At 37.4% G+C, this 61,029-nt stretch overlaps 6 protein-coding genes and 1 pseudogene across 6 annotated transcripts; 1 reads left to right on the top strand and 6 right to left on the bottom strand.

Moving 5' to 3' along the window:
- Positions 1–12,139: 12,139 nt before the first annotated feature.
- LOC116133755 lies at positions 12,140–12,622 on the top strand. Its single transcript, XM_031419442.1, has one exon. It carries the CDS (start codon positions 12,140–12,142, stop codon positions 12,620–12,622), a length of 483 nt encoding a protein of 160 aa, XP_031275302.1.
- Positions 12,623–20,994: 8,372 nt separating this feature from the next.
- LOC116133737 (BTB/POZ domain-containing protein At3g09030-like) lies at positions 20,995–22,791 on the bottom strand. Its single transcript, XM_031419427.1, has one exon. It carries the CDS (start codon positions 22,708–22,710, stop codon positions 21,289–21,291), a length of 1,422 nt encoding a protein of 473 aa, XP_031275287.1. The 5' UTR covers positions 22,711–22,791; the 3' UTR covers positions 20,995–21,288.
- A 4,485-nt stretch (positions 22,792–27,276) lies between these two features.
- LOC116133767 (glycerol-3-phosphate 2-O-acyltransferase 6-like) lies at positions 27,277–29,643 on the bottom strand. Its single transcript, XM_031419457.1, has 2 exons — positions 28,873–29,643; positions 27,277–28,263 (listed from the first exon to the last, which is right to left on the bottom strand). The coding sequence occupies exons 1-2, from the start codon at positions 29,494–29,496 to the stop codon at positions 27,376–27,378; spliced, it is 1,512 nt and encodes a 503-aa protein (XP_031275317.1). The 5' UTR covers positions 29,497–29,643; the 3' UTR covers positions 27,277–27,375.
- A 646-nt stretch (positions 29,644–30,289) lies between these two features.
- LOC116133754 (glycerol-3-phosphate 2-O-acyltransferase 6-like) lies at positions 30,290–31,879 on the bottom strand. Its single transcript, XM_031419441.1, has 2 exons — positions 31,109–31,879; positions 30,290–30,499 (listed from the first exon to the last, which is right to left on the bottom strand). The coding sequence occupies exons 1-2, from the start codon at positions 31,730–31,732 to the stop codon at positions 30,290–30,292; spliced, it is 834 nt and encodes a 277-aa protein (XP_031275301.1). The 5' UTR covers positions 31,733–31,879.
- A 10,351-nt stretch (positions 31,880–42,230) lies between these two features.
- LOC116133753 lies at positions 42,231–45,009 on the bottom strand (annotated as a pseudogene).
- A 4,735-nt stretch (positions 45,010–49,744) lies between these two features.
- On the bottom strand, positions 49,745–51,589 carry LOC116133739 (BTB/POZ domain-containing protein At3g09030-like). The gene has a single exon (XM_031419429.1). It carries the CDS (start codon positions 51,458–51,460, stop codon positions 50,039–50,041), a length of 1,422 nt encoding a protein of 473 aa, XP_031275289.1. The 5' UTR covers positions 51,461–51,589; the 3' UTR covers positions 49,745–50,038.
- Positions 51,590–55,833: 4,244 nt separating this feature from the next.
- On the bottom strand, positions 55,834–58,143 carry LOC116133760 (glycerol-3-phosphate 2-O-acyltransferase 6-like). The gene is made up of 2 exons (XM_031419448.1): positions 57,430–58,143; positions 55,834–56,820 (listed from the first exon to the last, which is right to left on the bottom strand). The coding sequence occupies exons 1-2, from the start codon at positions 58,051–58,053 to the stop codon at positions 55,933–55,935; spliced, it is 1,512 nt and encodes a 503-aa protein (XP_031275308.1). The 5' UTR covers positions 58,054–58,143; the 3' UTR covers positions 55,834–55,932.
- Between the last annotated feature and the right edge of the window lie 2,886 nt (positions 58,144–61,029).

Genomic DNA, 61,029 nt, shown 5'->3' with positions numbered 1-61,029 from the left:
CTGTCAAAAGAGAAACACTTCCATAAACTTGCTTAAAACTTCCTCCAACTTCTATCAAACTCAACCCAACATCAAGCAAATAAAACACTTCTCATAACTCAATCATAATTACTAATCTCAACCATTTAAAAGAATACACATATGTATATCAATCTACTCAAAAGAGTTCTTAAATCTCAACTTAGGTTGAGTTTACTTACCTTATCAGAATTTAGCTTCATTAACACTTCTCATTTCCTTTGGAAGCTTGCTTTTCATCTACAACTTAACCAACAATCACAACATGAGACTCTAATCAAAACATAATAAAACTCTCATCTAAAGCAAAAATCCTTACCTTAGGAAGCTTTAGATTAAAACCCTACTAAAAGTTACTCAAAAAGGCTCTTGGAAATCCTTGGAAGATTGAAGGAAATTTGAGAGAGTTTAGAAGAATGAAGGAGGCGGTGGAATGGGAAAATGAAGAGCTTCCAAAGACTAAACCGTTTTTAATATCTCTTAATAACTCTTTCTTCCCATTTTGCCTTGTTCTTTCATGGAAATTCCATCTATATCCTTTGATTCCTTACTAACACACCCCCATACTAACATATTCTCCTTGAAATTTCCTTACAATTAACTCCCCACTTTTCCTACTAATTAGGGGTAGAATGGTCAAATTGCCCTTAGGGAAGAGAATATCTAAAACTTAACAAACATTTTGGTCGGACTGTCGCCGCGGCGAGGAAGCTTCTGTCGCCGTGGCGAAACTGTCCAGAGAGTTTCCCGTGGTTTTAACACCTCTTCGCCGCGGCGAAGATTCTTCTTCGCCCCGGCGAAGCTTGGCACACTACACTTCTTCTATTTTCAACCAATTTCAGGGCAAATATTCAACACAACACACAAACTAATGTCAACCAAACAATATTACCAAGAGACCAACTCAAATAAGAGCAAAAGAAGGAACAATAACTACGTACCTCAAGTGGGGCGTTACAATCTTCGAGGGACCGCACTTCACGGGGAACTCGCGAGGCACCCAGAAAAGGTATGCTCGCGTAGCCCATCACGACCCTATCAGTGTGATGAGCACGACGCAGCGACCACGAAAGGTTCGTAGGGAGGAGGAAATTACCTTCTCCGAAAAGGACACAGTTAGATTGCATCATCCCCATGATGATGCTCTTTTGATCACGCCCTTGATAGGGCGCCATAACATCCACATAATGTTGGTGGATAACGGAAGTGCTGTGAACATCCTGTTCTAGACAACTTTCGAAAGAATAAGCTTGGACCAGGCCGACCTGAAACCCGCCTCATTCCCTTTATATGGTTTTACAGGGGACCACCTGATCCCCAAAGGAACGATCTTGCTTCCAGTCACACGGGGTGACTTTGACGAAGTGACCAAGGTAACTAAATTCTTGTTAGTGGATTGCCCATCCGCTTTTAATGGTATCCTTGGGCGACCTCTGCTAAGAAACTTTAAGGCAGTCACTTCGATATACCATCTGAAGATGAAGTTCCCCACCCCGACGGGGATAGGGGAAGCTAGTGGATCTCAGTGCACATCTTGCGACTATTATGTAAAAGTAGTGCAGATGGCGTACAAAGGGAAAGGTATCTCGCGCGGCATTCCACGACAAGCAATGGCGATCAGTCGGATCGAGTCATAGCATAGCCCAGCAGAGGATAATATGGATCCTCGTATTCAAAAATGCCCTTCCAATGGGCCAGTTGAGGATTTGTCTGAAGTATCAGTTGACTAGAACGAGCCGAGCAGAGTGTTAAGGATTGGGAGCAATCTTAACCCCCAGCTCACCACCAAACTGACCAGCTTCCTCAGAGAGAATATCGATGTGTTCGCATGGTCACATGCAGATATGGTCGGGATCAGCTTGGATATTATTTGCCACGTATTGAACATCGATGGTGAAGCCAAGCTGGTTTGCCAAAAGAGAAGAGCGATGTATCCGGAGCGGTATGCCGCCTTAAAACTTGAGGTGGATAACCTCCTCCGAAATGGATCCATCCAAGAAGTGCTCTATCTGACCTGGGTTGCCAACCTAGTTTTAGTAAAAAAGCCTAACAGCAAATGGCGGACCTGCGTTGACTTCATTGACCTCAACAAGGTATGCCCAAAAGACAGCTTTCCCCTGCCCAGAATCGACCAGCTCATGGATAGCTACTAAGCTTTATGGACGCATACTCGGGATACAATCAAATCCTGATGTACTCATCGGACGAAGAGCATACATCTTTTGTTACAGATCGGGGGCTATACTGCTACAGAGTTATGCTTTTTGGCCTTAAGAACACTGGTGCAACTTACCAGCGGTTGGTTAACCGAATATTCTCCGAACAGATTGGCAGATCGATAGAGGTCTATGTAGACGACATGCTGGTTAAGTCGCATGTCGCTTCAGATCACGTAGCGCATCTCGCTAAAATGTTCGACATCCTTCTACAGTACAGAATGAAGCTAAACTCCCTCAAGTGCTCATTTGGAGTATCCTCAGGAAAATTCCTAAGATACATGGTTAACCAACGGGGAATTGAGATCAACTCCGAGAAAATCCAAGCTCTCCTTGACATGAAAAACCTGGCCAACAAAAAGCAGGTCATGAGCCTCAACGGGCGAATCACGGCACTAAGTCACTTCATATCAAGGGCAACAGATTGTTGCTTGCCATTCTTCAATGTTCTAAGGGCCAATAAAAAGTTCGAGTAGACTCCCAAGTGCGAACAGGCATTCCAGAGTATCAAAGAACACCTCGGGAAGCCACTCCTTCTGTCCAAGCCTCTCCCGCAAGAGATCCTCCTCCTGTACCTATCTGTCTCTTAGTTCGCGGCCAGTGTAGCCTTAATTTGAGAAGAGGATAGGGTCCAATAGCCAGTATATTACGGGAGCAAGCGCCTGTTAGATGCCGAGATGCGGTATCCAGAAATAGAATGATTAGCTTATACCCTACTGATCACTTCCAGGAAGTTGCGACCTTACTTCCATGCTCATACGATCCATGTAATGACCAATTACCCGCTTAGATAGGTCCTCCAGAAGCCAGAGGCATCGGGTAAATTGTTTAAGTGGGTGATGAAATTGAGCCAGTTCGATCTGAAGTACAGACCGAAAGCAACTATCAAAGGGTAGGTTGTTGCCGACTTCATATCAGAATTTTCACATCATTCGATAGATGAGTTAGAGCAACAGCCCAGCGAAGTTATTCAGGAAACTATTCAAAATCTATCGACTTGGAGCCTCTACGTCGATGGATCATCGAACAGAAAGAGGGTCGGGGCAGGTCTTCTCCTCTTGAGTCTCGAGAGGGCTCGTATTCATGGCATTCTCCGATTCGATTTTAAGGCAACCAATAATGAGGCTGAGGATGAAGCTCTGCTCGCAACTGCGGTTGGCCAGAGAAATGGGTGCAACCGCGATTAGTATCCACAACGACTCCATGCTGGTCATTAACCAGATTTTGGGGGAGTACCAAGCTAAGGAAGAAAATATGATCAGCTATTTGAAGAAAGTTAAGGCCGTACTCGAATCTATTAAGCACTTCATGATCACACAGATTTCTAGAGATAGCAACTCTGTGGCAGACGCCTTGGCAAGGATAGCCTCGTCATTAGACTCAGATGCACTGGAGAGCATTCCTGTTTAACTCATCGAGATCCCCGGTATCAGCCCGATCGAACAGGTCGTGAATGCAACAGCATTAGATTCTTGGATGACCCCTATTATTCAGTATCTCAGAAATGGAACCTTGCCCGACGACAAGGTTGAGGCAAGGACCATCCGAACAAGATCTGCTCGTTATACCATCATTAGAGACTAGCTGTATAGGTGCGGGTTTAACGCCCCTCACCTCTGATGTGAAAACAATGAAGAAGCAGATTACATCATGAGGGAGATATATGAAGGGATCTGTGGTAATCACACCGCCGCACGATCTCTCGCCAACAAAGTCGTCCGTCAAGGATACTACTAGCCTCTCATCCAAAAAGATGCCTACAATTTTGTCAAGAGGTGTGACAAGTGCCAACGGTTCGCGAACATACTGCGAGCTCCTTCCCACCAACTGATAACCATGACTAGCCCCTGACCATTCTCCATGTGGGGAATCGATCTCATCGATCCCATGCCAGTTGGTAAAGGGGGAGTAAAGTATGCCGTGGTCGCGGTAGATTACTTCACCAAGTGGGTCGAAGCAGAACCATTGGCCGCGATCACGATCAAAAAGCTCAAGGACTTCGTCTTCAAAAACGTTGTGTGCCGTTGTGGGATTCCTCATATTCTTATCTCGGACAATGGCAAACAGTTCGACAACGAGAAGTTCAAGCAGTTTTGCGACGAGTTAGGTATTCACAAAAAATTTGACTCAGTCGCAAGGCCGCAAGTAAATGGTCAAGTTGAAGCTGTCAACAAAACCATCAAACACACTCTGAAAGCAAAGCTTGGCACAACCAAGGGGAATTGGGCCAATGACCTCCCCGAAGTCCTATAGGCATACAGAACAACTCCGAGAACCTTTACCTCATAAACCTCTTTTTTCGCAAGCATATGGCTGCAAAGTAATGATCCCTGTAGAGGTAAGAACCGGTTCACTTCGGAGGGACCTGTACAACGAAGCTAACAATGAAGCGCTTATACGCGCAAGTCTGGACCTAGTTGAAGAACATCGCAACAAGGCTCAGCTAAGAGTAGTAGCCTATTAGCAACGCGCGAAGAGTTCTTCGACTCTAAGGTTAGGAGAAGAGACTTCTGGGTTGGCGACCTTGTTTTGAAGGAAGTTCTTCTCAGTACTAGAGAACCAAGTGCAGGAATTTTAGGACCAAACTGGGAACATCCATACCGCATCGCCAAAGTGATAAGACCGGGGACTTATCATCCAAAAGACTGAATGGTTCAAAAGTACCCCAAGCTTGGAATGCTGAGCATCTCCAACCATATTATCAGTAATTCCGAACTCAGTTATTCCTTGTAAAGATTATTTTTTGATCTTTGTAAATGTAAATAACAAGTGTTATCATGTTCGTTTATAATAGTTTTCGCATGTAATTTTATTCGTATAGACGTTATAATTATGTTCGCATAGACTTGTTCCAATGTTGTAAACAGTTAGAATGCGAACTCATGTATAATAAAGGGAACAGAAATTGTAAGGGCAAAAAATGTATTCCATTGATGAAGAGAGTACAGCAGGCAAGACCTTAAGAATACAACTGCTAGCCCTGATCCCTAACTCCTGGAGGACCGACCTCATCGCTTTAAGGCTGGTCGACTGCGGGCTTCTCCGGGGCGTATCCCAAACCCTCTCCCTGGTCGGATCTTCTGGTGGCTGTCGCTTCCTCATCATCGAGCCGCGCCATAGACAGGAGAGTTTCCCGCCCGTCCTTCGGGAGGTCGGACATATCAATATGCGGATTCTTCAGGTGCAAGGCATAGATGGACTCAATCGCCTATTCAGCAGCCTTCGCCTCGACCTCCGCTGCCTAGTTCTGCATCTCTTCGATCAGAGAAGTAACTTTTCCCTAACTTGCTTGGAGTTCGGCCTTGAGAGCCTGCCTTTGCTTCTCGGAGGCCTCCCTCTCTTGCTCTGCTCGCAAGGCCCGCTGAGAGGTCATTTTGAGCTCCTAGTCTCTCTCGCCGACCTTCTTGGAGAGTCTGGCTATAGTCCTTTGGAGCTCATTTACCTCCTCCCCATGCTTCTCGAGCTTGGCTTTTTGGAAGTCCACTGTACGAAGAGTCGCGTTCTTTTCACCTAGGTACCGGTTCGCCGACTCAGTGGATAGCTCTCTTTCTACTTCAGCGGCTTCCAGGTCTCACTTGAGCTTTGCGTTCTTTTCCTTCAGCGCGACCTCTCCCGCAGCAGCTCTCAACCGGACCTTCTGCAGGGATAGTTGCATGGAGAGCAGGGCCTACAAACAAGAAAGAATAACAAGTCAGTATCAAAAGTAACAAATGGAAGTCCTTGCTAAAGACAGTTCGTTTACCTTGCTTAAGTGCTGGAGCGATGTGGACATTAGGTCCACGTCGCTGGAACCCACGAACTCCTCGAATACTTCCGAGAGTCTGCACTCTAGCAAAGTGTAGACTATCGGCTATAGGTGCTCCGGCAGGTTCCCCATCGAGTCCAACACTGAAGTTTCCTTCTCAGTGCCTTCGGCAGAGGTCGTGTCACCTACCGGTTCCTTACTCGACCTCTTCCCGATGTCTAGCTGCAACCTCCCGGGCTGATAGCCCTCAGGTTCGGATTCTGACTCCTTGACCTAAATTTTCTTCCTCTTCTTCTTGGGTCGCTGAGCCGTCGTCTTTAGCCTCAGGCGAGCAGCCGAAGGCTAAGAAGCACCCGTATGTCAGACCGGGGCACCCCACGAAGGCTGAAGCTGAGGTTGAGAAGTCCCAGCAGGTCGCACCGGAACGCCCGATGTTGCCCCTTCAGTCAGGGGAGCACTGAGAGCAGCTTCGGTCGCCCTGGCGGTCCTCGCCTGTGGGAAATTGGATTGCCTTCGTCGTGGCAGCTTCGACACCTTCGGAGGCATGGTCACTGCATATGAGCATCGTTAGCAAGTAATTCATTGCACGACCAGGAAAGATCCAGTTAGCAAAACTTACGCAATGGGGGCTCTAAGGACACGTCTACGTTGAAGAAACCGTATCTTCACAGATTCGTAGTTGTCACGAGCTTCTTCGCGTCGTGACTCGCTTCAGGCAGGAAGCCGAAGGCTACGATTCTGTCTGGGTCCGTGAGCAGTCCTAAATCGGTCGTCTTGTTAACTACCAGAAAGAAACAGGTCGTTAAAAAAAAAATGTATATATATATACATCAAAGTTAATGAATTCGTCAGGGGAAAGAACCTACTCGGGTCTTGAAAGCGGCAATGGTCATCATAACAAAAGAAGAAGAACTTCGTTTCGTAGGCCCCCGCGTTGCTAAGGTAACTGTGTATACCCGCTGCTATGGTAGGTCACCTGGACAAGTAGTAGGAATCCTTGTCCTTGCTCTTTTTTAGAATATACGAGCAGCCAAGATCTACAGCAGTTAGCTCGCCCAACCCGTTCTCATGACACGCGATGTACATGGCAACAACAATCATGTACGCGTTCGGCGTGACTTGTAGTAGCACAATTCTAAAATGATCCAAGACTGACCTGACAAAAGGGTGGAAAAGGATCAACCCCCACCCTTGAAGATCTCCTCAAAGATTGCGGCCATTCCACTGAACTGATATCGCAATGAGCATGTCCTATCGCAGAAAACCTCCATGTTGATACCGTACTGTTTTACCACCCTTTCGAGCTCATCCCCGGTAAGTACTGAGTAGACCTCACGAGTGGGACTCGCAGGAGCACACTGCGTGGACGAACCAGTCCCTTCCTCGGATCTGGTAGTTGAGGGATCCATTCTACTGTAGTCTATAAAAGTGACAAGCAGGGGGTCATTTAGCCCTCGTACACTATTTCGTACGATGACGTGGAAAAAAAAAAAAAAAAAAAAAAAAAAAAAAAAAAAAACCTAGCATGATGCTTCGAGCCGCCATTCATGGCTCGAACCCAACATTCCGATCAATTACGGGAAGACTAACATCATTTATCAACTACTGGGAATAAGAAAATAAAAACAGAGAATGATTCTCACCTCTCAGAATATGAAAATGGCTTCTTCTGCTTCAGATATCAGAAATGCGCTGGTTTGAAAGACAAAGAATCCAAGCTTGCTCTCTCTGAAAAAGACAAGTGTGGTGACATTGCCTGAAATGGATTTGAGTTTTTATAGCGAAGGAAATGACGCTTGGTTTTCCCAAAATCAAAATGACGTTTGGATGGAAAGATGTCTCATCGTTGATCACGACCACGTGTCATAGATCAGTGAGGAAGGGTGACCGTCACGATTCGAGAAAATCAAACCATCATCCTTTTCCGTTGAAAAACTCAAGCGACGATCCTCTCTCCCTCCGCATTAAATGCGCCCCAATCTACATTTAATGTTCTGATAAGAGGTGTCGTTTCAGCATGTCATGCATTTAATGTTCTAATAAGGGGTGTCGTTTCAGCATATCACGTATTTAATGGGCTTGATTGGCACTTATTGCGCACAGGACACATCTGTCAGAGCAGAGGCTATTTCATTAAATGCATCTATATCAAAAGTACAACAGGTAATGCCTGAAGAGGTCAGGTCGCTCATCCTTAACATGCAATGACCATGCAAGGCCGCACTTACAAAAGCGTTACCTCGACCTCTTTTCAAACAGGTTGGGATCACCAGAATTTCCTCGAAGGCTTCCAATCACGGCATGAATTATAGTTTCCAAGGTTCGATCCTCAAACCTTAAAAACTAGGGGACTTCTGTTATGCCTAAAGAATGCGGGGCTGACGTAAGGCTCAATCAGCATGCAAAAGTCAGAACCTGGGTACACCCGCAGCCGAGTCACGTGAAGAAAGGGGTAGCGTGCTTCTGTCAGTGCAGTGGGTGCACGCCAGACCAGCCAGGAGCTGGTGAGCTTCCACATGTCCAATTCCTGCACCAAATTGCGTAAATCACTCTGGAAGGTGGGCAATGGGATATAAAGGAAGATTTGTACGGATAATCCCACTAACTCACAAATTTAGTAATCATAACCTTAATCCATCCCACTATATATTGAGGGTTCCTCTCTCAATTTGGGGATTAGCTAATCTTTTCAAAAAACAACATATTTGCTCTCTCTCTCTCACTCTCTCTTATAATCATTTGTAAAAGTCAGCTCGCGGAACGCGACCTAACCTCTATCATTAATACAACATCAGTGGATGTAGAACTTGCTTCCTTAAGCATCCGAACCACTTTAAATATTATCTGGTCATTTCATTTACTCTCATTCTTTCATTCAGCATGTGTCTTCTAGGTCAGCTCAGCATTCCACACGTGCATTTGATTGGTGTCAAAATCACGCATCAACAAGATATGACATTGACTTTGAAAAACCCCAAATAAAAAAAAAAAAAAAAACAGAAACCCAAAATCTTCTTAAATGTGCTCCATGGATATCATCAATTACTCGACATATAATCTCCGCGTGAATTAGTAAAAAGAAGGTGAGTATAGCAACTGGTGCTAACAGAGGAGGGTGCCATCAGTCAAAAATTCGAGTATGCAGTTCATTGACTCGGTTTGAGTCGTTGACCATGTTGTTCGGGTCGGGTTGACCTATTTGGTTTCTGGGTTGGCTTGACCTACTTTGACCGGGTCAATTTGACCCGTTTTATCCTTGACCGAGTTGATTTGACCCTTTGATCCGGTTTGACCGAGTCTTCTTTACCCAGTTTCTGCAACTTCTAAACCTAGTAGGGAACTCAACAAGGTCCCAAACTTTATTATCCATCATAGAAGAAAGATAGCCTCTCTCTAGGATTTGTAGTTATCACCATTTAAATAAGGGACCTTATCCTCAACCATCATCAAAGTTTGATCAACTGTAGGTATATCAACAGACATGCTTACTAAATAAATTATGAGGCACAAACCATCAACAACAATTATAAGTTTACCAATGTAAAACAAATAATAAATCATAAATGAATCGACATATCATAAAATCTCCTTGTGGGTAAAGACATTACATATTATGATTCATTATTCTTTAATGATCAAACTAGAAATTATTAATATTTCATAATACCTGTGGGCTAGTTAAGAAATAAAAATAATTTCTATTTCGTCCCTAATTAATCATGAAAATATAACATTCTCTATGGGTAAAATGATTATATTAATATGATTAACTACAAAATGATGTTATTAACTTTAATATGATCATAATTAATATTACTTAATGCATATATTATCATAACTTAGACGTTGTGGCTACTCTAAATTAATCAAATATATACGATTATAAAACATCATATAGTATTATTGCATATAATGCAACATAACATAAATCAATACAAGAATAACACATTATTTATGTATAACAGATTAATACATGACATAAAAACCATCACACACGCTGTCACCGATTCCCACACGCCACCGTGACAAGACCACGCGCAGCCACATGACTCCACGTGCTGTCACGTGCTTCTAGAAGACAACATATCATTGCACGCGCCTTCATGACGCTACCATCCTTCTAAACACACATCCCCCACGTGCCTAACGCAAGCACGCTCACCTTCATGCACCCACACACACCATAAGTCAACACATGTTAGTTTGACCCGTTTGACCAGGTCGGGTTGACCCATTCCTTGATTAGTTAACCTGGTTTGACCGATTTGACCTGGTTTAACCCAGTTTGACCGGTTCATTGACCTGCCTGACTCGTTGACCGACCCTTAACAATGGGTGCAACACTGGGTGAACAATCCTTTATCCTAAATCTCTCAAGAATTTTATTAATATAAGCTGCCTGAGATAGTCCCAAAACATGTTGAGACTTATCCCTATTAATCTTAATACCAATGACATAAGACACCTCACCCATATCCTTCATACTAAAATATTGAGAGAGAAATTGTTTCAACTCATGCAGCAAACCTAAATCATTGGTTGCAAGTAGAATTAAAATGTTAGACACAAGTATTAAGGGTAGTAAGTTAGGAATATCCTGAAAGAAAAACATAGAAGGAAGCTTTAATGAGATTCAATGAAAATGGGGGAAAGAAAACAATCAGCTGGAGCTGGGTTATGGACTCTTTAAAAGTCATTAAAACTTAAACACAGTGTTCTCATTGAGACCCAATTGAGATCGGACGAGTTCGTCCAGTGAGTGGTCGCCACGTGGTGAGCGCCTGAGACATCATAGAAGTGTATACTAGCGGAGGAATCTGAACCGACGGCGGCCACATCAGGCCAAACGCGACGTATTGATGTGATGTCTTCTAGGTGCGTGTGGACGGTGCTCGAGTGAGACAGGTTCCAGTCGTAGATGGATATCTGACCTCCGTTCGAGTGAGACACGTAGTTGTTGTCTCTATTTCATTCACTCATAAATAATTTAAGCTTATAAGCATCTACAAAATTTAAAGAGTTACTTGTTTTGTTAAAGTATTTATAAGTGAGTATTTGATAAAATATAGCTTATAGAGCTTATAATGCATTAAAAAGAGTACTATGTTATTTTATCAAACAATAAATAAGATTAAATGATGAAATTTTAAAATTAAATAGGGATAACGTGGTAATATACTTAGTCAAGGTAGCTTACAAGCAGAAGCCAAAAAAAAAAAAAAAGTATCCTCCAACTTCTTATTATTATTATTATTATTATTATTATATTTATAAAGCTGAAAAAATTATAAACAAACAAGTCAATTTGATTTTAGAGCTTATAATATAGTTTGACTAGCTTATAAGCTCATAAAAACATGCAAAGCTCTCGCACCTCTTCCAAATCTAAGTCAATTGAGAGAGAGTTTGTCTTTGAGTGCAAACCTGAGGCCACAAGTATGTGGCAACTTATGGAGATCATTTTCACTCCTCTCATAGAGCTCAGTGACTTCCCTTGGGCATCTATGAAACATTTTGGAAGCAAAGGTCACAGAGACCCTAAAAATAGATGTAGAACTCCCTGTGGTCTCACATGCTCATGAGAACGTGAATCAGTCAAGAACGTTATTGTTGCTACCACAAACATATTGCTGGAATCCCAAACCTGATTGACCATGCAAGGTTGTATCAAAGGAATTGTTGTACCTCCAATTACAAGCATTATATTGGACGCACTCAAGAATCAAGACCAAGTCAACTCCTATTTTTTAGGCTTTTTAGTTTTGTAACAATTTTTAGTTTCCATTCATTGTGTTTGTTAATTAGTTTCCTACTTTTCTGTATATTTTTAAATTTAAATCTTCCTTGTAATCTGTATATATATTATTACGATCATTGAATGAATAACACAGTTCAAAATCATTACTTTTTCTCCTATCATGCTTGCCATTTTCACATGGTATCAGAGCAATAATTTTTTTTTTTTCTCTCTCAGTATTTCTTCACTATTTCTAATGCAAATCCTACCCCTAACATCACATCACCATCATCATCTCCATAGTCATCAATACCTATCAAAATAGATCCTTATGCTATTCATCACTCAGATAGCCCTTCTACTGTTCTTGTTACACCTTTATTGACAGGAGACAATTATGGGCCATGGAGTCGTGCAATGACAATGGCACTTCTTGCCAAAAGTAAGCTGGGTTTTGTTGATGGGTCACTTCCCGTTCCACAGGAGAAAGATGATATTTCCAACTGGGAACGATGTAATGATTTGGTTGGAAGTTGGATTCTTAATTCAGTCTCACCTGAGATCTGTCCAAGCATCATGTATGCTGAAACTATAGCACAAATTTGGACAGATCTTAAGGATCGTTTTTCTCAATCAAATGCTCTTAAGATCTATCAATTGAAACAATCAATCTCTTCCCTCAAGCAAGAAGGTATGTCCGTTTCATTATATTTCACACAACTCAAATCCTTATGGGAAGAACTCAGTTCCATTGTCTGCATCACTCCATGTATTTGTGGTAATGCTAAAAGCAGTATTGATCAACAAAATCAAGATCGTGCCATGGAGTTTCTTCAAGGATTCCATGATCGTTTTTCAGCAATTCGCAGTCAAATTCTCTTGATGGAGCCGTTCCCTTCAATTTAGCGTATCCATAATTTGGTACGTCAAGAAGAAAAACAACAAGAGATTAATATTCGAACAACTCCTACCATTGATTCGGTAGCGTTTCAAGCATTTAAACCACCTTCTTGGCCATCGGGAAAGCGTCAACATCCTTTTTGTGAACATTGTAACAAGCATGGTCATACTCTTACCACATGCTACCAAATTCAAAGCTTTCCAAATATGTAGGTGAAGAAATCAGGGCCACCTCCATCCACTTCCACTACTAATCAATTAACATCTAAACAATACAACAAGCTTCTTGCACTTTTATCCAAAGAGGAATCTGGTGGATCATCAATCCATTTGGCAGGTACAATTCTCACTTTTTTGTCCTCTTGTTGGATTATTGATTCAAGTGCTTCTAATCATATGTGTACATCTCTTTCATTTTTTTCTTCATATTCTATTGTCTATAAAAGCATGGCAGTTCAATTGCCTGATGGTTCTCATGTGCTTGTAACACACATAGGCACAGTTCTTTGTTCACCATCACTTATTCTCACTAATGTTTTTCACATTCCATCTTTCAAATTCAATTTGTTATCTATTTCACAATTAACCAATTCAACAAATTGTGATGTATTCTTTTCACCTTCTGAATGTATATTTTAGGACCGACCAACGAAGAAGAAGATTGGTCGGGGTAGTGCTCGAAATGGTCTTTTTTACCTAGATGCAGATTTAGTTTTTAATTCTGCTTTTTCATTCAAGCATTGTAATAAATTTGACCTATGGCATTCTCGCCTTGGTCATCCATCTAGGTCTCATTTTGATTTCATTGTTAAGAATTTTCCCATTATTATTGCCAATAAAGATTTTGTTTGTGATGTATGTCCGCGTGCTAAACAGCCGCATCTTTCTTTTACTCAAAGATCTTCTTATTCTTCTCATTGTTTTGAATTAATTCATGTTGACATTTGGGGTCCCTTTTCTATCCCGTCCAAAAATGGACACGTTTCTTTTTAACTATTGTTGATGATTATTCAAGGTGTACTTGGATTTATTTAATGAAACATAAATCTGAAACTTTCAACATGTTAATTCATTTTTTTAATCAAATCAATCTTCAATTCAACACGAAAATTTCTCGTATCAACTCTGGTAATGGGCAGATTTTTCTTCCTCAACTTCAAACAATTTGTTCAGACAATGGTACTGAATTTCTTTGTAAACAAATTCAAACATGGTTTCATGAAAATGGTATTATTCACCAACGTAGTTGCATTGCGACCCCCCAACAAAATGGCATTGTAGAACGTAAGCATCGACATCTCCTTGATGTTGCTAGATCTCTACAATTTCAAGCAAACTTGCCTCTTTCTTTCTGGGGTGAATGTATTCTCACTACCGCATTTCTTATTAACAAACTTCCAACTCCGATCCTCAACTATAAATCACCTCATCAAGTTTTAATTGGAACTGTTCCTTCATACTCGTCTCTTTGAGTTTTCAGATGTTTATGTTTTGCTAAAAATATGAATATTCAACATAAGTTTGATAAGCGAGCCAAACCTGGTATTTTTGTTGGTTATCCATACGGTCAAAAAGGATATCGCATATATGATTGCAAAACTCATCAAATCTATGTTTCTCGTGATGTTATATTTCATGAGTCAATTTTTCCATATCGCGATCTTCCATCTCCATCATTAAAAAATTCAATTACTATTACTCCAATTAATGATGATGGAACTTTTGACTACACTACACCACCGATTGTTCCCACTAATATTTCTTCTAGTAATTCTATCCCTCATAATCTAGTTGATTATTCCACTGATTCCCCACTTAATGACACACCCAATTCTTCACCTATTTCTATGGATACTTCCTCTAATAATTCTTCTTCAATGGCACCTAGTCCTCATCTTAATAATTCACCCAACTCTTTACCTATTTCCGAGGATACTCATTCTAATACTTCTCCTCCAATAACACCTGGTTCTATAATAAATAATCATTCTCAACGAATTCGTCGTCCACCAGGTCATCTCAAAGATTATATTTGTAACCATATTTCACTTTCAATTGATTTTCCACCAGCCAATTATTTTTCTTTGTCCCATCTAAGCCATTCTCATCGTGCTTTTCTAACAAATATTATTGAACATCAAGAACCACACTCTTATTCTCAAGCCATAAAATCTGGTGAATGGCGCGATGCCATGGCCAAAGAAATTCAGGCCCTTAAATCAAATAATACTTGGTCTTTATGCTCACTTCCCAAGGGAAAATCACCCATTGGTTGTAAATGGATCTACAAAATTAAATATCGATCCGATGGTTCAATTGAGAGATATAAAGCTCGTTTAGTTGCCAAAGGTTATACTCAAGTTGAAGGAATCAACTATCATGATACCTTCGCACCTGTGGCCAAGCTAGTTACTGTTCGTCTCCTTCTCTCCATTGTTGCCATTAAAAATTGGTCTCTACATCAACTCGATGTCAACAATGCATTTCTCCAAGGAGATCTCAATGAAGAAGTTTATATGAAACTTCCTCCCGGTTTCTCTCATAAAGCTGAGACTCGTGTATGCAAATTAAATAAATCAATCTATGGTCTCAAACAAGCTTCTCATCAATGGTTTTCTAAATTCTCAACCACTCTTATTCATCGAGGTTTTCGACAATCTGTTGCAGACTTAGTCTTTTTACATAGTCTTTTTACATATATTCATGATCAGACTTCTATTTTTGTTCTTGTCTATTCGATGATATTATTATCACTAGCAATAATGATGATGCCATTACTGAAATCAAACAATTTATCGCTCAATCTTTTTCCGTAAAAGATCTTGGCAATCTTCGATATTTTTTAGGTATTGAAGTGTCTCGATCTAAACAAGGAATTTTTCTATGTCAAAGAAAATATACCCTTGACATCTTATCTGATTCTGGTATGACTGGTTCTCGACCATCTGAATTTCCTATGGAACAACATCTTCGTTTACGACCAGAGGATGGTACTCCTCTCCTTGATCCGACAATCTATCGTCGACTGGTGGGACGTCTTTTATATCTTACGGTCACACGACTAGATATACAATATGCTGTAAACACACTTAGTCAATTCATGCAATTTCCCCATTCGACTCATCTTGATGCTGCCAACCGAGTTCTTCGTTATCTTAAAGGTACTGTTGGTAAAGGATTATTCCTTTCTGCATCTAGCTCTCTTACTTTTGTTGGATATGCTGACTCTGACTGGGCCGGTTGTCCTACTACACGTCGATCCACCACTGGTTATTTTACCATGTTAGGTTCTAGTCCTATTTCTTGGAAAACCAAGAAACAACCAACTATTTCTCGTTCTTCTGCAGAAGCAGAATATCGTTCTCTCGCTGCACTTACTTCTGAGTTGCAATGGTTAAAATATCTTCTTTCTGATCTTGGTTTCAACCATTCACAACCAATTGTAGTTCATTGTGATAGCAAAGCTGCTATTCACATCGCCGAAAATCCTGTTTTTCACGAACGCACCAAACATATTGAGATTGATTGTCATTTTGTTCGAGAAAAAATTCAAGGAGGTCTCATTGCTCCTTCCTACCTACGTTCTCACGACCAGTTGGCGGACATTTTTACCAAACCGCTTGGAGGTGATGCTTATCGTCGACTACTTCGCAAGTTGGGTGTTCTTGACATTTCAATCCCAACTCCAACTTGAGGGGGGGTGTTGGACGCACTCAAGAATCAAGACCAAGTCAACTCCTACTTTTTAGGCTTTTTAGTTTTGTAACACTTTTTAGTTTCTGTCACTGTGTTTGTTAATTAGTTTCCTACTTTTCTGTATATTTAAATTTAAATCTTCCTTGTAATTGATATATATTTACGATCATTGAATGAATAACACAATTCAAAATCAATATTATTGAATGAATAACACAGTTCAAAATCATACTTTTTCTATCGTGCTGCCATTTTCACATTAGTATAATTCAATCACACGAAGCGCTTCATTAATGCACGCCGAACGTTATTTTGTCCTCCTGATGCTGCTATTTGCATATTTTTTAGTTCTAATGCTGGCATATTATCCTCCATGAACTTTCCTAATGATATGACGTGACCTAACATTCCAAAGGCTATTAGGGGTAAAGCTGTGTAAAAGAGAATTTTCTGTCCCTGGCCAATGCATTCAGGCTCGTAGTCGTTGCAGGTTCCCGTAGCCCCAGCCAGTAATGGTGGTGTTCACATTGCCAAAAAACCCAAACCCTTCAAAGAATCCAACAAGAAAAAGAAGAAAGATATGGAAGGACAAGATGAACAAAACAAGTCTAGAGTTGTGAAAGTTGACTCAGTTGAGTTTTGGGATTTGTTTGTTTCATAAGCCAACAATCAAGGCTACCCTATTTTTGTGCACTTTACAGCTTCATGGTGCATGCCTTCTGTGGCTATGAATTCGTTTTTCGAAGAGGACGCGGCAGCTTATCCTGATGTTCTGTTTCTCTGTGTTGATTTTGATGAAGTTAAGGATGTGGCATCAAAAATGGAGGTAACATTTGTATTGGTGTACAGGTTCGCAACATTTTGATTACGTGTCTTTGGTGGTTGCCTGCAAGTGTTTGTTTGATTGCAATGGTGAATTATGTAATAAACAGCTCTTTTATTTTTGGAAAAAAAAATTCTAACTATACAGTGGGCTAATATTCAGTTACGAGAGAAAGTCTACAATACAATGATGGTATTGGTGACTGTTAGACGATACATATAAGCTAATTAGTTATTACATTTGATAACCTACCAATTACAGTTATTTTAAAAGTCAAGATTACCCATCTCTACACATTAATGACTTGGTTCTTTTAATCAAAGCTCCAATTTTATATATATTTTTTTTTTCTAAACTACCTTACATAAATTGCTATTGTTACCCTTCGAGACCAACTGTAAAAAAATGTTTTGCCCTATATAAACACATATATTTTAAGATTGAACCCACTTTTGTTTCTTTCTTGCTCACTTAGTAGTTGCAGAGAAACAATGGCGAAAGGCGTTGAAGGGGCTGAGCAAGGAGAGTTCTCAGCAGACGACTACCAAGACCCACCTCCAGCACCATTAATCGACATTAAATAGTCGACCAAATGGTCGTTTTATAGAGTTGTTATTGCTGAGTTCATTGTAACTCTACTCTTTCTTTACATTACAGTCTTGACTGTGATTGACCAAGAGCCAGACTGACGAGAACTTGTATACTGATCACTGTGGTGGTGTTGGCGTTCTTTGTATTGCTTAGGCCTTTGGTAAGGCATGATTTTCATTCTTGTTTACTGGACAGCTGGTATTTAGATGAGTTCAACTCTTGACTCAAAAATATCACACCGAGACCTTCTAAAAGAAAGGAAAAGTTGAACCTCTGCGTTTGGTTGCCGAGAAAATGAATCTTATGGGCATCTCTATAGTTTGGTTTTCTGTGTTTTTTTCTTCTATTCTACTGTTGGAGTTCTGAGTTACATTTTAGAATCAAATCAACTAATTGTTTATTGTTTTTTGATTCGTTAGAAAAGTACAAGAATCAAAATGAGGAGTTGTTACAAATCAGAGCTCAGCAACAACAACAACATCTAGCATTATCATCAAAAGGCTCACCAGCCTCTTCAAATTCAGGCGCTTCCAGTTCTGCCGTCGCATCTTTATAAGCATACCAAATTGCCACAAGAATAAACACAAGAAGATTGACTGCAGTCATTGCGGCCAATGTCCAGTAATACTTATCCAAACGACTCTTATTAAGTGTGTCTTGAAACCAACTCGGTTTCCCTCCCCGTTCACTAATTATACCCACAACATAAACAGACAACACACTTCCCATGGTTCCTAATCCGACTATTCCAAGAGCAATATGAGCCATGTAATTGCCCAGTGTGGCAGGAAACTGATCTGTCAGAAAGCGAGCAGCACTTGTTTTAGAAATTCCATCAAAACCTCCAAAAAGTACAAATTGTGGAAGCAACCAAAACATGGTCATGGGGATTTTATCATCAGGCCTGTCAATCAAACCATTGCTCCTGATGACATCCAACCTTCGAATCTCCACTTTTGCTGCAGTGATTAAGCACAATATCCCAACAACCATTGATATTGCAATCCCAATGGCAGGAGCATACCGTCTTCCTCCTTCGCCTAACCAGTTTGCAAACTGGACGTATAAGTTCACCAAGCATTTTTTGCTCATGTCATAGAACCACAAGAGTATTGCAATTGGGACACTCAGATGACCAACTTTGCGATCCAGGTGATCTGCTTGCGCAAGAAAATAAGTGAAACCTACAGAAGATACAACTCCCAATAAAATGAAGGTCAAACATATTGGAATGATTCGTAAAAGGGATTTTGTTTCTTCCACTTCTGTGACCTGCAAAGTCTCATCTGTTTCTTTCTTGTTCCTCCAGAGTTTGATCAGCTAATATAATTGCAGCCTTGTCTAGGCACCTGCAAAATGGAAATTGCCTTGTCTTACAAAGAGTTACTCTTTTTCTTCTAAATTTTGCAATCGAAAGAGTGTGTAATTGAGTCCAAACCTGAGGCCACGAGTATGCGGCGCCTTGTATAATTCTTGGTCTCTCTCATAGAGCTCAGTGGCATCTTCGGGCACCTATGAAATATTTTGGAAGCAGAGGCCACAAAGACCTGAAGACAGATGTGAAAGAACTCCCTTCTGGTCTCACATATCTGTAAGAACATGTGCCAGTCAAGAAAATTAGTGTTGCTACCACAGTACAAATTGCTGGAACCCAAACCTGATTGACAAGGGTGTATCAAGGGAATTGCTATTGCCCTGTTACAGGCACTAGGATAGCTCCAAGAAGCTCAGAAAATACATCACAACGCACCTCGACTGACATTGTGTTCTCCTGATGCTGTAATCTGCTCCCCCATGAACCCTCCTAGTGGAGGTTATGTGACCTGACATTCCGTAGGCTGTTAGAGCTAAAGCCATGTAAAAGAGAATTTTCTGTCCCTCGCCGATGCATTCCGGCTTGTATTCACTGCAGGTGCCCATTGCCTCAGACATTACAGGTGGTGCTGACATTGCCAAAAAGCTCAAACCCTGAAAAATATAAATGTGTGTGACATTTTCTGATTAAATAAAAATAAAAAACAGATGTTCTCTCAATCTTTTTAAAAGCTGGTGGAAGTTTCATAAGAAAGAAACAGAGGCAAATATTAGTCTGCATTATTCTCATATTATTCTTTAAGAATGGTGCAAAGGAGGAACTTACTGCGCTATAAGCAAAACTGGAGAGCAAGAGCATCAATAGTTGCCGATGATAGTATCAGCAAGAAAATGTAAGGCCAATGGCATGATAAGGACGATGCCCAAAGAAATTAACAATGGCAGCAGCGTGCGTGAAACCAATCTTCCATACTTTGTTAAGTATGTCATCATCATCCATATAGCAAACGCAGCAAGAACACAGCCCACATGAGAACTGCCAATATTGTAAAAAAAAAAAACAAAATTGAGAAGAAGGTAAAGATTACCAAGTATATCTACAGGAAAACTGAATTAGGATTTTAGACTGTTACCTGTGATTCTTATAATGGAGGATAACATTTTCAAGTGATTGCAGCACTTTTAATCTCTTTCTGCAAAGAAAAAAAAGAGTTTTAGTGTAAGACCAGGTAAGCTAAAAAAATAGTTTTAAACTTTACTATTAGTTCCAATAATTAAAGGGCAATGGACGAAGAGCTTACCAAATAAATAGGGAAATTAGATGTTGAGTTGCAAGAAGAGAGTAATGACTGTACTATTTGGAAGTCAAAGTACGAAGTGTTCAATATTTTAAGAGAAAAGAGATCATGAAGAGAAAAAACCGGCAGTGATTGTAGAAGATTTTGGGGCATTTCACCCAAATTTATTAAATGAAGGATGTTGGTGAAGAAAGATCTCAGAAAGGAACCCAAGTTAATTAAATGAAGGATGTTGGTAAAGATTCGAAGAAACATCACAGAAAGGAGATATGGAGGTGAGACTTGAGACTTAGTGAAGTCAACGCACTTCGATAGTCGGAAATTTTGGCCCGCCAACCTGTTTCAAAGAAAGATATGTATTTGCCCACTTTCCCTTTGTAAATTTCTCTAGCAGGAGACGCTATTATGACACGAAATATTTTAATGTACTTTGTGGTTTTATAAACCAAACAGTTTACCATGGTTTTAAAAGTAAAGTCAATAGAGGTTTAGATGGACGATGGTATCTTTCTTCTGTGTTAAGTTTTTTTACTTGGTCTTTCGTTTTGGTTTGGTGAGCATCTTCCTTCAAAGACCATTCGTATTTGCAATGACATTGACTTTGAAAACCCCGAAAAAAACAGAAACCCAAAAGCTTCTTAAATGTGCTCCATGGATATCATCAATTACTCGAGATATAATCGCCGCGTGAATTAGTAAAAAGAAGGTGAGTATAGCAACTAGTGCTAACAGAGGAAGGTGCCATCAGTCAAAGATTCGAGTATGTTTTAAAACGTTTTACACTAGTATTAAGGGCAGTAAGTTAGGAATATCCTGAAAGAAAAACATAGAAGGAGGCCTTAATGAGATTCAATGAAAATGGGGGAAAGAAAACAATCAGCTGGAGCTGGGTGATGGACTCTTTTAAAGTCATTAAAACTGAAAAACAATGTTCTCATTGAGATAATCTATCACAAGACTGAAACCACACCAGAGAAAGATGAACTCTCCCACACTTCAATTCCCTCAACATCTTGTCTACTAACAAACAATCTATTCCCACCACCTTCAATTCTGGTTATCAATCCTCTCTCTGAATCCTCCACTTTATCCACATAATTTCTCTTATACAATCCTTCATTCAATCCCCTTTCTCTCTCTTCAACTCTTGACCAAACCTCTAATCCCCCTTGGCTCCCCACGAACACTTGATTTTTATAGCAATGTATTATGGTATTTCCTCCATACCAATTCCCTCCCTCGCTGAAATTTCTTACATTATGACTGCTGTCCTTCATATATACCCACGGATCTTCGCCTAAATTACGCAAATCTGCCATCGCTAAATCGCCTGACTTCGAACATATTTTGAACAGACACAACTCCTCCGCGTCCACATCCACGTCAGCAAATGAGTCTCCGAACCTACTGCTTCGGCCCGAACCTGGCTCGTTCGTTTCCCAAACCACATCTCCTGAACGTGGGTCCCACATCCTTATGTATCCGGAATAACCGAATGCCCCGCTGGTGACCGAGCTTCCTAAGATAAGGCCGGTCGACTGAATCCACGTCAGCTTCCCGGGGACTGTGGTCTTTGACGAGCTACCGGATTGTCTACCTAGCTCTGACGAAATCTGGAGCGTTGATTTGTCAATCATGAGGATGCAATTCTCTTTGTGTCGACACACGAAAGACGCCAAGATGGAACCTGGGGAGTCTGAGATGGCGATAACTTGCGCTCTGTATATCCTCGGATCGGACGAGTCCGTCCAGTGAGTGGTCGCCACGTGGCGAGCGCCTGAGACATCGTAGAAGTGTATACCGGCGGAGGAATCTGAACCGACGGCGGCCACATCAGGCCAAACGCGGCGTATTGATGTGATGTCCTCTAGGTGCGTGCGGACGGTGCTCGAGTGAGACAGGTTCCAGTCGTAGACGGATATCTGACCTCCGTGAGCAATCCAGAGGGATCCGTCATCGGCCGCCGCCGTAAAGGCAGAGGGTAGGGCGTCAGCTGCGGGACGGACAGTGGACACGACAGACGCGTCGATGCCTTGAAACGGCGGTGGAGACATCGCCGATTTTAGCTGCGACTCAATGCCGTAGTACAGCGCCTCATCAGCGAGTTCTTGTTTAGAAAATCGGCTTGCAGTTGAGGGTAAGCGATTCGAACGAAGGAGAGATAATAGCACCGAGAATATATCCGGGTCCCGGTCAATGAAAATAGGGTTCGGGTCGTGAGTCGGGCGGTTTGATAGAGCGTACAAAAGTGAATCGGGACCTCCTGACTGGATCGTTGAGACGGTTGTCTCGAAGAGTTTGCCACCGACGTTAAGCTTGATACGGTTATTGTTGTGGGGCTCAGGAGTATTACTGGAATTTACTACAGCCATTGAAAGCCGATTGCGGAGTTCATGAATGGATGCAAAGCAAGGATTAAGACAGTCAAGGAGTAGTCACCGGGAAAAGGAACGGTAGTGTAGGATTAATTGACTTTAATACCCTTATTTAATTATTTAAGATTAAATTAAATTAATCGATGTTTAATTGGAAGTTGTGATTAGTTGTTAAAAACGATAGATTTAAAGTTGAGCGCCTGCAACGAAACGAAAATCAGAATCTGCACAATTATTTAGAATTTTTTATAAAGAAAAACTAGGCCCAACTCTAAAGGGCTCAATTGATCAAGTTGGGCCTTCACCGTTTTTGAGAACTGGACCCAGTTTCTGTTGACTTTTCCAAAGCCTACAGGCTAATTGCACACCATTTATTTCCAATCACATATTCAATATAGGGTCCGTTTGGTTGATTATTCTGATATTTTTTAGAATAATATTTTGAAAAAAATTAAATTAGACGGGTATTATAATGTAAGATTTAAAAATTAACAAAAATACCTATATTTGTTTATTTACTAAACACCGCTATAATAAAATATTAAAAGTTAACAAAAATACCCCCAACGCACCATTAAATACGGACAGTCGGCCACCATCGCCAGAGGGTGTCTGGAGTCGCCGTATCGATGCATGACCGGTTGGATCTTGCCGTTCGTGCCTCAATATGGCCTTTTTCGACCAGATCACGATGGACTAGCCGGAAAAGGCCAGATCTGGCCGCATTTGGTCGTCAATGATGGCCAAAGGTACGACCGTCGTTGACCACCAAATACGGCCAAAGATCTAGCCGTAGATTTGGCCTTTTCTGGCCAGATCCACCAGAAAAGGCTAGATCGATGTATTACTGGCTATATTTAGCTGGTAGTGCGCCATTATACTAGATTCAGGCAGTGGTGGCCGGAATCTGGTAAATGTAGGTTGCTGGGGTGTTTTTGTAATTTTAAAAAAATTAGAGATATTTAGTTATATTAACAAATTTAGGGGGGTTTAAAAGAAATTAAATAATATAGAATAATATTTTGAGAATAAGTCAATTCTACTGTTTAACTTTATTGAGACTACCAATAAGGGGGCGTTTGGTTCGGGGTTAAGTGGGATTACTGGGGTAATGTCAGCTTATATTACTTGATTACCATGTTTGGTTGTCAAGTAATTTAAGATACCAGTAATCTTCAAATACCAATAGTGGTTACTATTGGTAATATAAGAGGTAATCTGATTACCTCCATTTTCTTAGGTTTTCTGAGATTACCAGGGTTATCTTTTTTTGTTACAATTTTTATCCGTTTGCCCTTTCTTAATAAGTTTTAGACAATAATACCCTTACTTTAAAACAAATTTACATTAATATCCTTTCAATTTTACCCTTATTAATTAAAATTTTGGACAATAATGCCTTATATTTAAAATATTTACAGACCACCACTGCCACCAAGCCACCACCACCACAGCCACCCAGCCACCACCGCCGACAGCGGGCCAACCACCACGGACCACCACCAGGGGTGATTTCGTAATAATTAAAGTTTTATATAAGCAGGGGTGTTTTAACTAAATCTAAATATTGGGGGTTAAAGAAATTATTCAAAAATTATAATAAAAATAATATTATATTAATATTTGTAAAGGGGACAATTTAGTAATTTAAATAACATACCCCAATTTATTCCCCATAACCAACCATATTAATATAACATACCCACCAACTAACCAAACAAATTTTCTTAAAGATTCCCAGTAATCTTTCAAGGTAATCTATCTTTCCAGTAATCCAACATTCCCAGTAATCTAACATTCTTGAACCAAACACCCTCTAATAGTATTCCCAAAAATGTAAACAAACAAAACCCTAGTTTGGTTGGACTTTGCAATATAATATTATGAACATGAAAATAAATAAAACTGCGTAGACGACAGATCTTAGTAACACTAAGGAATTCAACATATATAACAGATTTATAATCTGTGTTAGTCTCTGGCAATGTGTCAGTATGCAAACGGGTTATACGGACAACTCAGATGGAATAATACTGCAATTTATTGTTATAATTATGGTATGTTGGGTCCAATAGCAATAAAATCAAGACATCCTCCTTGATTTTATTGCTATTCAGACTTCCAGTTGTCGTTTGATGGTCCTTCGCAGCAACAGACTACTGCTAAAACAGTCAGAAAATGAGGTATTAGTCTTAATCTTATGCTATAAAAATTGTTTGATAACGGTATATTAATGTAGTTATACTTAAGAGTGTTACAGTAAATCTAGTTTTCTTGCTTTCCCCAGAGAACGACTTAGTTGTTAGGTTTGCCAGATGAGTTGAATTTTAAGGTCTTATGCTATTGCTAGGCCTACTGCAATAACTAACATTTCCTCAATTTAAAACACACAGCTCATCCTTATCCTTTATATATATTTTTTTAATGAAATATAGAACATAAATATTTCAAAGATGTTATAGAAATAGTCCATATTAAATGATGGGTTGTTAAATTTTGTAAGTAAATTTGTTGCCAACAACTATCAATAAATCTAATGGTAAAAGAATAAAAGGAGATTTCATGAGTTTTTGAGTTCGAATCCTTCCAAGTAGGGCCGTCAGTCGAGCCGAGTCAATCGCAAATTGGTTCGGCTCGGCTTGTTGAATACTCGAACTCGACTCGAGTAAGGTACTGAGCCGAGTTCGAGTCTACCGTGACTCGGCTCGAGAGCCAATCATGGCTCGTTTAGGGTTTTTTTGCGCATAATACAAGTTTTTGGTTTGTTAATTTGACATGTAAAAAACTAAAAGGTTTAAAAAAATCACAAATTAACACTTAACCAAATAACCTCAATTAACCCAAAATAAAATCGCGTAAATGCATTCTCCCTCAAATCAAGAACCGTAATCGAGCCATAATTGAACCAATTCGAGCTCGAGTTAAACGCTCGAGTCGAGTCACGAGCCGAATTTTCTTGACTCAATCGACTCGTGACTCGACTTGAACTTATCTAATGCTTAACCGAGTCAGACTCGTTTAGGGTGATACTTGACTCAATTCAGTTTATTTATACTCCTACCTTTAAGCATTGATAGGGGTAGATACTAGGACTCTTATCTTACTGACATTTCTAAAATCCTAAAAAAATTGTTAAAAGTACTTCGAGAAATTGTTGCCAACCCAAATCATTTATTGTTTGCTTGTATTTTAACGAGTTAATAAAACTGTTTAAATTTGTCGGTTTGTGCCTCTCTTTCGGGAATAAGTTGTTATCTAGTTCTATTTAAAGATGATGGAAATTTGATTGCAAATATAATTTGAAGGACATTGGGGCCGTGGGGGAGGAAGTTCATAAATTGGATCTGTGCATGATAATAATATTAAAGGTAGGTGAGGTGGCATATATTAAATAGCTCGGCGTTGGAGACAAACTCAAGCATGGCTGCATTGAAGCGTTGAAATTAACTGGATGGTGCCTGTGAACCAGTGGTGTTGCACGTGGATTTGAGGGAAATTCAATGCCCTAATTAATTGATATCAACTATCCAGCTGGATTAACCAAAGCCTGTTCATAAGCGAATTGGTATCAATAATACTACTCATTTATGATACATTAATTAAATTGCAAATCGTTAATTAAGACCCTTTTAGACAAGAAAGATGCATACTTAATTATAGGTCTCACTTAAATAATGGTTTAATGGTACTTTATCATACATAAATTTTTAAAATATTATTTTTTTCATCCAAAAAAATACACTTTCTGATTTAGTAGTGAATGAAGAGCAAAGTCGGTCTATATTATTATTGTTTTTGAAGAGAAAAAGCCAATGAGTCTTTTGGTAATGAAAGATTAGATTTAAGCGGTCGTGATTAGTCAGAATTTGACAATTATAAAAACCTTAATCGCTCGATTATCGATGATTAACGGGGTCAACAACAGTAATGTTTGAAGGATTTTGATTAATGATACCAGATAAAAGAATAGTGATGATGTAAAGTTACAATAATACCAACATCAGTTAAGATCAATAGACTATTAGTGAGATAGGTAGAAAAGTGGATAACTCTGAAATATAGCACGATAATTTGATTAATTTCATAACAGGCTAAGTCTAATGACCCCTTTGGCTGGGACATTTGGTGAGTTGTATTTTCTTTCATCAAAAAATGCTATAGTAGATCTAAATTACCATTATGGCTGCACAGTTTGATCATCAATATCATTTATTACTTGTCTCTTTCAATGCCTTTCGTCTTAATTTTATAATAAATTAATTGATATTAGAATTGTTATAATAAATTGGATATCAAATAAAATCAATATATAGTAAGCTTTATATAGGAAATACTAAACTTGTCGGTGTATACAGCAATGAAATTAATGGTATATTAGTATCACCAGCATGTGCGAATTCTCCCACAGGCCACAGGTCACTTCTTCAGACCCACAATCTCTGTTACTCTAATCATCTTAAAAAATCACTCTTAATTAGAAGCCAAAAGATTTGTACTTTGATAATGGCTTCTGTCTAAAACGATATTTGTATACGACAAACTAGTAATTAATATACATAACGATTATTTAATGATCATTATCGTAATCAATAATTTTTATTGTTTTGATAAAGTTTGAAACATGTAAAAACCAGTAGAAAATTAATAATAAATTTTGCTTTTTTAGTTGGTTCCTGCTTCCTTCTCCTTCTCCTTCTTTGATGGAACTCGGCCATCTGTACCTGCGAGCATGGCGTACTTGTCCTTCCTTGTCAAATTGGTGCACTCGAACCCTAATGTCCCTGCAAGAACCCTTTGAATGTAATTAGCAACTTCAATGGCTGATTTCCCACCTTTGCAAGTAAGCTCCTGAGGCAGCTGCTTCAAGAAGGTGATCTCATAAGTCGGCATTGGATTCATGAACACAAAATAAGGATCCAACAATTTATGCCCACGAACTGTTGTTCCGTGAAACACACTTTGTTTTGTGTTAATTGCAACCGGCACAATTCTGTCAGTCAACTCAGCGAAAAGAGCACTAAACCTCAACAGAAATGGTTCTCTACAAGTAGTTCCCTCGGGACAAATTACCAAATCGCCTTCTTCGAGCAAACTCTTGATATGAGCGGCATCTTTCTCTCTTTCTCTTGACAATGCAACCGCTTTAATTGGTGAAATGATCTCAGTGAATTTACTTATACTATACGTGACACAACTGATTTTCCTTCCCAACGCAACGGCAGTGACCACGGGGTCTAAAACTGTGCGATGGTTGCAAATAAAGAGAACCCCACTTTGGCCTTTCTTGGGAGCCGGTGGAGGAGTTCCTTTAACAACAACTTTGATTCCCAAGAGTTTGTAATTGTAATATGCAATACGTTCAGGCAAAGGGATGTTGAGATAGACTCTGAGAATGGATAATATAATGCCAATCGGCATCCACAGGAAGGTCAATAGAGCAATTAGAGGAGTAGGTCTTTGTACCAATCGACCCTCGTGAAATATCACAGGACTGAGCAGCTTGTTTCTCGGTAGCGGCTCACATTTTGTCCTCGGCACCATGAAACCCTCCTGCAGTTAATTAATTACCACAAAATAAGAAACTCAATTTTACAAGAAAGAAAATAGCTTCAATAGGGGAAGTCACAAGGAATGCGTTCAATTGATTGGATCAATGATGAGAAGAGGTGAAATATTCATATTTGTTACATGAGTACAAAATTATGCAGGTTCAGTTAATAAGAAAGAGTGGGTTGGAAATGAAGAACGTATGGTGGGTCATGGTGGTTGATGGTCCAGTCAGGAAGAAATAAATGTCTTTTACGATCCATAAATTGATATTTGCCACAATTTATGTATAAAATATAAAGGGAAACTGGAAAGGTCAAGCAAAGCTGGCACAAAATAGAAGCCGTTACGAGAATTCAAAAACGCGAAAACAACAGTGTAAAAGACTGCAGTAATCTTATAATTAATGGATAACAAAAGTTTCTCGAGGAAAGAGAGAGCTATGTTTATTGCAAATAAATATAAAGTTAAAATGCCAGTTCAAATTAGTAATACTGGTGCTAAATGGAGCTAAGAAACAGATCACAGAGTTCAAGATATTAATAATCACATCCTGAAAGATAAAATTTAAAGAAGAAAAAAAGTTGCAAAAGAGTTGGAGATTTAATTAACCTTGCATAATGACATGAAATCATGGTCAGTTTCTCTGTCTCCCAGGCCTAAATCTGGCAAACTGGTGCCAAATTCCTTTAAGACTGCTTCTCTTTTGTGTTCTCCAACAAGAACTCCAGGACTCTTGGCGAACCCAGTTGCTCTACCGGATTTTGAAACTTCTAATTCAGTCCCTATAACTTTATCCGCTCCCAGAAAGATCCTCGCAAATGGCTCCACCATAATCCTCGGATTGGCAGTAATTATATAACGCTTGCCGAAGGAGTTGAACACTTTCCAAGTTTGAGGATGAACATCTTCAGCATAAAACTTGGGAAGAACAGACCTTGAAACAAGCTCAATGTCTCTAATTTTCAACCCGGCAAAGGATATGAAAATAAACGTATTGATCGCCACAGATTCAGATACGAATAAGTAGGTAAAATAAACAAATGGAACCGACGCTAGAAGTAGTAACGCTCGTAAAATGCTTCCAGCTTCAAGAGCAACAAGCAAGAAATAAGGAAAAGCACTTCGCGACACGAGAAGCGTGCCATCTAGATCTGCAGCCACAGTTTGATTCGACCGCCCATCGGTGCTACATTTTGAGATTGGTTCAAAATGGCGATAAGCCCCCATGACCATGCTGGAGTTGTAGAGAAGTTTATGTGTAATGTGGCCAGTGAGGTAATTTATGAATGAAGAGAAAGAGAGCGAAGTGGGGGAATTTAAAAGGACCGAAAATTGAGATGGGAACGAATAAGATGTGTGTTGTGTTGGTGTTAAAATGAAAATATTATGTGGTTTGAGAAAAATAGATGCAGACTCAGACTTTATAAACCATGGAAGGTTAACTGTAGTAAAGACTTTTGTTTTTTGTTTTTTTTTTGTTTTTTGACGTATAAATTAGGGCAGTTGCGAAGAGGGTCCAAGTGGTTGGAAGTCGATACCCACACCTAGATTTCATTCAATTAGCCTACTTTTCAGTTTATGGACGCCGGCCCCGCCGGCTAGATATTAATAAATCCTCAGCTCCATCGCTCACTTAACCTCCTCCTTATTCTATGGGTGTTTTTTTTCCATAAATTAATTACTCTTCACATTCACCATTATCTTTACTAGCTTCACCTTTAACATATCAAAATTAATTCTATCTCCTGTCTTGTTTATTATGTTACGATTTCCTTTTCTAAATTAAAATGCACAATCAACTTAATCAAAATTTAAATACCAATTATTGACTGCTAGCTGTATCATTAATTTGATAAATTTAAATTAAATACATAACAGCCTATATATTGGCAAAAGAGTAGTTGTTTCCAAAATTTTGACAAATCATACCACAAGACATAATTAGTTGCACAAGTATCCCAATTATGCTTGAGAAATTTTTGTAACCGACGAGTCTGGGTCGGCATACGTATATCTTAACTGATCTTTACANATATGCAATACGTTCAGGCAAAGGGATGTTGAGATAGACTCTGAGAATGGATAATATAATGCCAATCGGCATCCACAGGAAGGTCAATAGAGCAATTAGAGGAGTAGGTCTTTGTACCAATCGACCCTCGTGAAATATCACAGGACTGAGCAGCTTGTTTCTCGGTAGCGGCTCACATTTTGTCCTCGGCACCATGAAACCCTCCTGCAGTTAATTAATTACCACAAAATAAGAAACTCAATTTTACAAGAAAGAAAATAGCTTCAATAGGGGAAGTCACAAGGAATGCGTTCAATTGATTGGATCAATGATGAGAAGAGGTGAAATATTCATATTTGTTACATGAGTACAAAATTATGCAGGTTCAGTTAATAAGAAAGAGTGGGTTGGAAATGAAGAACGTATGGTGGGTCATGGTGGTTGATGGTCCAGTCAGGAAGAAATAAATGTCTTTTACGATCCATAAATTGATATTTGCCACAATTTATGTATAAAATATAAAGGGAAACTGGAAAGGTCAAGCAAAGCTGGCACAAAATAGAAGCCGTTACGAGAATTCAAAAACGCGAAAACAACAGTGTAAAAGACTGCAGTAATCTTATAATTAATGGATAACAAAAGTTTCTCGAGGAAAGAGAGAGCTATGTTTATTGCAAATAAATATAAAGTTAAAATGCCAGTTCAAATTAGTAATACTGGTGCTAAATGGAGCTAAGAAACAGATCACAGAGTTCAAGATATTAATAATCACATCCTGAAAGATAAAATTTAAAGAAGAAAAAAAGTTGCAAAAGAGTTGGAGATTTAATTAACCTTGCATAATGACATGAAATCATGGTCAGTTTCTCTGTCTCCCAGGCCTAAATCTGGCAAACTGGTGCCAAATTCCTTTAAGACTGCTTCTCTTTTGTGTTCTCCAACAAGAACTCCAGGACTCTTGGCGAACCCAGTTGCCCTACCAGATTTTGAAACTTCTAATTCAGTCCCTATAACTTTATCCGCTCCCAGAAAGGTCCTCGCAAATGGCTCCACCATAATCCTCGGATTGGCAGTAATTATATAACGCTTGCCGAAGGAGTTGAACACTTTCCAAGTTTGAGGATGAACATCTTCAGCATAAAACTTGGGAAGAACAGACCTTGAAACAAGCTCAATGTCTCTAATTTTCAACCCGGCAAAGGATATGAAAATAAACGTATTGATCGCCACAGATTCAGATACGAATAAGTAGGTAAAATAAACAAATGGAACCGACGCTAGAAGTAGTAACGCTCGTAAAATGCTTCCAGCTTCAAGAGCAACAAGCAAGAAATAAGGAAAAGCACTTCGCGACACGAGAAGCGTGCCATCTAGATCTGCAGCCACAGTTTGATTCGACCGCCCATCGGTGCTACATTTTGAGATTGGTTCAAAATGGCGATAAGCCCCCATGACCATGCTGGAGTTGTAGAGAAGTTTATGTGTAATGTGGCCAGTGAGGTAATTTATGAATGAAGAGAAAGAGAGCGAAGTGGGGGAATTTAAAAGGACCGAAAATTGAGATGGGAACGAATAAGATGTGTGTTGTGTTGGTGTTAAAATGAAAATATTATGTGGTTTGAGAAAAATAGATGCAGACTCAGACTTTATAAACCATGGAAGGTTAACTGTAGTAAAGACTTTTGTTTTTTGTTTTTTTTTTGTTTTTTGACGTATAAATTAGGGCAGTTGCGAAGAGGGTCCAAGTGGTTGGAAGTCGATACCCACACCTAGATTTCATTCAATTAGCCTACTTTTCAGTTTATGGACGCCGGCCCCGCCGGCTAGATATTAATAAATCCTCAGCTCCATCGCTCACTTAACCTCCTCCTTATTCTATGGGTGTTTTTTTTCCATAAATTAATTACTCTTCACATTCACCATTATCTTTACTAGCTTCACCTTTAACATATCAAAATTAATTCTATCTCCTGTCTTGTTTATTATGTTACGATTTCCTTTTCTAAATTAAAATGCACAATCAACTTAATCAAAATTTAAATACCAATTATTGACTGCTAGCTGTATCATTAATTTGATAAATTTAAATTAAATACATAACAGCCTATATATTGGCAAAAGAGTAGTTGTTTCCAAAATTTTGACAAATCATACCACAAGACATAATTAGTTGCACAAGTATCCCAATTATGCTTGAGAAATTTTTGTAACCGACGAGTCTGGGTCGGCATACGTATATCTTAACTGATCTTTACAAACTATTAAACACTTTACAAGTTCAAAAGACTGGGTAAACTATAATATTATTATGCTAGGTGACTTTAATGTTTAAACTCAAGAACTTAAAAATGAAGCTAACCTCCTTAACCTCCAAGCCAATCCCTTCGGTGGCAGCTTGACATTCGTTTCTAAAATGGGAATATTCATATTGTCAGAAAGGAAAAACAGAAAATAATAAAATAGTGAACGGAGGAATGGGTGGAGATGAGTAATGAGAAAACATTTTGGCCCTCCAACAACCCATGTTATTATCATTCAATAAAAGACCCCATCTGTTTATTGGGTGGACAAGCAGAAACAGTTGAAAGGCAATTGAATTCTGCAGCAAATATGTTTGAGTTTTTTTGGCCGAACAAATACTATTCGATAGCAGGTTCATTCTCTTTGTATATATATATGTATAATTTAAGATGCCAGCGAGCCCCAAGTGCTATCTCTGATCGATCATCACTCAATCGTGCCATCACACCACGTATCACAAGAAGATTAATTAACTTAATCAGTTACCAGATTAAGAAATTTAATCACCAGGATTCAGACTTAATTTTAAAAAAATGGGTATATTCAAAAACTGACAAGTGACATCTTCATTTAATGCATATTTACTGCTAGCTTCAAGTATGCATATTTACTGCTACCTTCAAGTACAAGTTAACAAAGCAGTTTTATAAGAAACATTATCCGCTAAAAAGGGCTTCCAACGACACTGAAAACACTGTTCTTGTATCGATATAATTAGGTTAAAAAAGAGCAAGAGCTCTTTAAGATGATGCTAATTAGTGTTGTTTAGTTAGGATTTAAATTTAGAGACATTCTAAGTAATACGTTAAAAGAAAAACAAGGTGGATGAGTGTCTATTTATGGCTTCGGCAAGCTGAGAATGGAAGGAGCTCAAGGCTTTATCCGAGCCAACAGCCAAGTGAAGACTTGCTTGACTTAATCAATGCAAGCCAACCAATTGTGCTATTTAATTATTTCAAGCTCCCAATTCTTGACTTGACACAAATTTAAACTTAAAAAAATAAGATCAAATTCAGTTTGTTTCACCACTTGATAAAAGTTTTCTAACGGGTAGATATTGACAGCAACCGAAATTGTGTCTCTTGCCTCTCAAGAAAGAGTTAACTTGAAAGCAATAAAAGTAAAGGGATTAATTAATTTGTTGATAATTTTGCAGCTGTGTGGATTATAAATTGTTGTTGAGATTAGGAACTTTTTGCCTCCCCATACTTGCAATAATAAATAAAAATACTTGCCAACGACTTGTAAAATGGACACGTTCTGTTCAAGTATATATAGTTTTTCAAAAGGATAAACGTACAGGCATTAATATCTGTGTCTGTAATCTCGTTGGTACAGCCAACTTTTGTTTGTTTTTTTATTGCATTTGCATTTCCATGCAGTCTTTAATTAGTTCTCTCATTTGTATGCTTCAAAACGGTATCATCGCTTCGTTTATGAAACATGATTAATCAGATAATTCTCAGTAATCTCTGCTACTTTTGCATGCAATTAAGAAACTTGCAGTGTATTTATAAACTATATACGTTCTTTTGAAAAACATAAATTAATTAACCTGCGGGAAGAATAGGGTCAGTCAAAGTCAAGAAGGAATTGAGGATAAGAAATAATATTTTGTAGGTGAAATAAAATCTCTAAAAGTCTTAACCTTATAAATTAAGCAATGTCCGTAATTACTCTAAAGTCGTATTTTCAGTTAGGCTAATACATAATTCCCGAAACAAGCAGAAATTATATCCAAAGCTTGTTTAATTAACTTAATTAATCCAAATTATACAACCATATCACGAATTCTATTAATCATGTTCTTGCTATTGTATATAAAAATATGATATGGTCTTGCAATTAATTAGAAACCGACCCTCTACATGGGACTCTGATTTTCAATATTGTCACTTTATCGACAGTAATTGGTTTGCTTCCAATCTTGGCATCAGGTAAACCAGTCACATTCTGATCAGTAATGGCACAGCATAGAGATAGAGTTGTTGCTTGAGAGCAGAACCAAACGTTGCCCTTGGTCTCACCTAATTAATCGGCTAGATTCTTTCACTTCTTTAAGACACCCAAATTATCAAACCAAACCCATTAATTCCTGCTAATTAAACCCTGTTAATTAATTTTGATGATTATCCCATTTAATGTATTTTTAATTTAGTTAGTTGAACTTATTGACACGCGATTACTTCCTACACCATTGATTAGGAGTAATTTACTGAACTTCTGGTACAACAACTCTGATTTCACTAGGAAAGAAATGTCTCCAAGAATGAAAAGGACCCAAATGAATCACATTTTATAACAGTAGATCCTACAATCCTATGTTTACAACTTAAATGCAACTGTGGAGAATTCTTTAAACCTATTAAACAAAGTGTCCGATGATAAAAGAAAATTAGGTTGAAGAAGAGGCCAATAATTGAATCAATTAAGAGAGTCTGTAGGCATTTAGGTTACGTACGTACTATCATGAGAACTATGTAAATTAAAGGCCAGTGGTTGAGCAGAAACTGGACAATTCTCCATTGAAGTTAAGTTGCTGGTTCAGAAGGCAACAAATAGTACAACCTTTTCGACAAGCAGATTTGAAGTTTTGCTTGTTTCAATATGTTTAGATTATGGGGTCAATGTGTAGTGTCGAGGGAGATGTATAGATAATATTTTGTTGGGAATCTTTGTTCAATCTAATTGCAATGGATGGTGATCGATCGATCACTATTCATTACTTGGGGGCAATAATGTTTATGCATGAATGAAAGAAATTAGACAATTTCAGCTCGAGTTCTGGTCCACAACTATGAGGGTTTCCCTTAATTATGAGCTATTGAAATTGTCCATTACAGATGGTAAAACTTACGGTTGAGTCGAACGAGAATGATTTTGTGAGAACGAGATCATTGGCAATCTTGTAAACTTACAGGAACAAAAAAAATGAACACCAAGACTCGGAAGACATCAGTGTGGTGTCAACCATAAATACTCTGACGCCCAAATTAACATGGTTAAAGGGAATCTAATAAGACTGGGAACATGAAATAGTTTACTAGGAATGCGAAGCTCGGGTGTGACTTATCAGTATAGAGTGGTCGGAACTCGGCTCTACGATACATCATTACTTTGGGGCAATAACGTTAATGCGTGAATTTAAGAAATGAGACAATTTCAGCTTGGGTACTGGACCTGGTCCACAACTATGACGGTTTCCCTTAATTATGAGCAATTGAAATTGCCCATTCCGATTACAATGCTAACATTATTATCTTTAGCTGTTAGTCCTGGCAACATCAACATTAACATCTTGCTGACGATCATCAATGCCTTAAAAAATCAATTGGACACTCTGATTACAGTGATTGAAATCAAATGAAATGTATTTGTGGTTGCCGATTTATAAACCCCATACCAAACCTTTCCTGTATATTGATAGAATGCTTTAGTAATTGAAAGGGAATATAATCATAACTAGAATTACAGCTTTTATGAGTTATGGCACTTGAAAAAGATGGACTTTAATTGAACCGAAAGAAGCTCTAATTAATTAAACGCTACCAAATTTTGCAGCCTTGGATCACTTTCAAAATAAGTAATTGGGCAAAAATTCAACATCATGGATTGTGGGATCTCTTTATTGCTTTTTAAATTATACGAATATTCATGCTAAGCCCTTTCTATACTCCACACCTCTTAACTATATAAGTTGGTTTAGACAAAGACATTACAACAAGAAAGGGATACCAATTTAATTGACTCTTCAAATCGGTGTTGCAAGTTTCTTACTCTATGAAAATATTTACTTTTTTTGTTTTTTGTGACCGAAGTGATCGGACCAGTTTACACGCACTTCAACTAATCTGCAAGGTTCATTGAATACTTTACAAGTCCAAAAGACTAGGTAAACTATAATGTTATTGTGATAGGTGGCCTTAAGATTTGAACTCAAAAAATGGAGCAAACATTCTTGACTGTCAGACCGATCTCTTAGGATTGAAATATAAAATATTTACTTTTTTCTTTTTATGAAAAATGAGATTTTAAAGAATCAATTCCGTAAAATATGGTCCCTTTCGGGGTAATTGTAGTGTTATTGATGAAATATTTTTTTTTATCCAAATGCTCCTATTATTGGGGCCAATACACTCAATACTATTATTTATGAATTTGTTTTTTCCTTCATTTATCTCTACAGTGAATATGTGATTGATAGTTTTAACTTGATAATTTATGTGATAAATGTGTATTAGTTAATGGTATAGGTGACGTGATGTTTTCATAGAATAATAAATTTATCTCGACATGAGAAACAGATATATCAAACTTTGAAAATGCAAAATAAAAACGACACTTTAACGGACAAAAAATAATTTATGTAACTAGAAGACCTAAATCTATCATATCTTACATTTTATTATACCTTTCTTTGTCTTCAATCCCTGTCCTAGAGGCCATCAACATAATCTTCACCCTTCAACAACCTACCTTCATCTTCAAACACCAAACAAAAACCTAAATTGAACATTTCTCATGATTTTTAAATCCATTTCAAGATTTATAAAAAAAAAAAAGGTATATATATATATAAGAGAAACCCTTTTTTCTTTCCAATTAAAAACATAGAAAATATTATAGCAAGTTGCTTAATTAGTGTCTAAAGCAAGGGAGGTGCCACAGCTATAACCCAAACCCCAAAGTGGAATTTTGTAGGAGTGGAAAAAAAAAAACTGAAAACCGGATCGAACCAAAAAAGGGGACCGAAACCTATCTGAAAAATATGTTTTCTTCCGGTTTCGGTTTGCCATATTTTGTAAACCGAAACCAAATTTGTAAATGGTTTAATGAATAAAAAAATAATATTATGTTTTTCAATTTTTAAAAAATTTCATAGTACTCAATACTTCAGTAGATCTAAAGGTAAAAACTAAAAGGTATTTTGCACATTTTCCACAAACCGTATTTTGCACTGTTGACCAATTCCACACTTCAGCTCACTGCTAGTTGCCGTTGCCATCGCCGGTCTTTCCAATCAATCAATCACCGTTGCCCATCTCAATTCATTAATTGGAGGTGCGTGTTTTGTGTTTCTGTTTGGTTCTCAAGAATCTTGTGTAGTGGTTAAGTTTGTGAAAGCCCCGTGGCATGGTGAAAGTGAGGAGGATTTATATATGGTTATGTGGAACTGTTTGTTTGAAGAAACTATTGAAAAGTTGTGTTAGTTTAATCTGGATTTGTTATGTTATTGAGCTGGTGAAGTCGCTTGGTTAAGCTATTGTGATTGACATGTGAATCAGTGTTCACTTTTGGTTGTTTATGCCTTCGTTTTCGAAAGATTTTGATGATATTGTTGAGTAAAATGAATTTTAGGCTTAATTGAAAATTTTCATCTCATTTCACTACGTCCTGCGACGCTCCCAGCTGCTGCCGCTTTCTTTCCACTTTCCAATCACTTGACAACAAAACTGAATAAACCATATGACTTTAATTAAAATTAAAAAATGGGCCAAGGTGGAGGGATGGATGTAATTGGGCTAAAATGGTCCAGGCCCTTTTGAATAAATCTGTCTTAAAAAAAAAGGGTCAAAGTAGAGGGTTTGATTAAATTGGGCCTATTTGATCAAGCCTATTTGTTAATACCGGTTAACCGAACTGAATTTTCAGTCCGGTTAAAAACCGGTTTACAAAGAAAATCGAACCAATTTTGGTTTAATTTTTTAAAAAATCGAAAACCAATTTGGTTCAATTTTAAGGGAAACCGGTTCGGTTAACTGGTTTTTTACACCCCTAGAATTTTGAAAAAAAAAAATTAATGTAAGGTCCTTCTTGTGGACAACGCCCAGCAGATTTCTTATCTATCTCACTCAGCCTGTAATACACAAATGTTACTGTATTAGAGCAGTCCAATTGTCAAATGGACCAAACGGAGCAAAACGGCCTATCAATATGGGCCAAGTTAATTAAAGTTGGCGTGATTGATCCAGATATGGGGTGGCTCAAATTAATGAATTGAAACAACACAAAGAGTCAAAGATATTGAAGTAAAAATTTATTTAAGGGGGGAGACTAAGCCTATCTCACTTTGCAATATATTACACGAAATCAGAATCTGCACAATTATTTAGAATTTTTTATAAAGAAAAACTAGGCCCACTCTAAAGGGCTCAATGATCAAGTTGGGCCTCACCGTTTTTGAGAACTGGACCCAGTTTCTGTGACTTTTCCAAAGCCTACAGGCTAATTGCACACCATTTATTTCCAATCACATATTCAATATAGGTCCGTTTGGTTGATTATTCTGATATTTTTTAGAATAATATTTTGAAAAAAATTAAATTAGACGGGTATTATAATGTAAGATTTAAAAATTAACAAAAATACCTATATTTGTTTATACTAAACACGCTATAATAAAATATTAAAAGTTAACAAAAATACCCCCAAGCACCATTAAATACGGACAGTCGGCCACATCGCCAGAGGGTGTTGGAGTCGCCGTATCGATGCATGACCGGTTGGATCTTGCCGTTCGTGCTCAATATGGCCTTTTTCGACCAGACACGATGGACTAGCCGGAAAAGGCCAGATCTGGCGCATTTGGTCGTCAATGATGGCCAAAGGTACGACCGTCGTTGACCACCAAATACGGCCAAGATCTAGCCGTAGATTTGGCCTTTTGGCCAGATCCACCAGAAAAGGCTATCGATGTATTACTGGATAATTAGCTGGTAGTGCGCCATATACTAATTAGGCAGTGGTGGCCGGAATCTGGTAATGTAGGTGCTGGGGTGTTTTTGTAATTTTAAAAAAATTAGAGATATTAGTTATATTAACAAATTAGGGGGTTTAAAAGAAATTAAATAATATAGAATAAATTTTGAGAATAAGTCATTCTACTGTTAACTTTATTGAGACTACCATAAGGGGGCGTTTGGTTCGGGGTAAGTGGGGATTACTGGGGTAATGTCAGCTTATATTACTTGATTACCATGTTTGGTGTCAAGTAATTTAAGATACCAGTAATATCAAATACCAATAGTGGTTACTATTGGTAATATAAGAGGTAATCTGATTACCTCCATTTTCTTAGGTTTCTGAGATTACCAGGGTTATCTTTTTTTGTTACAATTTTATCCTTATTAATAAAAGTTTTAGACTAAACCTATTACCTTACTTTAAAACAAAATTTACATTAATATCCTATTTCAATTTTACCTATTAATTAAAATTTGGACCATAATGCCTTATATTTAAAATAATTTACAGACCACCACTGCCACCAAGCCACCACCACCACAGCACCCAGCCACCACCGCCGACAGCGGGCCAACCACCACGGACCAACCACCAGGGGTGATTTCGTAATAAATTAAAGTTTTATATAAGCAGGGTGTTTTTAACTAAATCTGAAATATTGGGGTTAAAGAAATTATTCAAAAATTAATAATAAAAATAATATATATATTAATTTTGTAAAGGGGACAATTTAGTAATTTAAATAACATACCCACCAATTTATTCCCAAACCAACCATATTAATAACATACACCACCAACTAACCAAACAAATTTTCTTAAAGATTCCCAGTAATCTTTAAAGTAATCTATTTTCCAGTAATCCAACATTCCAGTAATCTAACATTCTTGAACAAACACACCTCTAATAGTATTCCCAAAAATGTAACAAACAAAACCTAGTTTGGTTGGACTTTGCCAATATAATATTAATGAACATGAAAATAATAAAAACTGCGTAGAGGACAGATCTTAGTAACCTAAGGAATTCAAACAATATATGAACAGATATTATAATCTGTGTTAGTCTTGGCAATGTGTCAGTATGCAAACGGGTTATACGGACAACTCAGATGAATAATACTGCAATTTATTGTTATAATTATGGTATGTTGGGTCCAATAGCAATAAAATCAAGACAACCATCCTTGATTTTATGTGCTATTGCAGACTTCCAGTTGTCTGTTTGATGGTCCTTCGCAGCAACAGACTACTGCTAAAACAGTCAGAAAATGAAGGTATTTAGTCTTAATCTTATGCTTATAAAATTGTTTGATTAACTGTAATTAATGTAGTTATACTTAAGAGATGTTACAGTAAATCTAGTTTTCTTGCTTTCCCCAGAGAACGACTTAGTTGTTAGGTTTGCCAGATGAAGTTGAATTTTAAGGCTTATGCTATTGCTAGGCCTACTGCAAAACTAACATTTCCTCAATTTAAAAACACAGCTCATCCTATCCTTATATATATTTTTTTAATGAAATATAGAACATAAATATTTCAAAGATGTTATAGAAATAGTCCATATTAAATGATGGGTTGTTAAATTTTGTAAGTAAATTTGTTGCCAACAACTATCAAAAATCTATGGTAAAAGAATAAAAGGAGATTTCATGAGTTTTGAGTTCGAATCCTTCCAAGTAGGGCCGTCAGTCGAGCCGAGTCAATCGCAAATGGTTCGGCTCGGCTTGTTGAATACTCGAACTCGACTCGAGTAAGGTACGAGCCGAGTTCGAGTCTACCGTGACTCGGCTCGGAGCCAATCTGGCTCGTTTAGGGTTTTTTTTGCGCATAATACAAGTTTTTGGTTTTAATTTGACATGTAAAAAACTAAAAGGTTTAAAAAAATCACAATTAACACTTAACCAAATAACCTCAATTAACACCAAAATAAAATCGCGTAAAGCATTCCCTCAAATCAAGAACCGTAATCGAGCCATAATTGAACCAATTCGAGCTCGAGTTAAACGCTCGAGTCGAGTCACGAGCCGAATTTTCTTGACTCAATCGACTCGTGACTCGACTTGAACTTATCTAATGCTTAACCGAGTCAGACTGTTAGGGTGATACTTGACTCAATTCAGTTATATACTCCTACCTTAAGCAAGTAGGGGTAGATACTAGGACTCTATCTTACTGCATTTCTAAAATCCTAAAAAAATGTTAAAGTACTTCGAGAAATTGTTGCCAACCCAAATCATTTATTGTTTGCTTGTATTTAACGAGAATAAAACTGTTTATTGTCGGTTTGTGCCTCTCTTTCGGGAAAGTGTTATCTAGTTCTATTTAAAGATGATGGAAATTTGATTGCAAAATATAATGAAGGACATGGGGCCGTGGGGGAGGAAGTTCATAATGGATCTGTGCATGATAATAATATTAAAGGTAGGTGAGGTGGCATATTAAATAGCTCGGCGTTGGAGACAAACTCAAGCATGGCTGCATTGAAGCGTTGAAATTAACTGGTGGTGCCTGTGAACAGGGTTGGCACGTGGATTTGGGAAATTCAATGCCTAATTAATGATATCAACTATCGCTGGATAACCAAAGCCTGTTCATAAGCGATTTGTATCAATAAACTACTCATTTATGATACATTAATTAAATTGCAAATCGTTATTAAGACCCTTTAGACAAGGAAAGATGCATACTTTAATAGAGGTCTCACTTAAATATGGTTTAATGGTACTTTATCATACATAAATTTTAAAATATTATTGTTTCATCCAAAAAAATACACTTTTGATTAGTAGTGAATGAAGAGCAAAGTCGTCTATATTATATTGTTTTGAAGAGAAAAAGCCAAATGATCTTTTGTAATGAAAGATTAGATTTAAGCGGTCGTGATATTCAGAATTTGCAATTATAAAAACCTAATCGCTATTATCGATGATTAACGGGTCAACAACAGTAAGTGTGAGGATTTTGATAATGATACCAGATAAAAGAATAGTGCTGATGTAAAGTACATATACCAACATCAGTTAAGATCAATAGACTATTAGTGATAGGTAGAAAAGTGGTAACTCTGAAATATAGCACGATAATTTGATTAATTTATAAAGGCTAAGTTTAATGACCCTTTGGCTGGGACATTTGGTGAGTTGCATTTTCTTTCATGCAAAAATGCTATAGTAGATCTAAATTACCATTATGGTGCTGCACAGTTTGATCATAAATATCATTTATTACTTGTCTCTTTCAATGCCTTTCGTCTTAATTTTATAATAAATAATTGATATTAGAATTGTTATAATAAATTGGATATCAAATAAAATCAATAATAGTAAGCTTTATATAGGAAATACTAAACTTGTCGGTGTATACAGCAATGGAAATTAATGGATATTAGTATCACTCTTAATTAGAAGCCAAAAAGATTTGTACTTTGATAATGCTTCTGTCTCTAAAACATATTTATACGACAAACTAGTAATTAATATACATAACGATATTTAATGATCATTATCGTAATCAATAAATTTATTGTTTTGATAAAGTTTGAAACTATAAAAAAACCAAAGAATATAATAAATTTGCTTTTTTTGGCCTGCTCTTCTTCTCCTCTCTGATGGAACTCGGCCATCTGTACCTGCGAGCTGGCGTACTTGTCCTTCCTGTCAAATTGGTGCACTCGAACCCTAATGTCCCTGCAAGAACCCTTTGAATGTAATTAGCAACTTCAATGGCTGATTTCCCACCTTTGCAAGTAAGCTCCGAGGCAGCTGCTTCAAGAAGGTGATCTCATAAGTCGGCATTGGATTCATGAACACAAAATAAGGATCCAACAATTTATGCCCACGAACTGTTGTTCCGTGAAAACACCTTTGTTTTGTGTTAATTGCAACCGGCACAATTCTGTCCGTCAACTCAGCGAAAAGAGCACTAAACCTCACACAAAATGGTTCTCTACAAGTAGTTCCCTCGGGACAAATTACCAAATCGCCTTCTTCGAGCAAACTCTTGATATGAGCGGCATCTTTCTCTTTCTCTTGACAATGCAACGCTTTAATTGGGAAATGATCTCAGTGAATTACTTATACTATACGTGACACAACTGTTTTCCTTCCCAACGCAACGGCAGTGACACACGGGTCTAAAACTGTGCGATGGTTGCAAATAAAGAGAACCCACTTTGGCCTTTCTTGGGAGCCGGTGGAGGAGTTCCTTTAACAACAACTTTGATTCCCAAGAGTTTGTAATTGTAATATGCAATACGTTCAGGCAAAGGGATGTTGAGATAGACTCTGAGAATGGATAATATAATGCCAATCGGCATCCACAGGAAGGTCAATAGAGCAATTAGAGGAGTAGGTCTTTGTACCAATCGACCCTCGTGAAATATCACAGGAGAGCAGCTTGTTTCTCGGTAGCGCTCACATTTTGTCCTCGGCACCATGAAACCCTCCTGCAGTTAATTAATTACCACAAAATAAGAAACTCAATTTTACAAAAAGAAAATAGCTTCAATAGGGGAAGTCACAAGGAATGCGTTCAATTGATGGATCAATGATGAGAAGAGGTGAAATATTCATATTTGTTACATGAGTACAAAATTATGCAGGTTCAGTTAATAAGAAAGAGTGGGTTGGAAATGAAGAACGTAGTGGGTCATGGTGGTTGATGGTCCAGTCAGGAAGAAATAAAGTCTTTATGATCCATAAATTGACATTTGCCACAATTTAGTATAAAATATAAAGGGAAACTGGCAAGGTCAAGCAAAGCTGGCACAAAATAGAACATAGAAGCCGTACGAGAATTCAAAAACGCGAAAACAACAGTGTAAAAGACTGCAGTAATCTATAATTAATGGATAACAAAAGTTTCTCGAGGAAGAGAGAGCTATGTTTATTGCAATAAATATAAAGTTAAATGCCAGTTCAAATTAGTATACTGGTGCTAAATGGAGCTAAGAAACAGATCACAGAGTTCAAGAATATTAATAATCAATCCTGAAAGATAAAATTTAAAGAAGAAAAAAAGTTGCAAAAGAGTTGGAGATTTAATTAACCTTGCATAATGACATGAAATCATGGAGTTTCTCGTCTCCCAGGCCATAATCTGGCAAACTGGTGCCAAATCCTTAAGACTGCTTTCTTTTGTGTTCTCAACAGAACTCCAGGACTCTTGGCGAACCCAGTTCCCTACCAGATTTTGAAACTTCTAATTCAGTCCCTATAACTTTATCCGCTCCCAGAAAGCCTCGCAAATGGCTCCACCATAATCCTCGGATTGGCAGTAATTATATAACGCTTGCCGAAGGAGTTGAACACTTTCCAAGTTTGAGGATGAACATCTTCAGCATAAAACTTGGAAGAACAGACCTGAAACAAGCTCAATGTCTCTAATTTTCAACCCGGCAAAGGATATGAAAATAAACGTATTGATCGCCACAGATTCAGATACGAATAAGTAGGTAAATAAACAAAATGGAACCGACGCTAGAAGTAGTAACGCTCGTAAAATGCTTCCAGCTTCAAGAGCAACAAGCAAGAAATAAGGAAAAGCACTTCGCGACACGAGAAGCGTGCCATCTAGATCTGCAGCCACAGTTTGATTCGAGCCCCTCGGTGCTACATTTGGAGATTGGTTCAAAACGGCGATAAGCCCCCTGACCATGCTGGAGTTGTAGAGAAGTTTATGTGTAATGTGGCCAGTAGGTAATTTATGAATGAAGAGAAAGAGAGCGAAGTGGGGGAATTTAAAAGGACCGAAAATTGAGATGGGAACATAAGATGTGTGTTGTGTTGGTGGTAAATGAAAATATTATGTGGTTTGAGAAAAATAGATGCAGACTCAGACTTTATAAACCATGGAAGGTTAACGTAGTAAAGACTTTTGTTTTTGTTTTTTTTGTTTTTTGACTAAATTAGGGCAGTTGTGAAGAGGTCCAAGTGGTTGGAAGTCGATACCACACCTAATTCATTCAATTAGCCTACTTTGTTTATGGACGCCGGCCCCGCTAATATAATAAATCCTCAGCTCCATGCTCACTAACCTCCTTATTCTATGGGTGTTTTTTTCCATAAATTAATTACTCTCACATTCACCATATCTTTACTAGCTTCACCTTTAACATATCAAAATTCTTTATCTCCTGTCTTGTTTATTATGTTACGATTTCCTTTTCTAAATTAAAATGCACCCATCAACTTAATCCAAATTTAAATACCAATTATTGACTGCTAGCTGTATCATTAATTGATAAATTTAAATTAAATACATACAGCATTATTGGCAAAAGAGTGTTGTTCCAAATTTGACAAATCATACCCAAGACATAATAGTTGCACAAGTATCCATTATGCTAGAAATTTTGTAACGACGAGTCTGGTCGCATACGTATATCTAACTGATCTTTACAAACTATAAACACTTACAAGTTCAAAAGACTGTAAACTATAAATATTATATTGTACTAATGTTTAAACTCAAGAACTTAAAAATGAAGTATCCTCCTTGACCTCCAAGCCAATCCCTCGGTGGCAGCTTGACATTCGTTTCTAAAATGGGAATATTCATATTGTCAGAAAGGAAAACAGAAAATAATAAAATAGTGAACGGAGGAATGGGTGGAGATGAGTATGGAAAAACATTTGGCCCTCCAACAACCCATGTTATTATCATTCAATAAAAGACCCATCTGTTTTAGGTGGACAAGAAGAAGGTGAAAGGCAATTGAATTCAATCCATAATTCAATATATTATTGCAGCAAATAGTTTGGTTTTTTTGGCCGAACAAATACTATTCGATAGCGGTTCATTCTCTTTGTATATATATATGTATAATTAAGATGCCAGCAGCCCCAAGTGCTATCTTGATCGATCATCACTCAATCGTGCCATCACACACGTATCACAAGAAGATTAATAACTTAATCAGTTACCAGATTAAGAAATTTAATCACCAGGATTCATATAATTTTAAAAAAATGGGTATATTCAAAAAGACAAGTGACATCTTCATTTAATGCATATTACGCTAGCTTCAAGTATGCATATTTACTGCTACCTCAAGTACAAGTTAACAAAGCAGTTTATAAGAAACATTATCGGCTAAAAAGGGCTTCCAACGACACTGAAAACACTGTTCTTGTATCGATATAATTAGGTTAAAAAAGAGCAAGAGCTCTTTAAGATGATGCTAATTAGTGTTGTTTAGTTAGGGTTAAATTTAGAGACATTCTACGTATACGTTAAAAGAAAAACAAGGTGGTGAGTGTCTATTTATGGCTTCGGCAAGCTGAGAATGGAAGGAGCTCAGGTTTATCCGAGCCAACAGCCAAGTGAAGAGCTTGCTTGAAATCAATGCAAGCCAACCAATTGTGCTATTTAATTATTCTTAGATTTCAAGCTCCCAATTCTTGACTTGACACAAATTTAAACTTAAAAAATAAGATCAAATTCAGTTTGTATTCACCACTTGATAAAAGTTTTCTAACGGGTAGATATTGACACAACCGAAATTGTGTTCTTGCCCTCAAGAAAGAGTTAACTTGAAAGCAATAAAATTTAAGGATTAATTAATTGTTGACAATTTTGCAGCTGTGTGGATTATAAATTGTTGTTGAATTAGGAAATTTTTGCCTCCCATACTTGACAATAATAAATAAAATACTTGCCAAAGACTTGTAAAATGGACACGTTCTGTTCAAGTATAATATTTTTCAAAAGGATAAACGACAGGCATTAATATCTGTGTCTGTAATTCGTTGGTACAGCCATTTGTTTGTTTTTTTATGCATTTGCATTTGCATGCAGTCTTAATTAGTTCTCTCATTTGTATGCTTCAAAAGGTATCATCGCTTCGTTATGAAACATGATTAATCAGAAATTCTCAATCTCTGTACTTTGCATGTAATTAGAAACTTGAGTGTATTTATAAACTATATACGTTCTTTTGAAAAACATAAATTAATTAACCTGCGGGAAGAATAGGGTCAGTCAAAGTCAAGAAGGAATTAGGATAAGAAATAATATTTTGTAGGTGAAATAAAATCTCTACAAAAGTCTTAACCTTATAATTAAGCAATGTCCGTAATTACTTAAGTCGTATTTTCAGTTAGGTATACATAATTCCCGAAACAAGCAGAAATTATATCCAAAGCTGTTTAATAACTTATAATTAATCCAAATATTACAACCATATCACGAAATATTAATCATTTTTGCTATTGTATATAAAATATGATATGGTCTTGCAATTAATTAGAAACCGACTCTATCATGGGACTCTGATTTTCAATATTGTCACTTTATCGACAGTAATTGGTTGCTTCCAATCTTGGCATCAGGTAAACCAGTCACATTCTGTTCAGTAATGGCACAGCATAGAGAAGATTGTGGTTGAGAGCAGAACAAACGTTGCCCTTGGTCTCACCTAATTAATCGGCTAATTCTTTTACTTCTTTAAGACACCCAAATTATCAAACAAACCATTTATTCCTGCAATTAAACCTTAATTAATTTTGATGATTATCCCATTTAATGTATTTTAATTGTAGTTGAACTTATTGACACGCGATTACTTCCACACCATTGATTAGGAATAATTTACTGAACTTCTGGTTCAACAACTCTGATTTCACTAGGAAGAAAATGTCTCCAAGAATGAAAAGGACCCAAATGAATCACATTTTATACCAGTAGATCTACAATCTATGTTTACAACTTAAATGCAACTTTGGGAGTCTTTAAACCTATTAAACAAAGTGATGATAAAAGAAAATTAGGTTGAAGAAAGAGGCCAATTATTGAATCAATTAAGAAGTTGTAGGCATTTAGGTTACGTACGTAATCATGAGAACAGTAAATTAAAGGCCGTGGTGAGCAGAAACAGACAATTCTCCATTGAAGTTAAGTTGTGGTTCAGAAGGCAACAAATAGTACAACCTTTTCGACAAGCAGATTTGAAGTTTGCTTTGCTTGTTTCAATATGTTTAGATTATGGGCCATGTGTATTGCGAGGGAAATGTATAGAATATTTTGTTGGAATCTTGTTCAATTTAATTGCAATGGATGGTGATCGATCGATCACTATTCATTACTTGGGGCAATAATGTTTATGCATGAATGAAAGAAATTAGACATTTCAGCGAGTTCTGGTCCACAACTATGAGGGTTTCCCTTAATTATGAGCTATTGAAATTGTCCATTACAGATGGTAAAACTACGGTTGAGGCGAACGAGAATGATTTTTGAGAACGAGACAGGCAATCTTGTAAACTTAAGGAACAAAAAAAATGAACACAAGGATCGAAGACATCAGTGTGGTGTCAACCAAAATACTTGACGCCCAATTAACATGGTTAAAGGGAATCATAAGGTGAGAACAGAAATAGTTTACTAGGAATGCGAAGCGACGACGATAGAGTGGTCGGAATCGGCTCTACGAAACATCATTACTTTGGGGCAATAACGTTAATGCGTGAATTTAAGAAATGAGACAATTTCAGCTTGGGTACTGGACCTGGTCCACAACTATGACGGTTTCCTTAATTATGAGCAATTGAAATTGCCCATTCCGATACAATGCTAACATTATTATCTTTAGCTGTTAGCTGGCAACATCAACATTAACATCTTGCTGACGATCATCAATGCCTAAAAAATCAATTGGACCTCTGATTACAGTGATGAAATCAAATGAAATGTTGTGGTTGCCGATTTATAAACCCCTACCAAACCTTTGTATATTGATAGAATGCTTTAGTAATTGAAAGGGAATATAATCATAACTAGAATTACAGCTTTTATGAGTTATGGCACTTGGAAAAGATGGACTTTAATTGAACCGAAAGAAGCTCTAATTAATTAAACGCTACCAAATTGCAGCTGGATCACTTTCTAAAAAACGGCAGTGATTGTAGAAGATTTTGGGGCATTTCACCCAAATTTATTAAATGAAGGATGTTGGTGAAGAAAGATCTCAGAAAGGAACCCAAGTTAATTAAATGAAGGATGTTGGTAAAGATTCGAAGAAACATCACAGAAAGGAGATATGGAGGTGAGACTTGAGACTTAGTGAAGTCAACGCACTTCGATAGTCGGAAATTTTGGCCCGCCAACCTGTTTCAAAGAAAGATATGTATTTGCCCACTTTCCCTTTGTAAATTTCTCTAGCAGGAGACGCTATTATGACACGAAATATTTTAATGTACTTTGTGGTTTTATAAACCAAACAGTTTACCATGGTTTTAAAAGTAAAGTCAATAGAGGTTTAGATGGACGATGGTATCTTTCTTCTGTGTTAAGTTTTTTTACTTGGTCTTTCGTTTTGGTTTGGTGAGCATCTTCCTTCAAAGACCATTCGTATTTGCAATGACATTGACTTTGAAAACCCCGAAAAAAACAGAAACCCAAAAGCTTCTTAAATGTGCTCCATGGATATCATCAATTACTCGAGATATAATCGCCGCGTGAATTAGTAAAAAGAAGGTGAGTATAGCAACTAGTGCTAACAGAGGAAGGTGCCATCAGTCAAAGATTCGAGTATGTTTTAAAACGTTTTACACTAGTATTAAGGGCAGTAAGTTAGGAATATCCTGAAAGAAAAACATAGAAGGAGGCCTTAATGAGATTCAATGAAAATGGGGGAAAGAAAACAATCAGCTGGAGCTGGGTGATGGACTCTTTTAAAGTCATTAAAACTGAAAAACAATGTTCTCATTGAGATAATCTATCACAAGACTGAAACCACACCAGAGAAAGATGAACTCTCCCACACTTCAATTCCCTCAACATCTTGTCTACTAACAAACAATCTATTCCCACCACCTTCAATTCTGGTTATCAATCCTCTCTCTGAATCCTCCACTTTATCCACATAATTTCTCTTATACAATCCTTCATTCAATCCCCTTTCTCTCTCTTCAACTCTTGACCAAACCTCTAATCCCCCTTGGCTCCCCACGAACACTTGATTTTTATAGCAATGTATTATGGTATTTCCTCCATACCAATTCCCTCCCTCGCTGAAATTTCTTACATTATGACTGCTGTCCTTCATATATACCCACGGATCTTCGCCTAAATTACGCAAATCTGCCATCGCTAAATCGCCTGACTTCGAACATATTTTGAACAGACACAACTCCTCCGCGTCCACATCCACGTCAGCAAATGAGTCTCCGAACCTACTGCTTCGGCCCGAACCTGGCTCGTTCGTTTCCCAAACCACATCTCCTGAACGTGGGTCCCACATCCTTATGTATCCGGAATAACCGAATGCCCCGCTGGTGACCGAGCTTCCTAAGATAAGGCCGGTCGACTGAATCCACGTCAGCTTCCCGGGGACTGTGGTCTTTGACGAGCTACCGGATTGTCTACCTAGCTCTGACGAAATCTGGAGCGTTGATTTGTCAATCATGAGGATGCAATTCTCTTTGTGTCGACACACGAAAGACGCCAAGATGGAACCTGGGGAGTCTGAGATGGCGATAACTTGCGCTCTGTATATCCTCGGATCGGACGAGTCCGTCCAGTGAGTGGTCGCCACGTGGCGAGCGCCTGAGACATCGTAGAAGTGTATACCGGCGGAGGAATCTGAACCGACGGCGGCCACATCAGGCCAAACGCGGCGTATTGATGTGATGTCCTCTAGGTGCGTGCGGACGGTGCTCGAGTGAGACAGGTTCCAGTCGTAGACGGATATCTGACCTCCGTGAGCAATCCAGAGGGATCCGTCATCGGCCGCCGCCGTAAAGGCAGAGGGTAGGGCGTCAGCTGCGGGACGGACAGTGGACACGACAGACGCGTCGATGCCTTGAAACGGCGGCGGAGACATCGCCGATTTTAGCTGCGACTCAATGCCGTAGTACAGCGCCTCATCAGCGAGTTCTTGTTTAGAAAAGCGGCTTGCAGTTGAGGGTAAGCGATTCGAACGAAGCAGAGATAATAGCACCGAGAATATATCCGGGTCCCGGTCAATGAAAATAGGGTTCGGTTCGTGAGTCGGGCGGTTTGATAGAGCGTACAGAAGTGAATCGGGACCTCCTGACTGGATCGTTGAGACAGTTGTCTCGAAGAGTTTGCCACCGACGTTGAGCTTGATACGGTTGTTGTTGTGGGGCTCAGGAGTATTACTGGAATTTACTACAGCCATTGAAAGCAGATTGCGGAGTTCATGAATGGATGCAAAGCAAGGATTAAGACAGTCAGGGAGGAGTAGTCACCGGGAAAAGGATCGGTAGTGTAGGATTAATTGACTTTAATACCCTTATTTAATTATTTTAGATTAAATTAAATTAATCGATGTTTAATTGGAAGTTGTGATTAGTTGTTAAAAACGATAGATTTAAAGTTGAGCGCCTGCAACGAAACGAAAATCAGAATCTGCAGAATTATTTAGAATTTTTTATGAAGAAAAACTAGGCCCAACTCTAAAGGGCTCAATTGATCAAGTTGGGCCTTTACTGTTTTTGAGAACTGGACCCAGTTTCTGTTGACTTTTCCAAAGCCTACAGGCTAATTGCATACCATTTATTTCCAATCACATATTCAATATAGGGTCCATTTCGTTCATTATTCTGATACTTTTTAGAATAATATTTTAAAAAAAATTAAATTAGACGGATATTATAATGTAAGATTTAGAAATTAACAAAAATATCTCCTATATTTGTTTATTTACTAAACACTGCTATAATAAAATATTAAAAGTTAACAAAAACACTCCTAACCAACCATTAAATACGGACAGTCAGCCACCATTGTCAGAGGATGTCTAGAGTCACCGTATCGGCACATGACCGGTTGGATCTTGCCGTTCGTGCGTCAATATAGCTTTTTTCGATCAGATCACGATGGACTAGCCGGAAAAGGCCAGATCTACAACTATATCTCCAGATCTGGCCGTATTTGGTCGTCAATGATGGCCAAAGATACGATCGTCATTGACCATCAAATATGGTTAAAGATCTAGCCGTAAATTTGGCATTTTCTGGTCAGATCCACCGGAAAAAGGCTAGATTGGTGCACTACCAGCCATATTTAGCCAGTAGTGCACCATTATACCAGATTCCGATAGTGGTGGCCGGAGTCTGGTAAATGTGGGTTGTTGGGATATTTTTGTAATTTAAAAAAAATTAGGGATATTTAGTTAAATTAACAAATTTATAGGGGTTTAAAAGAAATTAAATAATATAGAATAATATTTTGAGAATAAATTAATTTTACTGTTTAACTTTATTGAGACTACCAATAATAGTATTCCCAAGAGTGTAGCAAACAGAGCCCTAGTTTGGTTGGACTTTGCCACTATAATATTAATGAACATGAAAATAAATAAAAACTGCGTCGACAGACAGATCTTAGTAACACCAAGGAATTCAACCATATATGAACAGATATTATAATCTGTGTTAGTCTCTGGCAATGTGTCAGTATGCAAACGGGTTATACGGACCAACTCAATACTGCAATTTATTATTATAATTATGGTATGTTGGGTCCAATAGCAATAAAATCAAGACATCCATCCTTGATTTTATTGATGTCTTGATTTTATTGCTATTGCAGACTTCCAGTTGTCTGTTTGATGGTCCTTCGCAGCAACAGACTACTGCTAAAACAGTCAGAAAAATGAAGGTATTTAGTCTTAATCTTATGCTTATAAAATTGTTTAATTAACTGTATATTTAATGTAGTTATACTTAAGAGATGTTACAGTAAATCTAGTTTTCTTCTTGCTTTCCCCAGAGAACGACTTAGTTTTTAGGTTTGCCAGATGACGTTGAATTTTAAGGTCTTATGCTATTGCTAGGCCTACTGCAATAACTAACATTTCCTCAATTTAAAACACACAGCTCATCCTTATCCTTTATATATATTTTTTTAATGAAATATAGAACATAAATATTTTAAAGATGTTATAGAAATAGTCCATATTAAATGATGGGTTGTTAAATTTTGTAAGTAAATTTGTTGCCAACAACTATCACTAGTGACCTAATGATAAAAGAATAAAAGAAGATTTCATGAATTTTTGAGTTCGAATCCTTTCAAGTAGGGCCGTCAGTCGAGCCGAGTCAATCGCAAGTCGGCTCGGCTCAGCTTGTTAAATACTCGAACTCGACTCGAGTAAGGTACCGAGCCGAGTTCGAGTCTATCGTGACTCGGCTCGCGCGGCCAATCGTGGCTCTTTTAGGGTTTTTCTGCGCATAATACAAGTTTTTGGTTTGTTTTATAATTTGACATGTAAAAAACTAAAAGGTTTAAAAAATTACAAATTAACCCTTAACCAAATAACCTCAATTAACCCAAAATAAAATCGCGTAAATGCATTCTCTCTCAAATCAAGAACCGTAATCGAGCCATAATTAAGCTAATTCGAGCTCAAGTTAAACGAGCTTGAGTCGAGTCACGAGCCAAATTTTCTTGGCTCAATCGACTCGTGACTCGACTTGAACTTGTCTAATGCTTAACCGAGTCAGACTCATTTAGGCTGATACTTGACTCAATTCGGCTTGTTTATACTCCTATTTTTAAGCATTGATAGGGGTAGATACTAGGACTCTTATCTGATTGACAGTTTTAAAATCCTACAAAATTTGTTAAAGTACTATGAGAAATTGTTGCCAACCCAAATCATTTATTGTTTGCTTGTATTTTAACGAGTTAATAAAACTGTTTAAATTTGTCGGCTTGTGCCTCTCTTTCGGGAATAAGTTGTTATCTAGTTCTATTTAAAGATGATGGAAATTTGATTGCAAATATAGTTTGAAGGATATTGGGGCCGTGGGGGAGGAAGTTCATAAATTGGATCTGTGCATGATAATGATATTAGACGTAGGTGAGGTGGCATATATTAAATAGCTCGGCGTTGGAGACAAACTCAAGGATGGCTGCATTAAAGCGTTGAAATTAACTGGATGGTGCCTGTGAACCAGTGGTGTCGCACGTGGATTTTAGGGAAATTCAATGCCCTAATTAATTGATATCAACCATCCAGCTGGGTTAACCAAAGCCTGTTCATAAGCGAATTGGAAACAATAATACTACTCATTTATGATACATTAATTAAATTGCAAATCGTTAATTAAGACCCTTTTAGACAAGAAAGATATATACTTAATTACAGGTCTTTAATTAAGAGTTATCGATTTCTTTTAACTCAAATAATGGTTTAATGATACTTTATCGTACATAAATTTTTAAAATATTATTTTTTCATCCAAAAAAATACACTTTCTGATATAATAGTGTATGAAAAGCAAAGTCGGTCTATGTTGTTAGAACTTTTGAAGAAGAAAGATCAATGAGTTTTTTTATGGTGAAAGATTGGATTTTAATGGTTGTGATTGGTCGAAATTTGACTTTAAAAAAACTACTGTAAGAATTTTAATCGTTTAATTGTCGACGATTAATAAGGTCAACGATAATAATGTTTGAGGGGTTTTGATTAATAATATTAGAGAAGAGAACAGTGATAATGTAGAGTCATAATGATGTCAATATCAGTCAAGATCGATCGACTATTGATGAGACAGATAGAAAAGTATTACTTGATTAAAAATTTGATATTTTAAATTACGTGAGTTGAAAAGCGTCATTCAACTATTATTTGAGTAAAGTGGATAACTCTTGAAATATAGCACGATAATTTCATAACAGGTTAAGGGAGTGTTTGTCTGAGCTTATAAAAATTAGCTTATAAGCAACAAATACTTATAAGCTAAAATTAGCTTATAAGCATTTGAAATTTTAAGCAATTACGTGTTTGGCTAAAATACTTATAAGTGACTAATAAGTAATTGACGTGTTTGGTAAAATGTAGCTTATAAGTATATTTTATTATAAAATGACTAAAAAATGTACTACATTAAATAAGGGTATACTATGGAATTTTAAAATTAAACAAGAATAATATGATAATATACTTTGTCAAACTAACTTATAAGCAAAAAAAAAAAAAAAAATCTTCCCCAACTTATTTTTTTTAGACTTGTAAGCACAAAAAAATTATAAATAAACAGATGAGTTTAATTTTAAAGCTTATAAGTTAGTTTGATTAATGACCCCTTTGGCTGGGACATTTGGTGAGTTGTCATTTTCTTTCATGAGAAAATGCTATAGTAGATATAAATTACCATTATGGTTGCACAGTTTGATCATAAATATCATTTATTACTTGTCTCTTCAAATGCCTTTCGTCTTAATTTTATAATAAATTAATTGATATTAGAATTGTTATAATAAATTGGATATCAAATAAAATCAATTTATAGTAAGCTTTATATAAGAAATACTAAACTTGTCGGTGTATACAGCAATGAAATTAATGGTATATTACTATCACCAGCATGTGCGAATTCTCCCACAGGCCACAGGTCACTTCTTCAGACCCACAATCTCTGTTACTCTAATCATCTTAAAAAATCACTCTTAATTAGAAGCCAAAAGATTTGTACTTTGATAATGGCTTCTGTCTAAAACGATATTTTTATACGACAAACTAGTAATTAATATACATAACGATTATTTAATGATCATTATCGTAATCAATAATTTTTATTGTTTTGATAAAGTTTGAAACATGTAAAAACCAGTAGAAAATTAATAATAAATTTTGCTTTTTTAGTTGGTTCCTGCTTCCTTCTCCTTCTCCTTCTTTGATGGAACTCGGCCATCTGTACCTGCGAGCATGGCGTACTTGTCCTTCCTTGTCAAATTGGTGCACTCGAACCCTAATGTCCCTGCAAGAACCCTTTGAATGTAATTAGCAACTTCAATGGCTGATTTCCCACCTTTGCAAGTAAGCTCCTGAGGCAGCTGCTTCAAGAAGGTGATCTCATAAGTCGGCATTGGATTCATGAACACAAAATAAGGATCCAACAATTTATGCCCACGAACTGTTGTTCCGTGAAACACACTTTGTTTTGTGTTAATTGCAACCGGCACAATTCTGTCAGTCAACTCAGCGAAAAGAGCACTAAACCTCAACAGAAATGGTTCTCTACAAGTAGTTCCCTCGGGACAAATTACCAAATCGCCTTCTTCGAGCAAACTCTTGATATGAGCGGCATCTTTCTCTCTTTCTCTTGACAATGCAACCGCTTTAATTGGTGAAATGATCTCAGTGAATTTACTTATACTATACGTGACACAACTGATTTTCCTTCCCAACGCAACGGCAGTGACCACGGGGTCTAAAACTGTGCGATGGTTGCAAATAAAGAGAACCCCACTTTGGCCTTTCTTGGGAGCCGGTGGAGGAGTTCCTTTAACAACAACTTTGATTCCCAAGAGTTTGTAATTGTAATATGCAATACGTTCAGGCAAAGGGATGTTGAGATAGACTCTGAGAATGGATAATATAATGCCAATCGGCATCCACAGGAAGGTCAATAGAGCAATTAGAGGAGTAGGTCTTTGTACCAATCGACCCTCGTGAAATATCACAGGACTGAGCAGCTTGTTTCTCGGTAGCGGCTCACATTTTGTCCTCGGCACCATGAAACCCTCCTGCAGTTAATTAATTACCACAAAATAAGAAACTCAATTTTACAAGAAAGAAAATAGCTTCAATAGGGGAAGTCACAAGGAATGCGTTCAATTGATTGGATCAATGATGAGAAGAGGTGAAATATTCATATTTGTTACATGAGTACAAAATTATGCAGGTTCAGTTAATAAGAAAGAGTGGGTTGGAAATGAAGAACGTATGGTGGGTCATGGTGGTTGATGGTCCAGTCAGGAAGAAATAAATGTCTTTTACGATCCATAAATTGATATTTGCCACAATTTATGTATAAAATATAAAGGGAAACTGGAAAGGTCAAGCAAAGCTGGCACAAAATAGAAGCCGTTACGAGAATTCAAAAACGCGAAAACAACAGTGTAAAAGACTGCAGTAATCTTATAATTAATGGATAACAAAAGTTTCTCGAGGAAAGAGAGAGCTATGTTTATTGCAAATAAATATAAAGTTAAAATGCCAGTTCAAATTAGTAATACTGGTGCTAAATGGAGCTAAGAAACAGATCACAGAGTTCAAGATATTAATAATCACATCCTGAAAGATAAAATTTAAAGAAGAAAAAAAGTTGCAAAAGAGTTGGAGATTTAATTAACCTTGCATAATGACATGAAATCATGGTCAGTTTCTCTGTCTCCCAGGCCTAAATCTGGCAAACTGGTGCCAAATTCCTTTAAGACTGCTTCTCTTTTGTGTTCTCCAACAAGAACTCCAGGACTCTTGGCGAACCCAGTTGCCCTACCAGATTTTGAAACTTCTAATTCAGTCCCTATAACTTTATCCGCTCCCAGAAAGGTCCTCGCAAATGGCTCCACCATAATCCTCGGATTGGCAGTAATTATATAACGCTTGCCGAAGGAGTTGAACACTTTCCAAGTTTGAGGATGAACATCTTCAGCATAAAACTTGGGAAGAACAGACCTTGAAACAAGCTCAATGTCTCTAATTTTCAACCCGGCAAAGGATATGAAAATAAACGTATTGATCGCCACAGATTCAGATACGAATAAGTAGGTAAAATAAACAAATGGAACCGACGCTAGAAGTAGTAACGCTCGTAAAATGCTTCCAGCTTCAAGAGCAACAAGCAAGAAATAAGGAAAAGCACTTCGCGACACGAGAAGCGTGCCATCTAGATCTGCAGCCACAGTTTGATTCGACCGCCCATCGGTGCTACATTTTGAGATTGGTTCAAAATGGCGATAAGCCCCCATGACCATGCTGGAGTTGTAGAGAAGTTTATGTGTAATGTGGCCAGTGAGGTAATTTATGAATGAAGAGAAAGAGAGCGAAGTGGGGGAATTTAAAAGGACCGAAAGTTGAGATGGGTACCAATAAGATGTGTGTTGTGTTGGTGCTAACATGAAAATATTATGTGGTTAGGAGAAAAATAGATGCAGACTCAGACTTTATAAACCATGGACGGTTAACGATAGTAAAGACTTTTGTTTTTTGTTTTTTTGTTTTTTTTTTTTTTTGACTTATAAATTAGGGCAGTTGTGAAGATGGTCCAAGTGGTTGGAAGTCGATACCCACACCTCCATTTCATTCAATTAGCCTACTTTTTAGTTTATGGACGCCGGCCAGCTATTAATAAATCCTCAGCTCCATCGCTCACTTAACCTCCTCCTTATTCTATGGGTGTTTTTTTTCCATAAATTAATTACTCTTCACATTCACCATTATCTTTACTAGCTTCACCTTTAACATATCAAGATTAATTCTATCTCCTGTCTTGTTTATTATGTTACGATTTCCTTTTCTAAATTAAAATGCACAATCAACTTAATCAAAATTTAAATACCAATTATTGACTGCTAGCTGTATCATTAATTTGATAAATTTAAATTAAATACATAACAGCCTATGTANTATTAATAAATCCTCAGCTCCATCGCTCACTTAACCTCCTCCTTATTCTATGGGTGTTTTTTTTCCATAAATTAATTACTCTTCACATTCACCATTATCTTTACTAGCTTCACCTTTAACATATCAAAATTAATTCTATCTCCTGTCTTGTTTATTATGTTACGATTTCCTTTTCTAAATTAAAATGCACAATCAACTTAATCAAAATTTAAATACCAATTATTGACTGCTAGCTGTATCATTAATTTGATAAATTTAAATTAAATACATAACAGCCTATATATTGGCAAAAGAGTAGTTGTTTCCAAAATTTTGACAAATCATACCACAAGACATAATTAGTTGCACAAGTATCCCAATTATGCTTGAGAAATTTTTGTAACCGACGAGTCTGGGTCGGCATACGTATATCTTAACTGATCTTTACAAACTATTAAACACTTTACAAGTTCAAAAGACTGGGTAAACTATAATATTATTATGCTAGGTGACTTTAATGTTTAAACTCAAGAACTTAAAAATGAAGCTAACCTCCTTAACCTCCAAGCCAATCCCTTCGGTGGCAGCTTGACATTCGTTTCTAAAATGGGAATATTCATATTGTCAGAAAGGAAAAACAGAAAATAATAAAATAGTGAACGGAGGAATGGGTGGAGATGAGTAATGAGAAAACATTTTGGCCCTCCAACAACCCATGTTATTATCATTCAATAAAAGACCCCATCTGTTTATTGGGTGGACAAGCAGAAACAGTTGAAAGGCAATTGAATTCTGCAGCAAATATGTTTGAGTTTTTTTGGCCGAACAAATACTATTCGATAGCAGGTTCATTCTCTTTGTATATATATATGTATAATTTAAGATGCCAGCGAGCCCCAAGTGCTATCTCTGATCGATCATCACTCAATCGTGCCATCACACCACGTATCACAAGAAGATTAATTAACTTAATCAGTTACCAGATTAAGAAATTTAATCACCAGGATTCAGACTTAATTTTAAAAAAATGGGTATATTCAAAAACTGACAAGTGACATCTTCATTTAATGCATATTTACTGCTAGCTTCAAGTATGCATATTTACTGCTACCTTCAAGTACAAGTTAACAAAGCAGTTTTATAAGAAACATTATCCGCTAAAAAGGGCTTCCAACGACACTGAAAACACTGTTCTTGTATCGATATAATTAGGTTAAAAAAGAGCAAGAGCTCTTTAAGATGATGCTAATTAGTGTTGTTTAGTTAGGATTTAAATTTAGAGACATTCTAAGTAATACGTTAAAAGAAAAACAAGGTGGATGAGTGTCTATTTATGGCTTCGGCAAGCTGAGAATGGAAGGAGCTCAAGGCTTTATCCGAGCCAACAGCCAAGTGAAGACTTGCTTGACTTAATCAATGCAAGCCAACCAATTGTGCTATTTAATTATTTCAAGCTCCCAATTCTTGACTTGACACAAATTTAAACTTAAAAAAATAAGATCAAATTCAGTTTGTTTCACCACTTGATAAAAGTTTTCTAACGGGTAGATATTGACAGCAACCGAAATTGTGTCTCTTGCCTCTCAAGAAAGAGTTAACTTGAAAGCAATAAAAGTAAAGGGATTAATTAATTTGTTGATAATTTTGCAGCTGTGTGGATTATAAATTGTTGTTGAGATTAGGAACTTTTTGCCTCCCCATACTTGCAATAATAAATAAAAATACTTGCCAACGACTTGTAAAATGGACACGTTCTGTTCAAGTATATATAGTTTTTCAAAAGGATAAACGTACAGGCATTAATATCTGTGTCTGTAATCTCGTTGGTACAGCCAACTTTTGTTTGTTTTTTTATTGCATTTGCATTTCCATGCAGTCTTTAATTAGTTCTCTCATTTGTATGCTTCAAAACGGTATCATCGCTTCGTTTATGAAACATGATTAATCAGATAATTCTCAGTAATCTCTGCTACTTTTGCATGCAATTAAGAAACTTGCAGTGTATTTATAAACTATATACGTTCTTTTGAAAAACATAAATTAATTAACCTGCGGGAAGAATAGGGTCAGTCAAAGTCAAGAAGGAATTGAGGATAAGAAATAATATTTTGTAGGTGAAATAAAATCTCTAAAAGTCTTAACCTTATAAATTAAGCAATGTCCGTAATTACTCTAAAGTCGTATTTTCAGTTAGGCTAATACATAATTCCCGAAACAAGCAGAAATTATATCCAAAGCTTGTTTAATTAACTTAATTAATCCAAATTATACAACCATATCACGAATTCTATTAATCATGTTCTTGCTATTGTATATAAAAATATGATATGGTCTTGCAATTAATT

Source organism: Pistacia vera, unplaced genomic scaffold, assembly GCF_008641045.1.
Source record: "Pistacia vera cultivar Batoury unplaced genomic scaffold, PisVer_v2 Contig274, whole genome shotgun sequence".
Lineage (NCBI taxonomy): Eukaryota > Viridiplantae > Streptophyta > Magnoliopsida > Sapindales > Anacardiaceae > Pistacia > Pistacia vera.
This window is presented reverse-complemented; position numbering and strand designations above follow the sequence as displayed.

What these genes read in the sequence shown, in the direction of transcription:
- LOC116133760 (XM_031419448.1), bottom strand. Translation starts at nt 58,053, where the DNA reads ATGGTCATGGGGGCTTATCGCCATTTTGAACCAATCTCAAAATGTAGC. An exon ending in ATTTCATGTCATTATGCAAG is followed by an intron (nt 56,821 to 57,429) that starts GTTAATTAAATC and finishes AATTAACTGCAG; the next exon opens with GAGGGTTTCATGGTGCCGAG.
- LOC116133737 (XM_031419427.1), bottom strand. Translation starts at nt 22,710, where the DNA reads ATGGCTGTAGTAAATTCCAGTAATACTCCTGAGCCCCACAACAATAAC.
- LOC116133767 (XM_031419457.1), bottom strand. Translation starts at nt 29,496, where the DNA reads ATGGTCATGGGGGCTTATCGCCATTTTGAACCAATCTCAAAATGTAGC. An exon ending in ATTTCATGTCATTATGCAAG is followed by an intron (nt 28,264 to 28,872) that starts GTTAATTAAATC and finishes AATTAACTGCAG; the next exon opens with GAGGGTTTCATGGTGCCGAG.
- LOC116133755 (XM_031419442.1), top strand. Translation starts at nt 12,140, where the DNA reads ATGGCACTTCTTGCCAAAAGTAAGCTGGGTTTTGTTGATGGGTCACTT.
- LOC116133739 (XM_031419429.1), bottom strand. Translation starts at nt 51,460, where the DNA reads ATGGCTGTAGTAAATTCCAGTAATACTCCTGAGCCCCACAACAACAAC.